At 41.6% G+C, this 71,707-nt stretch overlaps 6 protein-coding genes, 2 long non-coding RNA genes and 2 pseudogenes across 10 annotated transcripts; 1 reads left to right on the plus strand and 9 right to left on the minus strand.

Moving 5' to 3' along the window:
* Positions 1-1,965: 1,965 nt before the first annotated feature.
* Positions 1,966-2,271, minus strand: LOC147958239 (uncharacterized). The gene has a single exon (XM_087532008.1). The coding sequence runs from the start codon at positions 2,269-2,271 to the stop codon at positions 1,966-1,968; it is 306 nt and encodes a 101-aa protein (XP_087388134.1).
* A 5,235-nt stretch (positions 2,272-7,506) lies between these two features.
* Positions 7,507-8,094, plus strand: LOC147958240 (uncharacterized). Its single transcript, XM_087532009.1, has one exon. The coding sequence runs from the start codon at positions 7,507-7,509 to the stop codon at positions 8,092-8,094; it is 588 nt and encodes a 195-aa protein (XP_087388135.1).
* A 7,012-nt stretch (positions 8,095-15,106) lies between these two features.
* On the minus strand, positions 15,107-17,136 carry LOC147958241 (uncharacterized). Its single transcript, XM_087537107.1, has one exon. The coding sequence runs from the start codon at positions 16,934-16,936 to the stop codon at positions 15,107-15,109; it is 1,830 nt and encodes a 609-aa protein (XP_087393233.1). The 5' UTR covers positions 16,937-17,136.
* Positions 17,137-20,632: 3,496 nt separating this feature from the next.
* Positions 20,633-28,160, minus strand: LOC147958242 (uncharacterized; annotated as a pseudogene).
* A 3,930-nt stretch (positions 28,161-32,090) lies between these two features.
* Positions 32,091-33,898, minus strand: LOC147958243 (uncharacterized). 3 transcript variants are annotated; one of them, XR_015611360.1, is made up of 3 exons: positions 33,411-33,898; positions 32,615-33,139; positions 32,091-32,315 (listed from the first exon to the last, which is right to left on the minus strand). It is a non-coding gene; the product is annotated as an uncharacterized LOC147958243 (long non-coding RNA). The 3 variants fall into 3 exon arrangements; XR_015611359.1 differs by having other exon boundaries at positions 32,615-33,136; positions 33,411-33,897; XR_015611361.1 differs by having other exon boundaries at positions 32,615-32,757; positions 33,411-33,890.
* A 1,182-nt stretch (positions 33,899-35,080) lies between these two features.
* On the minus strand, positions 35,081-36,549 carry LOC125523255 (dirigent protein 5-like). Its single transcript, XM_048688306.2, has 3 exons — positions 36,081-36,549; positions 35,669-35,867; positions 35,081-35,366 (listed from the first exon to the last, which is right to left on the minus strand). Exons 1-3 carry the CDS (start codon positions 36,452-36,454, stop codon positions 35,361-35,363), a joined length of 579 nt encoding a protein of 192 aa, XP_048544263.1. The 5' UTR covers positions 36,455-36,549; the 3' UTR covers positions 35,081-35,360.
* Positions 36,550-40,138: 3,589 nt separating this feature from the next.
* Positions 40,139-42,168, minus strand: LOC147958244 (uncharacterized). The gene has a single exon (XM_087532010.1). The coding sequence runs from the start codon at positions 41,966-41,968 to the stop codon at positions 40,139-40,141; it is 1,830 nt and encodes a 609-aa protein (XP_087388136.1). The 5' UTR covers positions 41,969-42,168.
* A 3,496-nt stretch (positions 42,169-45,664) lies between these two features.
* Positions 45,665-53,213, minus strand: LOC147958245 (uncharacterized; annotated as a pseudogene).
* A 3,930-nt stretch (positions 53,214-57,143) lies between these two features.
* On the minus strand, positions 57,144-58,950 carry LOC147958246 (uncharacterized). The gene is made up of 3 exons (XR_015611438.1): positions 58,115-58,950; positions 57,668-57,810; positions 57,144-57,368 (listed from the first exon to the last, which is right to left on the minus strand). It is a non-coding gene; the product is annotated as an uncharacterized LOC147958246 (long non-coding RNA).
* Positions 58,951-60,133: 1,183 nt separating this feature from the next.
* LOC147958247 (dirigent protein 5-like) lies at positions 60,134-61,602 on the minus strand. The gene is made up of 3 exons (XM_087535095.1): positions 61,134-61,602; positions 60,722-60,920; positions 60,134-60,419 (listed from the first exon to the last, which is right to left on the minus strand). The coding sequence occupies exons 1-3, from the start codon at positions 61,505-61,507 to the stop codon at positions 60,414-60,416; spliced, it is 579 nt and encodes a 192-aa protein (XP_087391221.1). The 5' UTR covers positions 61,508-61,602; the 3' UTR covers positions 60,134-60,413.
* Positions 61,603-71,707: the final 10,105 nt, after the last annotated feature.

The following is a 71,707-nucleotide window of genomic DNA, read 5'->3' on the forward strand; positions in this document are numbered from 1 at the left end:
TTATCAGCTAGCAGTTGTAAGAAAGTTCTATGCCTTAACAAACGTTGAGATCATGGTGCCATTGATATATTCTACGTGAGGTTGCCTTTTTCAGTGATAAAAAAATTTAATCTTCTTTAACAACCAATCAGAACACCTAATGGATGAAACAACATATATTACTGTCTGTATGCAACAACATGACCACAACTATGTCAACTTGAAAAACAGTGTGTCCCCATTTAACTTAATACTTTTTTTGGAACATTTATTTTATATTTGTGTGAAATCAACTTTGATCAAGGTTTAAGACGTGCATTGCACGTAAGCTTACTAGTTGGGTATAAAAAAATCATACCTATAATGCATGGAAGCCGTGAGATGGTGAGGACACCTGAATGATGAAACTGTCGCGGTCGCAGATCAATCGGACGTCCCGTTTTCAATCCAGGAGCGGCATAAGGATTGCCGCCGAACCGCATATTGATCCTGCTGTTTTGTGATCGAAGAACGAGAAAAGAACCAGCAGCGATCGCGTGCGCGTGGGATCGAGACTCGAGAGCAGCGGCCTCGCGGGGCAATTCCTAAGAGCAACTCTAGCCGATCCTACAAAAATTTGACTCGCAAAACGCGTTTGCAGTTTCACGAAGATCGTGTTTGCGGGTCGAAAACTAGCGCGGCCGAATAGAACCCGTATCTGAACCTGCATAATTTGAAAAAACACTTTCGAAGAAGAAATTACACAAACATAGTTCATCACATACTACACAATTCATCACATGGTCAACAAACTACAAGCATAGTTATACTACATACTACGTTAAACTAGTATTAGAGGGGTCGGATCTAACGGCGACGAGGTCGCGGCAAATGGACGACGCCATGGAGGAGCCGGACGCTCAATCCTCCTCCCGCAGAGCTGCACAGGTCGACGTACTTCGCCGCCTGCTCCGCGCGGATGCGGCGCCACTCCTCGGCCTTCTCATTGGCGGCGATCGCCTGCCGCCACTCGAGGTCTTCGATCTGCTCGGCGTGGCGATGGCGGCCGCGACGGCATCGACGTCCGCGACGTAGTCCTCGGGGCAGACGACTCCGCGACGTAGGCCTCGGGGCCGCCGTTTCGCTCCGCTGGAAGCTCGCCGGCGGCGACAGGCCGTGGTTGGGCCATTTCCGGGCCCCGCGCTTCCGCGCGACATCGGACCGGACGCGTCGCTCGCGCTCCAGGTCCCTTCCGCGCCGGATCTGCTGCCAGAGCCGCGTCCGGAGCTCCACATGCGGCCCCACATGGCGGTTGGAGGCGGGGCGGGTGGTCGCCGGCGGCGAGGAATGTGGAGGGGGGAAGGGGAATCGGGTGGCTCGTGGCGGCGGGATATAGGATTTGAACCCGCAAAAAGGGTCGCGGAACTGCAGTTATACTATTTGGGGCGTGCGGTTTGCTGGCTGCGGCAAAAATTTTTGCGGGACAGGCGAGTATGCGGGCTCTGTTCTGGCCGGGAAATTGGGCCGAGCCCGCATACTCGCTAGAATTTTTGCGGGACGACGGGCGTTTTACGGGGTCTGCTAGATCAGTTTCTCTAAGAGCATTTCCAACTTGCGCGCGCAAAAAAAAGCGTTTACATCGTTATTTACGGGAGTTTTTGCGTGATGTGGGGCGCTGGCTCCAGCGGCCGCTGCAAAGTAGAGCGCGCGTGAGCCGTTCCAGCAGACGCACTATTTTTTTACTACAACTCGATACATATATAGACATAGATAAATAAAAACAAATAGATAGATAGAGTAAACGGTAAAATAATACATAGATAGATTAAATGATAGAAAAAAAATGATATATAGATAGTGTGTAGATAGTTCATAGCCTCCTCCTACGATACATAAAATGATAGATAAAAAACTACTCGTCGTCCTTCTTTGACTCGGACTCCACCTCGGTGATGTCCTCCTCCGACGTCACAATGAAGGCGTCAAGTACCGATCATCTTTGGAGTCTCAGGACGACGCTGCTCCTAGCTCGATGTTGAATTGAGCGGCCGCCTTCCGCGTATGTCGGTCCTCGCGATAGGCGGCTCGCTCCGCCCTCCTCTCCTCCCTCATTTCCGCGAAGAACTGCTGCTCGTTGATGACGTCCTGTAGGAAGCGTTGGCGTGACAGCGCCATGGCTTTCTCATCCATCTCGGCGAGTCTGAGACGGCGCTCCTGCCTCCGGTTCTCGCGACGATCCTCGTCGGTGAGAAGTCGTGGTGGAGGCGCCCGCTCCTGTGCCATCTCCTGCGTCGGCACCTCCGGGATGTTCATGTCCACGCGTCACGCCGCCGCGTCGTACACGCGGGCGGCCTCGTGGGCGGTCTCAAAGGTGTCGAGGCCAAGGCGCACGTCGCAGGACCGAATCTCGGCAAAGGAGCCGGACGAGCATGGGCTTACGCCACGGTAGCACGAAGCTCTCCGGCGGTGCGGCCGCATGGTGGAGCGTCGGCGGCGAGGCGAGAAAGCGGCAGAGGAAGTGATGAAAGAGCGACAGAGGGCCCGTGGCGAGGTGGAGAGCGATGGAACGGCGAAGCGGCGTGCCAAATCTAGCACGCAGCCGGCCGCTTTCTCCCCCGCGCACAATCATTTCCCGCGCGCCTGAGTTTCCCGCCTCCACTGGAGCGCGCGAAACTGTACCGCGCACGTTAAAATCGCATTTTACCGCGCGAGCGTTTTTTACAGCCGCTGTTGAAGATGCTCTAAACGGCGCTTCGCTTTGTTTTAGGTATTCATGCAAACTGGTGCACACTTTCTTCTTTCTTTTTTCGTTCCCCCTTTTTCTTCGAATGATTTCGTTCGTTTTTCCTTTTTTTCTTGGAACTTTGTTCCAGTTTTTTTTATCTTTTTATCTTTTTGCTAAATGCTAACTTTCTCTTCATATTTGTGTTTTTTTATTAAAATCGAAGATTTTTTTAAATTTTGATGATACTTTTTCAAATTCAATGAACTTTGTTCAAAAGAGATGTTTTTTTAAAATTCAATGACCTCTTTTCAAAATGCATGAACTCTTTTCAAAATGGATGAACTTTATTACAATTTTGATTAATTTTTGTCAAATCTGATGAACTTTTTTGGAAATTCGATGATCAATTTTTTAAAGTCAATATTTTTTTCTAAAATTATATGAACTTTTTTCAAAATGGATGAACTTTTTTCAAATGCAATGAACTTGTTTTCAAATTTGATGAACGACTTCCAAAGGTGATGAACCTTTTTTCAATTTTGATGACTTTATTTCGAATGGATGAACTTTATTTCAAATTTGATGAATGATTTTCAAAGTCAATGAACTTTTTTTTTCATAAAAATCATGAACTCTTTGCAGATTTACATTTTTTTTAACTATTATGAAGTTTTGCAAAAGTCAAAATACAATGGTCAGATGGTCAACCAGCCAACTAGGTTTTTTTTTGACAAAACGAAGCAGCAGAAGCGAGCGAGGGAACTCCTAAAAAAAGAGCAGCGAGCGAACGACTGTCCTCGTGCATCGATCGGTAGTTTTTGCTAGGCCGGCCCAATAGTGTGCCCTTCGAGCGCCAGTATGCCAAAGCGGCGCTGAAAGCGGGAGCTCCTAAGCCGCGCCTTTAGCGCCCACGCGCTGCCTACCTGGGCCTGGCCCAACAAGGCCAACGCGCCTGTGCAGTGAAATTAACTAAAAAACAGCAATAGGCGCCCCTCCCAGGATTCGAACTAGAGACCCTGTCTTCCTGTACAAGTGTGCCTAACCACTAGAACAACTTAACTTTGGTGTTTTATTGAAGCGCCAAAAGTATAAGAACGCACGGCCGAGCTATTAATAACGCAATTTTATGAATTATTTACATTAAATTCGTGAATTTGAATAGTTTCATCATTTTTGAAGAAAGGTCCACAAAATTGAAAAAAGTTCATGGAATTTGGAAAAAAGTTCACCAATTTGAAAATAGTTCATCGACTTTGAAAAAAAGGTTCATCAATTTGAAAAAAGTTCATCCATTTTGAAAAAAGTTCATCGAGTTTGAAAAAAGTTCATCAAATTTGGAAAAGAGTTCACCGAATTTGAAAAAAGTTCATGGAATTTGGAAAACAGTTCACCGATTTGAAAATAGTTCATGGACTTTGAAAGAAAGGTTCATCGATTTGAAAAAATTTCATCCATTTTGAAAAAAGTTCATCGAGTTTGAAAAAAGTTCATCAAATTTGGAAAAGAGTTCACCGAATTTGAAAAAAGTTCATGGAATTTGGAAAACAGTTCACCGATTTGAAAATAGTTCATGGACTTTGAAAGAAAGGTTCATCGATTTGAAAAAATTTCATCCATTTTGAAAAAATTTCATCGAGTTTGAAAAAAGTTCATCAAATTTGGAAAAGAGTTCACCGATTTGAAAATAGTTCATCGAGTTTGAAAAAAGTTCATCAAATTTTGAAAAGAGTTCACCAATTTGAAAATAGTTCATCGAGTTTGAAAAAAGTTTATCAAATTTGGAAAAAGAGTTCACCGATTTGAAAATAGTTCATCGACTTTGAAAGAAAAGGTTCATCGATTTGACCAAAGGTTCATCAATGTTGAAAAAAAGTTCACTGATTTGAATTAAAGTTCACGAATTTGAAAAAAAGGGGTTCACACACTTAGCAGAAGAAGAAAGGAAAATAAAGAAGGAAAAAACCGAACAAAATCGTTCGTAAGAAAAAACATATAGAAACAAAAGGATGAAAACCTCTGACGCAACACAAACAGGTAAGGTGGTTGAGTGGTTCTGGCAGCGTGCTTATATGAGGGAGGTTACTAGTTTGAATCTTGCCCAGCACTAGCAAATTTTTGCGTTTTTAGAAGAAAAAAAGGAGAATGGGCCGGCCCAGTTCGGCGGGAGGGTGTGCGCCCGATTGCATAAATAACTAAAACGGGCGCTATAAGCGCCGTTGAAAGCGCTGGTTAGGAGCTCCCGCCTCGCGGCTGGCTCGCGCCATGGAGCCAACGGCCCAGCGGAACAACATTATTTTTTTGAAATATATATATATATATATATATATATATATATATATATATATATATATATATATATACTAGGTCTATAAAAATTTAAGGTCATGGAGGTGCGGAGGATCTCGGCCCCCCGCTGGCAGGAGCGATCTCATTCTCGTTTCTATTAGGTTCAACGTCTTGGGGATGTGTGGCAGCGGCGATGTCCTTTAGAAGGAATAATGTCTTTCACCTTCTATCCCCGTTTCGATGGTGCATCTAGCTTTGTCGGAGGGATGTGGAGGTGAGTCTCCGTCGGATCTCACGAGATTCAGTTGTTGCTAGTGTTCAGTGGATCTGTTTGGATCCGGTCTTCACTCGTCTTTGTTTGGATGTTTATAGGTTTGTTCCTTCCGATCTATAACTTTCTTCATCGATGATGATTCCTGCTCTGGTGCACTGGTCCAATGGGGCCTTAGCTCGATGACTTCCCGACTATCTACTACAAGAATGTTTGTCCGGCTCTGACGAGGGACGAGGCGATGAGGGTGGCTCGCCTTCGGCTCCCTCTAGTCCTTGTACTCGTCGCTAGGTGCTCGACGGACCTAGTTGTAATTTTTATTATCTCTCTGGCGTTCTTTGTACTGCCATAATTGAAAATGAGTAGGTTGGAAGTTTTTCGTAAAAAAACAAAAGATATCGGAGGTAATATAGTATTAATTAGTATCACACATTTGATGAGTTGCACAATGTAATATTCCATTTTTTGTAAGAAAACTTTCGATTTATTCATCAACTGTCAAGATAGTACAAAGAACACTAGAAGTAAAATTTACATCCATGTCCACAGACCACCTAGCGACGACTACAAGCACTGAAGCGAGCCGAAGACGAGCCGCCGTCATCGCCCCTCCCTCGTTGGAGCCGGGCAAACATTGTTGTAGTAGATAATTGGGAAGTCGTCGTGCTAAGGCCACCAGCGCACCAGAACAGCAACCGCCGCCGATGAAAAGAAGCATAAACCGAAAGGATCCAACCTGTAGACACACAGACGTAGACGAACGCCGACCGAATCCAGTCGGATCCACCGAAGACAAACGCCGACCGGATCCCACGAGATCCGCCGAAAACAAACCTCCACACGCCTTCCGACGATGCTTGAAACATCATCAGAACGGGGGCTAGGCGGGGAGGACCTTATTCCATCTTCAAGAAGCCGCCGTCGCCTCATCTTCTTGAATATGGCATAAACCCTAACAAAATTCAAAAAAGCATCTAAAAACGGAGCACTCCCGCCAGCAGGGCCTGGGATCCACCATGCCTCCATGATCCAAGGACCATAGAAGATGAGGTGGACCGACGGCGCCGGCGAGAGGCAAGAAAACCCTAGATGGGAGTTCGCACGTGGGCCTATGCGTGGGAGACGATGGGGAATCTTTTTTTTAGCATCAGTACAGACACAAGTGCTCATATACACGCGCATACACTCACCCCTATGAATGCACACACGCACACCCTACCCCTATGAGCACCTTCGAGAGACTGAGCCGGCATATCATCTTGAGATTTACGAAGTCACCGTAGGCGCCTCGTCGTCGACGGGAACGGCTTCTCCCACTGAAAGCGCATCGCCGAAAATCCTGAAATAAATCCAGAAATAATGCGAGCATCAGGATTTGAACCCTGGTGGGTTGGGAATACCACTGTCCATCTAACCAATTCAACCACAGGTTGGTTCGCAGACGATGGGGAATCGGGAGAAGGGTCTGGCCACGGCCACAATGTAATATTCCAATTGGACACAACCCCGCATGCATGTACCTACTATATATAGTATATACAATATGTTTATTAAGAAACACCTAACCTGCAGGATGCAACTCTGGCTATTAGCGATGCTGGTGGATATAATAATCTACTTACTTTTATGTACTACGTCCTCCCGGATCCATATTTTCATGAAAATTGAATAAGTAATGTAGTTCAGGATGCAGTCGGATGGATCAGCCCCTTTTTGTGTGCCTGAGCCATTCCGGCTTGACGTTCACCTAACGGCCATCTACCATCCCAGCCGGCAGATAAGTAATCGGAGCACCAGCCCAGGGAGCAGGACCCTGCTTCCCTGTAACAGTATACTGCCGGATTTAGTTTACAGGCGTATAGTACCGGCCACAGAAGATTTCCGCGCGGAAAAGAAACGATGTGTAGAAGCGTGTATCTTAAACCTGCCGCATACGAACGTAACAGGGAATATACCAGTGTAAATAATACAGACCCAATAAGACGACGAACCAAGCACTTAGAACCAACTCACCTGACATTTTCTTAGAGCATCTCCAACAGCCGCGTCAAAAGACGCACGCGCAAGGTAAATTACCTTTTTAGCGCGCGAGAGACGTTTTCGCGTGCTTCAGCTGTGGCGGGAAACTAGCGCGCGGGAAAAGGCGGCAGCTCGCGCGCTACATTTGGCGCGCCGCGTCCGGCACGCCTATAAATTGCAGCGCCCTCTGCCGCTCTCTCTATCTCTCCATCACCCTCTGCCGCCGACACGCCACCACCGCGCCACCATGCCGCCTCGCCGCCGGGGAGGTTCGGGCTACCGCGGTGTCCGCGTGCGTCCGTCCGGCACCTACTCCGCCGAGAGTCGGTCGGGCGGCGGCATGCGCCTCCATCTCGGAACTTTCGACACCGCCCAGGAGGGCGCCCGCGCGTACGACGCTGCGGCGTGGCGCCTCCTGCGGTCCCGTCAGGACATGAACTTCGCCGACGTGGCGACGCGGGAGCGGGCACAGGAGTTGGCGCCTTTCCCGCGGCTTCTCACCGACGAGGATTGTCGCAAGCACCGGAGGCGGGAGTATCGTCTCAGGCTGGCCGAGATGGACGAGCAAGCTATGGCATTGTGGAGCTATCGCTTCCCACACGACATCATCAACGAGGAACAGTTCTTCGCCGAGAGGAGGGCGGAGAGAGCGAAGAGGAGGGAGGAGCGAGCCGCCTATCGTGAGGACAAGCGAACGCGGAAGGCGGTCGCTAAATACAATGAAGCGCTAGGAGATGCGTCCTCCTGGGCCTCCGGCAACGAGCGGTTCCTTGACGCCTACGCTTCGACGTCGGAGGAGGATATCACCGAGATAGAGTCCGAGTCGGACAAGTAGTAGTTTTTCGTTTTATTTTGTATCATAGATGCTATGACGAATTATTATCTATCGTAGGAGAAGACTATGAACTATTATCTACCGACGCTATGACAAACTATTATCTATCACAGGAGAAGACTATGAACTATCTACGGAACCAAATATGTATCGAATCGTAGTAGGAAAAAATAGATGAAATATAGCGCGCTTGCTGGAGCGGCGTGGGCGCGCTTTAATTTGCGACGGCCGCTGGAGCCAGCGCACCGCCACGCGCAAAAGCTGACTAACCCGGCGTTGTATTCTAACTTTTAGCGCGTGGCGCGTTGCGCGGCTGTTGGATATATTTTGGTGGAAAACTCAATCCAATCGGGGCCTAAGTGCAATTTTTTTTAAAAAAAAATCATATTTGTCTCAAGCGACATCAATGGTGCCGAAACCAAATTTTACCACTCCACATAGTTCAGCATTGTTTGACATACATAGCTTATACTCAGGGAGGAACAAGCGTCATGTCCATGCAGAAATCACACATCAGAAAATCCTTCAAATTTGAAATTCAGAGTTATCATACATGACTGTCGGAACTCTTAAGATGCAGCAGCACCCAGCAGCATGGTGCACGTAGTGTGACGGTGTCCAAAGCGATGCCACAATTCTTGCAGCTTGTTTGCGAGTCTGTTTAGCATGTCACCTCCCTCAGGGCAGGTAGTCTTCTTATGACCTAGCAGCAGAATCTTGTCCTTTTACTCAGTCCTTCATAGGATGACTTCTCCCTACTTGAGCATGGGAACCAGGTTTGTTGCACAGTCAGCAAGTGCATCCCAGTTACCAGAAAGGGTCACACTGTTCTCGTTGTCAATCATCTCTCCCTCAATGTTGACGTTTGTGCCCGCCAATGCAATGTGGTTGTGATTCGCCTCAAGAGATTGTCTCTCCTCATAGCCAAGCACATCTCTTGTTTCGAGCTTTCAGCTAGCGGTGATGCCTCCACAATTATATCCTTTATCTGACCCAATACGAGCGCATACGGCACGACGGATTAATCCCCAAACCTAACCAGCTCCATGCATGCATGGCATCTAGGTAAAGGGTCGAGCTCCGACAGATGAAAGATCGGTTCACGGCTTGGTCTCTTTAGAAGTGAGCAAGGTGCTGGGCCAGGATGTCCCTAGGATTTTTTTCATCCATCTCTTGAGGATGTGCCGCTTCTGTATCTGCGTCACGCCAACATAATCTATAACTTGAAACATGCAAAATGAAACATTATTTTCACGGACAGATGAGCAACGACCAACATTGTGATCCCAAAATACCTTGAAAGCATGGCAGCACAACATTCCCATGTGGGCGAAATACCCGCATTCACACTCAAACCACTCGCCATCGTCCAACATGGTCACCTCATAGACAACCTTGCTCCACCTCCCACGGTTGTCGGCATTGTTGTGTCTTGCAATGTACTTCTTTCTTTCAATTTCCTCAACCTAGTAAGCCCCATCCTCGAAAACATTGCAGGGCATTCGCACTGGCAAGACCGGCTGGCTTCCCCTGCAAAAGAAATTTATCAGCTGCAGTTAAGATAGCCGCATAGCCAATGAACAAGCAAATTACAAGAAAAGAAGTATTGTCTTATGTGTATTCACCGAGCATCCACACACAATTTTCTGCATACCCTTTGTCAGCTCGACATTCAGACCGCTCTTGTCATATCTTATACCAAATCCGAGCTCCCATGAATAAAGATTGTAGAAATCATATGTTCCTCGAGAGTCAAAACTCATTCCAGTTTGTGGCTTGACCACATTGTCCGATGGCTTATCAGCGTACCTCCTGATTGTTTCTTCCAATGGAATAAACTCCGCCAACGCACGGTGTCTATCAGCGGGTGCAAGGCCAACTCTCAACCTGCAAAGAGAATGTCGGCGAAGCCTCGACTCAACGCTAGCAGCCGACGAGTACTTTCCATCGGTATGCGCACGTACGAAGCTAACCAAAAGTTAGGATCAATTGCTGGAGACTCACGTACGAGAAGCTAGCTAATTTGCTTTAAGCTAGCACAACTGGACGAGACAGCCGCGTACAACACGAGACGCCGATTGATAGCCAAAAGGCTCGTGACGTGCCTTTGTACTTTATTGTTTTGTCAAAATTGCTTTACACACGACACTTGATGCACGATCGGCAAACGACACTTGCTCCCCAACAGCGCTAGCATCAGCTAAGGAAAAAACAATTGCTTCCTTCGTTCACAGGCAGCTGCCAAGTAAGATCGTGCAAGAGTCAGCCACAAATATGTCGTCTGTACAGCATCGCCGTTGTTTTGTTTGTTCTGGTGTTACAGCATAGGGGTACACGGGTATTTATATTAGCTGCTAGCCTATTACAATACCGAGTCGGTGACTACTCCAAGTCCGTACCGAATAGGACTTTCACTACATGGTTGATTCTAACAATCACCCTCCCAACCACGATGTCCTCACTTCACAGCTTGGACGCCGATCCTTCCCTGCATCTCTGTGAACTTTTGTCGTCCCAAAGACTTGGTCAGGATATCTGCAAGCTGGTCGTCGGTGCAAATATAGTTAGTTGTCCCTTTGATATACCTAAGTATTTGTTTCACAGCTGCCCAATGTTCTGTCGTGAGTGCTTCCATGAAGCGACTCACTATGCCAACGAAATAGGCCAAGTCTGGTCGTGTATTCACAAGATACCTTAGGCTTCTGACCACACTTCTATACTCCGTTGCATCAACCGCGGGTGCTTGGCTCCTCTTGCTAAGTTTAAGTCGAGGCTTCATTGGAACATGACTTGGATTGCAGTCCTCCATGCTACAGCTTTCAAGAATTTTCTTTGCATATGCCTCCCGGCATAGTGTGATTCCCTCCAAGTTTTGTTGTACCTCGATCCCGAGATAGTAAGTCAAGAGCCCTAGATCACTCATCTTGAAAAGCTCCTTCATTTGTAGCTTGAATCTAGCAATCTCCTCCTCATCTGCTCCAGTTATCAAGAGATCATCAACATAGATGCCCACTAGGAGACGATCCTTACCTTTACCTCGCTTGTACATAGCATGCTCCAGTAGACTTTTCTCAAAACCAGGAGAAACTAGTGTACGATCAAGCTTGATGTTCCACGTCTGAGGAGTTTGGCATAGCCCGTACAATGCCTTGTGTAGTTTCAACACCTTGTGCTCCTCTCCCATTTTGATGTAACCCGGTGGTTGCTTCACATATACTTCTTCTTTTAACTCACCGTTCAAAAAAGCGGATTTTACATCCATGTGATGTAGCCTCCAAGATTCTTGAGCCGGGAGAGCTATAACTAGCCTCACCGATTCCATCCTTGTGACAGGAGCGAACACTTCCTCGAAGTCTACACCTTTCTCTTGCACATATCCTTTGGCTATGAGCCTTGCCTTATGCTTCACCAAGTTTCATTCGGCATCTTTCTTGACTTTGTACACCCACTTGAGCCATATGATTTTATGGTCATTGGGTGGATCCACGAGCTCCCATGTTTTGTTGTCTTGGATCGATCCCAACTCCTCGTCCATAGCACGACGCCAACACTCCTCCATGTTTGTGTCTTCAAATTTAGTCGGTTCCTCGACGCTAAGTAAACACTATCGTCCTCTTCTTCTAATTTTCGCTGGATTTTTCTTCGGATATAAATCCATCACTGGCCGAAGACGGACTGATGTCAGCGAACGTTCTCTTGTCTCCTGTTCAGTCGAAGACGAGGAATTTTCATCCGGAGTTGCCAAACTCCCAATTTCTGGAGAATCTTGTTCCTCCGAACTGGTTGCATCTTCATCAGATTTTTTTTGAGTAACTGCATCTCCATCAGATGAACAATCCAAAACATGTATATCATCTTCACGTACATGGCCTTCACGTACGTGGCCTTTAGCATGTGGGCTGCTGGAAACGCCTCCAGTGGATGGGTGAAGTCTGTTTTAAACCCTGAACTCATACGCGGCGTCGTTTTTAAACCCCAACCTCCAAATCCCGGAAATCGGCACCCTCAACTCTCTAATCCCAGTCGTTTGCGTCCTTAATGCATCTGAGAGGAGGATTAGATGACGTGGCACTGCAGGCCGCCGGGTTTTCGACTTAATTACCCCTCCCCTCTCCCAGCTCTCTCTTTCTCAGTGGGGAACGACGTTCTAGGGTTCGTGAGCGATAGAGAGAGGGTGTCGCCGCCGCCGTCCCGACGAACAACCACGATGTCTTGCTCCTCCGGTGATTCATCGGCTTCTCGAGGCGGTGGGCTCCGAAGGAGAGGCGCAGCAATAGCAAGGTCTCCGGTGCTCTATCAGGAGCAGACAATGGCTTACGAGCCGCCGGTGATTTGTACTCGGTGCGGCAGGAAGGCACCGCGGTGGATATCCTGGAGTCCGGCGAACCCTGGTAGGAGATATTATTCCTGCGTAGATTCTCAGGTATGCTTGATTCCTCACCTGTCCTCTTTTTCTCTGTTTTTTCTTGTGTCAAACTCTGAATTTTCTGTGTCATGAACTGAACAGCATGCCTTCATCGACTGGCATGACACCCCACGACTCCATTTCTTTGTCAATTGCTAGGAGACCTACAGGATAAAGTGTGGAGGCTAGAGGATGAGCTTGCTGACCAGTCAAGGGAAGGAGAGGTTGCAATTTTGAAAGAGGAATTGGAGAAGAAAAATGCTTTGGTAGCAGAAACTAGAGCTAGATGTGCTAGCAGAGATGAGATGCAGATGTACATGTGTCTGTTTTATGGTTTATTTATATTTGTTGCTGGTTTAGTTGCAGGTTTCCTCATGTCTAAGTAGAGTTAGAGGTTTGTGGTGATGTAGTTCAATGGTGTACTGGATATGGTGATGGCTGAAATGAATACGAAAGAGATATTTTGGGCTTTTGGCAACATATGGTGTGAATTAAAATTGTGAGTGTTACTGTGAATGGGCTTTTGGCAGCATATATATAGTTTTTTGGCACCATGTGTGTATATATAATATATATAATGGCATCCCAAGGTTTTCGAGTCAACGAGTCGTTATGGGTCGATGAGTACCAAATGGTCGATGACTAGTCGATGAGTTCCAAATGGTCGATGACTAGTCGATGAGTACCAAATGGTCGATGACTAGTCGATCAGTACCAAATGGTCGATGACTAGTCGATGAGTACCAAATGGTCGATGGCTAGTCAATGAGTACCAAATGGTCGATGCCAGATCATATATAATGGTTAAATGCAAATGGAATTGAGAGAACATTTACTCAGACACATCACCATAAATTTTGACAACATATATCTTGGTTGATAGGTAGTTCAGAATGCCAACATTACATGGTTCAAAAGGAGTGACAACATCACATGGTTCAAAAGCCATTGACAGTACTACATAGTTCAAAAGTGACATCCAAACCACAAGTTCATAAGCTGGAAAACAGTACTAAATATTACATCCAAAGCACAATTACTGAAGATCTAATCCATAAGCTGGAAGACACCTTCAAAAATTGCCACTAGCATAAAAGTAGCTTCCCAAGCCTGTTGGTGGTGGTCCTCTGCCTGATCCTCTCCCAGATCCTCTCCCTGCTCCTCTGGCTGCTCCTTTGCCTGCTCCTCTCCCAGCAGCAGTGCTTCCACCATGATTAGAGCTAGTAGGCACTGTAGTTATTGGAGCTTGAGATGCTGATGTGCCAGGTTGAGAGCTTGGTGTTGTAGTTCTAGGAGGTTGAAAGCTTGTTGTTGGAGCTCTAGTTCTTGGAGCTTTAGACCTAATTGGAGCTGATGATTTTGATCCATCAGTCTGAGCTTGCTGCAAACAGAGGAGATGAATGATCAGAGCTAACTAATTATGTATTTGCATAGTTCAAAAGTAAGAAAAACATAGCAATGATCAGGTTAGTACCTCTATTTCCCTTTTCTTTCTCCCTCTTTTTCCAAGAAATGATTTAGTTTTCTGGGTTCTATCTGCATTCTTCTTACAACCACTTTTATTGTGTCCCTTAAGCCCACAAAATCCACAAGTGATTTGTATGCCATGCTTGCTCATTTTCTTTCCCTTTGGAGCTTCACCCTCTTCTCTTCTTCTGTCATTGTTCGTCTTCCTTGCTCCTGGCATGACAATGTATCCAGGTGCAACTGGCCTAGGGTTTTGAGACACAGGCCAGTTTTCTTCTCCTAGAACAGGCTGGAGACAATGCTCATAAATTTTATTGAATGTCTCAATCTAGTAGCACTTGTCTATGTAGTCATCTACCTTACCACTCTTGTAAATAGCTGCAATAGCATGACAGCAAGGGAGGCCTGCCAGCTGAAAGTATCCACAAGTGCATACCCTCTTTTCAAGATTTACTGTGTACTTCTTCTTTCTTCCCTTCATGTGTTGCACCTCAAATCCCTCCTTGCCATTCCAGAGTACCTCAATGTATTGTGTCAATCTAATACTCACGTTTAGCTTCTTGAAAATATTTGGGCAAAGTTTGCCCTTCCATGTTGCTGATTTGGCTCTCTGCTCTTGCACCCTAACAAGCATCTTCTTCCTTATCATCTCTTGCTGTGAAAAAATTGGGTAGAACCTTGATTCTATGATGGCATTGTTAAATGACTCACAAATATTATTTTCCATAGATTCACAATTAGCTCCTGTAGGAAAAAATGCACTAGCCCAATGAACTAGTTTTGTCCTCATGATATCCTTTGCACCATCAGGAGTTAGCTAAGCTAGCCTTGCCTTGTTGTAGTTAAAATCTTCTTTGTTTGCAGCTTTAGCAATTGCCCAAAATCTCTTTTGGTACTCATGGTCCTTGTATTTCTTCCTCCAGTTGGCATAGATATGCCTGGCACACATTCTGTGCTCTGCCTTGGGCAAATAGTCACTCATGCTGTTAATCAAGCCATGTTAAAGTGATACATGACTTATTTAGTTTGCTAGACACTACATATTTAATTACTTCAGTAATTAAAGCAAGTAAGACTTAGTTTAAATTAAAGCAAGTAACATTTCCATTAAAGTAAAGCAAGTAATATTTCAAATAGGAACTACATATTTGCTAAATAAGATATCCATTTCAGTAAAGCAAGTAAGTAAAGAATTATCTTCTGCTGATCAGAAATGAAAACCCAACCTGCTCCTTGGTCATTAATATCCATGTCTTTGATTAACAGAGCAATAAACCACTTCCAGCTATCATTAGTTTCTTTCTCCACCACAGCCCAAGCCACTGGGTACATCTGATTATTTGCACCCCTTGCAATTGCAGCCAACAATTCACCTTGATAAGTTCCCTTGAAAAAGCAGCCATCCAGTCCTATGACTTTCCTGCATCCTGCTTTAAAACCTTTCTTCATAGCATCAAAACAAACATAAAACTGTTGAAAAATGTTCTTCTGCAACTCTGTGGGATCTAATATAATGGCCACAGTACTGCCAGGGTTGCTCCTCAACAGTTCTAGTTGGTAGTCAAACACTTTTTTGTACTCACTTTTCATGCCACACATGAGTTTGTCAAGTACTATTTTCTTTGTTGCCTTGCATTTGGAAATTGACACATCAGCAAACATATCTTTGAGCACAGTGGCTTTATTGCTGTCAATTTTCCACATTGGATTTGCTAGGATAATGTGTTCATATCTATTTGCAATCGTCTTAGCACTAACAAGCTTGTTCTCCCTGTTCTGTGCACACTGGTGCTCTTCTTCATAGGCAATTACCTGAAACCTAGAACATCTACTTGTCTTGGCACCATATAGCATCCAGGGGCAACCAGGCCAGTCACATTTTGCTCTCACCCTCTGCTCCTCAGATTTTACAAATGAAATGCTCCTCTTAGTAGCTAGCCCATACCTCTTGAGTGCTTTAACTAATTGGTTCTTGCTTTTAAACACCATTCCCGAACTAAAATGTGGAATTTCTGTATCTGGATTGAACCTAACATACTGGCTCTTCCTCCTAACCATCTGACCATCTTCATCTTCATCATAACCGTAACCCTCATCAGAGGACTCAAACTCTATGTCCTGTACAACTTCTTCCACATTAGCAACTAGCTCTATGGGAACTGGACCTGTTGACTCCTTGGAGAACCAAATTTCAGAAGCTTTCATCTTCTTCTTGAATTTCCTTGCATGTTTTCTCAGCTCTACTACCTCAGATTCCTCTCCACTGTCATCAGTATGTGCCACATAATCAGGATCACCTGAATCTTCAGAATCTGAACCATGCTCTGCAGCTTCTGCAATTGGATCTATAGTTTGGCTAGCAACAACTGGCTGAGAGGGATTGATTATTTGAGAAACTTGGGACAGATCATCAACTCTGAAGTTGTTCTTCACATGGCTGTGTATCACTTCAGTAACAACACCACCCTCATTAGGAACTAAGATATTTTCCAATATGTCTACCCCTGCTACTGCATTAACTTGCTGAACATGATCTTCTTCTTCTGCAGTGATAACTGCATCTGGTTCTTCCTCACTAGAATTGTTTACCATGTCATTCAACTCATCTTCTTCAAAATTAGAGCCACTATCTTCTCCCTCTGGTTCATCTTGCTCACCATTGTACTCCACAAAAACATCAGCAACCCCTCCATCTGTTATGTACTCTGACATCTGCAGGCAACCTTCATCAGTGTATAGAAACACTAGTCCATTAACCAACTCTCTCCCTGGCATAAGAAAATACAGCTTCATGCTCTCTTTAACTGTCAAATGGTCTCCTAAAAATCCTCTGAGCTCTGGCAGTGACAACTTATCCCTCTCTATCTCTGACAATGCAGTATCTCCACCAACATAATCAAGAGATGGCCCAATACAAATGAACTCCCCTCCATAGTGAAACCTGACATTGAGAACCTCCGCTGGATCCATGAACTGACTAAAAAACCCTACAAAAACACATATATGCAATCGGGTTCACCTACATTCAGTAATCTACAGTGCAACATTTAATTTCAGACAATATTCGACACCTTCAGTAATCATAGTTACAAAACTGACTAAAATACTACAAAAAACGATTAAACCTACAATCCATCTAAGGCATCGATCCATTAATATGTATTTGGCCCCAAATCCTTTCATTCAACAAGCCACAAAATCACCAAAAAAAACCACACCTTCCGCCACTATAGAACCCTAAACCTTACTACACGCGGGAGGAAACGAAGACCACCGATCAATCACAGATGATGAGGATGACTCACCTGTTCCTTTGCCGCCGGCGTGGACGTCGGAGCTCGCTGCGATCATCCGCATGCCATCGCCATTGCCGCCGCGGAGAGGAAGCTGGTGCGTCGGGAAAGAGAAGGGGAAGGGGCGAGGGGGCGAAGTGAGCAAGGAGTGGTGCGACCTGGTCTGGCTCGACCATTTAGCGCTTCCAGCGACCGAGCGGGACCCACAACGATAGCTGACTCAACAATCCCAACCTTCCTCCCTTTGGATTAGATTTTCGGGATTAGAGAGTTGAGGGTGCCGATTTTCGGGATTTGGAGGTTGGGGTTTAAAAACGACGACACGTATGAGTTCAGGGTTTAAAACAGACTTTACCCCCAGTGGATAGGCTTTTTGCTCCTGGGCTGGTCGGTGCTGGGCCTCGAGGGCCACAAGCTGGGGTGGCATGTTTCTAGTCCTGATGGAACAACGCCACCAGGACGAGCACTGCGCGCACTGCTACCAGGCGTACCGTACGTGCCCTCGGGCGCGTCGGCTACCGGTTCCTCTCGCGCGTGTGAAGCAGCGGAAGTTGCTGGCGCCACGCCGTTTGTCGCGATCGACGTCTCCGGTTGATCACCAATGTCTGCATGCTCGTAATCATTGTAAACAACGTTAAAAATATCATCGGAAGACGGGTATACCGGCTCGGTGGAGTTCCAATTCTAGGACCTTGCTTCTTCAAAGACCACATCACGTGTTACAATCACTTTATTGGTTGAGGGGTTGCACGCACGGTACGCCTTCATGCCTTTTTCATAGCCAACATGGATCGAGATCCGAAACAAGTGGTGCTCAATGTTGATAGCGAGTTGACAACTTTTCTACGCGAGGATCTAGTGCGGCATGATAGGGGCAAGCACATTGATACAGTGAATCGGTACATAAAGGACTGCGTGGAAGAAGGTAAGACGGAGGTTAACTACATTTGCACCGATAATCAGCTAGCAGATATCCTAACCAGATCTTTGGAAAAAGAGAAATTCTTAAAGATGCGAAGAAGGATCAGCGTCGGAGCTGTGACGTGACGACTTCATCATTAGAAGAGTGATTGTTGGAGTTAATCACGACCGTGATTTCTGGCCAGCTCGGATAATATATTCTAATCAATATTAATTAAGATTTTGATTAGGTTAATATGTGATTAGGTGAAAGTGGTAGACATGACGTACTTTTTATCTTGAATAGTATTTACTATTCACTAGGTAGGGCACTATTCACAAAAGTGCTTTACTATTTAAAACACTATTTGGAATAGTACTTTCACTATTCACAGTAATATTTAATTCAATATGATTACCTTCACGTTCTAACTAGATTATTTATTTGATACAGGATCTATTCTGGACTGGCGAGGCCAACAATTCGTCCGACGGTGTGCGCAGAGGTGTAAAATCCTACTCAGTACTCACCATATTTATCATTATGTTGTATCAGATGTAGCTAGTTACGTTCACTTAGCAGTTTTAATTGCAAATTTATGGGGTAAATTCCTATCGTCTTCCCAGGCAGTTCCACCCGAAGGGAACACTTCTCTACGGCCACAAGGTTCTCATTCAAACGCCACTTTGGGCTACACAGAGAACTACACACGCAGAGGTTTCTCCTATAGGATCCCTAGCATAAGAACTCGTCCCATAAATTCATAAATAAAAGCACTAAGTGAAACCAAGAAACTACATTATTTCAACAACATAATTTACATATGGTTTTCCCTTTCGGGAGGCCCCGAAGGGATTACAGACAACTAGGAAATTACCTTCAAACTCTTGGCGAACTAAGCGCCTTCTTGGCTATTCTACTAGCAGTTGTGGTGGCTAAACTACAAAGGAAGTGGTGCTCTAGTGGAGAGTCTCGATGCTCTGAGTGCTTCGTGCTCTCCCGTCTCTTGTGTGTGTTCTTGAGCCTAGCGTTTTCTTATATAGCCGCGAGGAACGCCTTCAGGAGCCTTCCTTCACTTATTTTACACACGATAGCATGCACGCGTGTCCCTCTAGGGTACATGCGTGTCTTTCTAATAATATAGAAAAGTACACCATAGTATGCACGCGTGTCCTACTAGGGTACATGCGTGTCCTTCTAATAATATAGAAAAGTGCGAGAGAGTGCCGACAAACTTCAATCTTCAGGAAACTTTGCTTTCTTCACGTGGCATTGTCTCTCGGTGAATAATTGGCTGGCCTCTGTGTACCAGTCTTTGCTCCTCGGCTATACAGATCATCATGCGATTAGCCTTCAGAGCTTCTTCTGCCTTCAAGAATTCATGTGCCAGTGTATGCGTACATACATGCCAAGGCTGCTCAAATATTCAACATTGCTTTATTTATTTTTAATTTAACTTGCTTAAATATTCAACATTGCTTTTTTTTCAGGGGGGGTCTTCCCTGCCCATATAATTGATAATACCTTATCAATATTTAAAATATATATTCTTGGGATTTCTATCAATATTCGGGTCGGGTATAGTCCTCCGCGCCCGAATAATTGATAGCAATATCAATATAGGCTATTTGGGCTTTATTCAGGTCGCCGCCCGTGCCCTGCTATGTCCATATGATCATCATCATCGTTTAACAGATTGAAATCATATTTTTGATCGCATTCTTTCTTTATTTCTTCAAATTTTTCGTCCATTTCATGCCTTAATTCTTTTAATATTTCTTCTTTCAATTCTTTCTTTATTATTTTTGAAAATTCTTCAAATCTTTTATCCATTTCTTGATCTATGTATTCACTATCTAAAGGGTCAAGCCCCTTTAGAAGGCATTCTTGATATGTCTTATATTTTGGAGGCTCTTCCTTCTTTATATTTTTAGAGCTTGATGCCTCCCCCTTTGTGGGAGTTGGTGAAGCAGGTATGCCTCTTTTCATTTGGATATAGTCTTTCGCCTTTGGGTCAATATAATAATCTGGTCCAAATACCTTTCTTGCCCAGAATAAGGCATCATCTATATTATAATATCTTTTGAATGTTAAATCTTGTCCTTTCCTTTTTGCATCTATTTTTTCAATCATTATATTTTCCCATTCCAAATATATGCCAGGTTTATTTCCATCAAATATAATATATAGTGTTTCTCCTTTTGGTATTTCAATCTTTTCAGGTTTTGGCAAATTTTTGTTTAATTCATTAAAATATTCTGCCAAACTATTGAGAATTGATAAAAAAATATCCTTTTTCCTCTCTCTTGAGAGTATATTGGAACCAGAAATTATCCAATATGCATCTTTGAGCTTCATCAAGCTTGATATGGGGTTTTGGCTTGAAATTGAATGTATTTGGCTGAAACATTTTCAGCCTATTTTCTTCTCCAAAGAAGAGATATTCATCCTTGTTGGCGAATAATCCTTTCCTCATTTCTGCAAATTTGATGCATGAGAAAATATGTCAGGTAAGGTATTATCCTTCACCTTAATATGCTCAAAAATAACTTTGTAACCATTCCCAGCTATGGTGTCCTCAAATAAGACCCATCTTCTGGTTGAGCTTTTCTTACTATTAATTTTATTGTAATATCGACATATAGCTTCACAGTCTGTACGCACTGTAAATTCTTTAAATCCTAGATATAGCCTAAATGCATTTATTGCATTTACAACTGCAAGGATTTCCCTATCAATATTATTTACCGTCTTTAATTTGTAACTTCCTGAAGCATATCTGCATATTTTTTCATCTGCTTTTGGGGAGTATTTATTGGGTTTTTGTTTTAGTATCGCACCCCATCCTACCTTAGATGCATCTGTTTCAATTATAAAATAATTGTCTTCTAGAGGCAATTCTAGGGGTTTTAAATTCTTGACCTTTTCCTTGATGGCCTTTACTAATTTTATATCTTCGGAATTGAAGTATTTTTGACCATTTTTCCTTAATTTAGCATATAAAGGTCCTGCTAACTTTGCTAAGTTGTCTATATAGTTTCGCGCATAGTTTACAATTCCTAAGAACTGCTGTAAAACCTTTTTATCACTCATATTATCAGGAAACTCTAATATTTTCTTTGCAATATGTTCTTGTAGATATATCTTTCCTTCTCCTATTTCATGACCAAGGAAATTTAATTTTTCTTTGCAAATTTCCATCTTCTTTTTGGATAGTATGAGTCCATTTTGTTCTACCTTTCGAAAGAACACTTCAAGATGGGCTATATACTCTTTGTATGATTTTGAGAAAACTAACAAATCATCTACATATACCAATATAAATGCTTGATTCTCATTAAATATATTTTGCATTTTTCTTTGAAATAGTGCAGGTGCATTCTTTAGACCTAATGGCATTACTAGCCATTCATAATGGCCTTGTGGACAAGTAAATGCTGTCCAGGGAATAGATTCTTCAGCCATTTTTACTTGCCAAAATCCTGCCTTTAAGTCGAATTTAGAGAAATATTTACTTCCTTGTATTCTATTAATCCATTCCTGCTTATTAGGTATATTATATGCATCATCAACTGTATTATCATTAAGCCTTTTAAAATTAAATACCATTCTAGATTTTCCTCTAACTTCTTCAGCATGATTTCTAACTATAAAAGCAGCAGATCTATGAGGACTTCTACTTTCTCTTATAGCTTTTAACTTTAATAACTCTTCAATATGCATTTTGAATTCTTCAATATCCTTTGGAGTAGCTTCTATTGGTCCTGAATTAATTATATAATCTGGATTTATGATATTTATTTTGCAAACTATAGAGTTCTTATCCCAATGTTTCATTGGTATTTCTCCAATAATTTGTATGCTTTCTAGTCTTTGCACAATCTTATCTATATCCTTTTTAGATTTTATATCTTTATACCAATTTGGAGAGAATGATTGTAACCCAATGCATTCTGTACATGTATTTTCTATATGGTATTCTTCTATGGTCTCACTAAGTTCTTCGTCTTTACATAATTCAAGGGGATCCGGACTTGTGCTATATTCATCATCTAAATTAGATATTTCTACATTTTGCAAGGACTTTCTTTGTTTTCTTACTTCAGATATGTATGGAACATTATCTTGATAAGGGATAAATGTTACCCCTTCTTCATGTATGATTGTGGTTTGTAAAGATTGTTGTAAAAATCTTAACCCTATTATCATGTCATCATTTATTACTGACAAATCTCTTATTGTAATTTCATCTATTATATATTTTGTGCCATTTATGTAAGCTTCAATATTATATGCTAGCTGATTATGGATCTTCTTTATTCCTGACATATCAGTAGATACTTCAGCTTTATTATCATCTATAGTTTCAACTATTTCGGGACATCTCATAAAATATTTATCATGGATGATGTTCTTAGTGCAACCAGTATCTAATAGTGCTAGTAGTTTATATAAAATATTTGGCTTAAGAACAATCCTAACTGGGATCCTTATTCCTAACACTTCTTTGAATGGTAATCGAACAATATATTTATTCCCAAAGCTAGTAATTGCATCTTTCAGTTGTATTAATTTGTCTCCTTTTTTATCCCTTACTGTTACCATTTGCTCTTTCATTTCCGTGATTTCAGCAACATTATTGTCTTGCTTATTACTATTTTGTAACTCATCTTTAAGTGTTTCTAGTTCCGCTTCTAGCTTATTTATTCTATTTTCTAAATTTCTAACCCTACTGGATAATATTCGTTCTTCTGGTTCTAATTCTATTTCTTGTCTCCACTTCTGATTATTGGCTCTTAGACATGAGGCACATGCTTGTTTTAAACACAAGCTACATGTGAACCTATTATCTTGGCTTGGGTAATATATACAGAAAGCACATTTTATGTTATAATCACCTTTTCCTCTAATCCAATCATGTTCACAATCTACTTGGTTCATCATTTCAATTTTTAAACCGGTTAATTCATCTATCAGGTCTATTTCATCTTCACTTGATTCATATTCTGGGGCCTCATTTTCTACTTCATCTGTCTCTATAATTGAATATATTGACTCATCATCTTTTATTTCATCACACATACTAATATATTCTCATTAACGCTATCTATAATTAATACTCTTTCTTGTTCTTCATATTTGCTAGAGTATCTTTTCTGGTCTTTATTAGGACAAGTTCTACTTAAGTGATCAGGAGAGTTACATATGAAACACCTGCATGTTTTATCATAGGTTTTCTTAGGATTATATCTTCTTACATTTCTTTTATGCAAGAATGGGGCTCTATTGTCTGACCTTCTTAAGAAATATCTTTTCTTTGTTCTAAAATTTCTATTATCTCTCCTTTGTGGTTTATAATATTTGTTTTTTCTATGCCTTTCTTCTCCATATGTTAGTGGTATTTGGACAATGTTATTGCAAAAATTGTAATCGGATTTCTTCATAGATCTTTGGGCTTGAATGCTAGTACACACCTTTCTTAATTGTTTGAAAACAAATGTTATGGCTTGGGATATATTTACCACATTTCCTCCTGTTTCTTTTTTATACTCCTCAAATATTATGGAACCTAGAGGATCAGGCAACTTATTAAAATATCTTTCTACTACACCTACATTAAAACCTTGTTTAGCAGTAGTAGCATTATACAAATAATGCTGTGAAAATTCTTTTATACCTTTCCAGCTTGTTAATGTTAATTTTTCTATTTCTCTTAACCTTTCATTTTGTAACGAGGTATGTCCTAATTCTGGATCTTCTGCTATGATCATATTTGAAATAACATTCGCAAAATTATTAGGGTTACTTCCTGCCCTTTTTAATTCTTCATATTGACTAGGGTATGACTCTACCCATTGTTCCCATAGAACTTTTACAGATTCTCCTAAAATGTTTCAAGATATGTTAGCATATCTTCTACCTTAGTGCCTATATTATACTGATTTTGTATATATTTTTCACTATTAAACCTTTCCATATGCTGATTATATTTGGCCAATCTATTGGATCATGAGCTGCTAGGTTTAATATAGCGCCATCATTCTTATAATTCTGAAATTGCACTGGTTTTTCAAAATCTCTTCTTTTAGTACCCATATATCTATATTGCCCTGGGATATATGTAGGTTGATAGTCATCTTTTTCTGGAGGCCATTGTCGAGCTGATCTGATAGGTCTTTCTCTTTCTCCTTCTCTTTTTACAGACGATTCTCCATATCCTCTTCTCCTTTTACCACTATTTTCTACTTCCATGGCTTCCATTGCATTGTCTAAATTATGAAGTCCCACATCATCTAGTGAGTTGTAGAAATCACTATTTTGTTCTGAATCATCATATCTTTCATCTTCTAACCACATTTCTTTTATTAATTCTTCCTCCTCCTCATAACTTTGTAATAATAACTTATTATTGATATCCCATTGCTCTTCTTCACTAATAACTTCTTCATTTTGAACAATATTCTTATCCTTATTATTATTATTATTATTATTATCATTATTAATGATAGAATTTTTATTAATAATAGCATTTGCTTTTCTTTCTGCGGATACTATAATTTTATCTTCCATGGTTAAACTACTAGTGGCAAACTTTTTATCATTTTTTAGTTTCTTCAACCTTGCAATTTCTCTAATGATAAATAGTTCTCTTTCTCTAATTTTAGGCCAATCCTTTGTCATAGAATGACTATATTCCCATTCAATATGCTTTAGTTTCTTTTCCCAATGAATTATTTCATCATCTAAATCAGCCTTTTCCATGCATTCAGATATACCTTTATTTTTCTCATCATTAATTTCTGATTCTGACATAAAAGATTCAGAGTCTTCTATTGATGCAGCCTTATAGTTCATAAATCGAATGCTGCTACTTCCTTCACAATTTTGATAGCTTATGTAGTTTTCAGGTTGCTTTAATTCTTTTTTCTCTATTAATTCACCTATCTTCCATTCTTCTCCAGCTCTTTCTTCAGAACCAATTTTAAGAGGATTCATAAACTTTATACCTTTTGATTGCATACTATCAATTACGTCATTCACATTTACTCTATATCTGGAGCTACTTCTATTAGTGAGCCTTCCTATAAATTCTATGCTTACTAGCAAATTTGTTCCTTTAAAATCTTCATAACCTTTAGTTTGGAAACCAAAACTCATTTTTTCAATAAATTCTTTTACGGGCATCATTAGGTCTGGAGCTATATAGGTTATTAGTCTATTTTCATTCATGTCTCCTTCCAAAAATCCTAATGCTGCTTTGTCCACAGATTCCCATCTTCTGTCTAATAAGGTTATCAAAACCTTCGCACCTAATTTCTTCCTTGTCATACCTTTTACTCCTATGATATACATGCCTTGATGAATATATTTGTAACCACAATATTTTAATTCATTTTCAATATTTTTGCTTACAATTCTTAAATCTACTGGATGTGTTAACACACTTAATTCTACTTCTCGAGATATTCTATATAGACCACTCTTACTTTCAAACATACCCATGTGATATACTTGTTGTGGTTTTATTTTTCTTAGGGTATCTTTCTGATATCTTTCTAGATCCCTTTGTATATCTATAACTTCTTCAATACTATCAATATCATTAGCTTTGCATGATAATCTATGCTTCATGGCCAGAGGTCTTGAATCTTGCCTTACTAATTGGAGAGTTTTGTCTCTTCTAAGGAAGCCTTTAGATACATCCATTTTTCTGAATTAATATTTCTAGTAGAGGAAACTATTCCAGATGATGATAGCACAATTTCTTTGTTGCTTTGAACACTTTTTAGCTTATCTAATACTTGAATTAATAGTTGGATGGTTGTGTTATTTTGTCTTATTATTACTTTGGAATCTTCTTTTGGGGAGTCGTGATCGGAGAATCCGACAGGAGGTGACAGGTATTTTGCTACTTCGTTTAATGCTTGAGTATATTCAGTCATATAATTATGAGATAATCAAAGTTTTAACCTCTTGCACCAACTTTTTTATTTCAAGTATATCTTGTCTTGATTCAGTGCGTGGGAGTGACTCTTTGCCTTTACTTAAGTAACGGCCTATTGATAGCACTTCTTCTTTAATATAATCGTTATTCTTGCAAATTGTATTCTGTCTTGCTTTTGCTTCCTCTAGCTTATGTAAAGCTAGATCAATTTTATTATTCAACCCTGAATACTTATCAGCAAGCTTTTGGTATTCTTTGAATAAACTTTCAAATTTTTGGTCTAAATTATCTTGTCTTTTCCCCCAAGATATGTAAAAGTTATATATCAAATCGACGACTGTATTTAACTGACTATGAGATGTATGCCAGATATGCTCTTCAGAGGGATTTACTCTACACCTTAAATTTAGATTTTCTTTAGTATTTATTACTTTACCTGCGCTAACTTCTAAGTTTAAATATTTTAACCTTTCAATGATTAAACGCTGGACCTGATACCAACAATATAGGGAAATAAATTTTTTACTAATATATTCTAATCAATATTAATTAAGATTTTGATTAGGTTAATATGTGATTAGGTGAAAGTGGTAGACAGGACGTACTTTTTTTATCTTGAATAGTATTTACTATTCACTAGGTAGGGCACTATTCACAAAAGTGCTTTACTATTTAAAACACTATTTGGAATAGTACTTTCACTATTCACAGTAATATTTAATTCAATATGATTACCTTCACGTTCTAACTAGATTATTTATTTGATACAGGATCTATTCTAGGCTGGCGAGGCCAACAACTCGTCCAACGGTGTGCGCAGAGGTGTAAAATCCTATTCAGTACTCACCATATTTATCATTATATTGTATCAGATGTAGCTAGTTACGTTCACTTAGCAGTTTTAATTGCAAATTTATGGGGTAAATTCCTATCGTCTTCCCAGGCAGTTCCACCCGAAGGAAACACTTCTCTACGGCCATAAGGTTCTCATTCAAACGCCACTCTGGGCTACACAGAGAACTACACACGCAGAGATTTCTCCTATAGGATCCCTAGCATAAGAACTCGTTCCATAAATTCATAAATAAAAGCACTAAGTGAAACCAAGAAACTACATCATTTCAACAACATAATTTACATATGGTTTTCCCTTTCGGGAGGCCCCGAAGGGATTACACACAACTAGGAAATTACTTTCAAACTCTTGGCGAACTAAGCGCCTTCTTGGCTATTCTACTAGCAGTTGTGGTGGCTAAACTACAAAAGAAGTTGTGCTCTAGTGGAGAGTCTCGATGCTCCGAGTGCTTCGTGCTCTCTCTCTCTCTCTATATATATATACACACATATATATATGTCCTACCACTGTAAGTTATGTATCGAACCGTGAGATCAAAAGCAAAGAAATAAACACATAACCGTCACCGCCCTGTTTGGAGTTATTTATCCAAAACCATCATACTTGGGGCTAGGATAACAATTTGATACCACATTTGAGTCGGGGCACAAAAAACCATCAAAATTGCGCCTAATCTGTAACACAGAGCATCGATGCTCGAATTTAGTCGTGAAAACAGCGAATCAGACCAGTTGGGCCCACCTGTCCGGCCGATGTGGCATGCCTACATGGATAATTTGCTGAGGTGGCCAAAGGCCCCACCTGTCGGCCTCTCTTATTCACCCCCTCTCTATCCCCAAGCCACTTTCTTCTCCACCCACCCCGACACAGCCGGCTGTATCCAGCGGTAGCCGCACCCGCCAGAGCCCCGCCGGCCGGCGAGCGCCGTCGTTCCGACGAGCTTCTTCCCTGTGCCCTCTTCCTTTTTCTCCTATCATTTTCCCCGTGCCCTCTACCTATTCCTCCTATCATCTTCCCCCAATGCCCAGCCGCCATGGCGTGCCGCCGCATGTCAACTCCGGCGCCTCCTTGGCCGCGGGAGCCTCCTAGCAAGACGCCTATGCTTGACCTCTCCAAAGAAACACCAGCAGCGCCGCCGGACCCTCCAGCCTGCAGCGGCGACTAGCAGGGAGGTCGCGGCCGGAGGCCATGGCATCCATGGCGGGGCTCGCCGGAGTGGCTATAGCACGGAACTTTTTGCAGGAGGTGATGGTGGCTCATGTCGCCCATGTCCACGAGGCTGGCAACGAGCTCCGCAGGCTAGAGGTGTGCGCCCACCTGCCGGCGAGGCTCCTCGTGGTGCTACCGTCGTCGATGGAGCGCGTGCGCGAGGAGACCGTCCGTCGACATGGTGTGTTGGAAGGACGGAGGAGCACGCCGTGAGGAACCTGGAGCATGACCAGAAGCTCGCGGCGGCTGCGGTCTTCGGCACCGTCCACGCAAGGAGCTGGGGCGGCGGCCGAGTCGACGACTGGATCGAGCACAGGAGGGCTCGGGCGAGGCAAGCAAGGAGGGGAAGGAGGGTCAGTAGTGGTACGGCACTCCGGTGGCGAGCTCCCCGACGGGAGCAGCTCTGGCGGTCGAGTGCACTTTGAGCAAGAGTGGGTGGCATGCAGGTCAGCGCCCTTCATCTGTTTGTTGAAATGCCCACGAGAAAAAGATTTTTTTGGAAAAGAGACAAACAGATGAGTCACTTACAGGTGGGACCCTTGTCCAACTCAGCAAATTGTCCACACAAGCATGCCACGTCAGCCTGACAGGTGGGCCCAACTTGTCAGTTTCACTGTTTTCATGTGCTTATAGTGCTCCCTGTTAGTCATTAGACACAAAATTGGTAGTTTTTTGTACCCGGTCTGAAAAATGGTACTAAATTGTTACTCTATCCTCAAGTGTGGTGGTTTCGGGTAAATAACTCCTCTGTTTGCCATAAGGGCATCTCCAGCCGTTGGCCCCCACAGGGCGCATAAAAATCGCCTCCTGGGGGCGAGCCGGCGATACAATCGGCGCTGGGGGCGGTTTTGCGCCCAATCGTCGCCCCCAGGCATCGAAATTGGCCCACTTTGCAGCCCAATTTCGGCGAATAAAGGGCCCATATGGGCGAGAATAGGCCCATATTCGGCGTGGTTTCGCCGTGTCTCGACGTTCAATTATCAACACAATTATTTCTTATCACATATTTCATCACAGAAAAATCAAATACTTCAACAAAATAGTACAACAACAAATAGTTCAATACAAATTATATAGTTCAACAAATAAAAACTCGTATTTCATCACACGGCGTCCCCCTTGAGCCTCCATAGGTGCTCAATCAAATCTTTCTGCAGTTGATGATGCACCTGTGGGTCTCGGATCTCCTGACGCATACTGAGATAGGCAGTCCAAGTTGTCGGTAGATGGTGATCAACTTCGGCTAGAGGACCCTGCCTGTAGTATGGTTCAGTGTCAAACACTGGGTCTTCTTGCTCGCTCTCGATGATCATGTTGTGCAAGATGACACAGCAAGTCATAATCTCCCACATTTGATCTTTGGACCAGGTCTGAGCGGGGTACCGAACAACAGCGAATCGAGATTGGAGCACACCAAATGCCCGCTCGACATCCTTCCTGCAAGCCTCCTGAACTTTCGCAAACCAGGCGTTCTTGCCTCCTGCCGCAGGGTTTGAGATCGTCTTCACAAATGTTGACCATCTCGGATAGATGCCATCTACTAGGTAGTACCCCTTGTTGTATTGGTGCCCATTGATCTCGAAGTTCACCGGAGGAGAATGGCCCTCAACGAGCTTGGTAAAAACAGGAGAGCACTGCAGCACGTTGATGTCATTGTGAGTTCCTGGCATACCAAAGAAGGTGTGCCAAATCCAGAGGTCCTGTGTGGCTACCGCCTCAAGCACCACACTGCAACCGTTTTTGGCGCCTTTGTACATCCCCTGCCAACCAAATGGGCAATTCTTCCATTTCCAATGCATGCAGTCGATGCTTCCAAGCATCCCAGGAAATCCTCTTGCTGCATTCTGGGCTAGGATACGAGCAGTGTCTTCCGCATTGGGTGTTCTCAAGTATTGTGGCCCAAACACTGCCACCACTGCCCGACAGAACTTGTAGAAACACTCTATGCTGGTGGACTCGGCCATGCGCCCATAGTCGTTGAGTGAATCACTGGGAGCTCCATATGCAAGCATCCTCATTGCTGTCGTGCACTTCTTGATGGAGGTGAATCCAAGAGCACCAATGCAATCCATCTTGCACTTGAAGTAGTTGTCGAACTCCCGGATGGAATTCACAATCCTGAGGAAGAGCTTTCGGCTCATCCGATAACGGCGCCGAAATGTTTTCTCGCCGTGAAGTGAAGCATCGGCGAAGTAGTCGGAGTAGAGCATGCAGTAGCCTTCAAGACGAAGCCAGTTCTTTGCTTTCAACCGCCCCGGCGCCGAGCCACCTCGCCGCGGCTTTTCATGGCTCGCCAGCAGCTGGGCGAAGGCGGCGAGCACCATGAGATGCTCTTCTTCCTGGACGTCGGCCGCGACTTCCTCCTCCAGCAGCGCGGCGAGCTCTTCCTCGTCATCCGAGTCCATCGCCGAGATCGGCAAAACGCCGAACACCTTGCGCTCGATGGGCGTGTACCCGCCGCTAAACCGCGCCTCCGCGGCCGGAAACGCCCAACTGCTGTGGGAGGGGCTGCCGCGGCGAAGCGCTGCTATTTTCCGGCGGGGAATGGCTATCTAGCGGAGTAGGGCGGTGGCCGTCGCCGGGATATAGCTAGTGGTGGCCGAGGGCGCGGGGGGTGCGAGGCGAGTCGGGGGAAGAAAACCTTGACTTTTCCCTTGTCGGTGTGGGCCAGGCATGCTTTTCCCTAGCGCCGGAGCCCCCAACTGCTCCCCAGCATGCCGGGTTCGGCCTGTGACCGCCGGGCAGAAAAAAGGTCCGAACCGACGATTTTCGGCGTCCTGGGAGCGTGACTAGGCCGTTTTTTCGACGCCGGCGCTAAAAAAGTGACCTGAGGGGGCCTGTTGGAAACGCGGCTGGAGATGCTCTAACTCGCCGGAGTCTCGCGTGTGTGTTTCGAGCGGTCAACCAGCGATCCGGCGATTAGTACGTAGCGTGTAACTAGCTAGTACAAAGCTAGCTTCACGGGAGATCGGAAGCATCCAGGTGCTTGCCTGCTTAGTGATGTACGTGCGTGGGTTGGCCAAAGGATCGGCTAGCCGGAATTCGACGGAGTACTCGTCGGCGTTCGTACGCTCGGGACCAAAGACAACAAAGAAATCCAAGTTTTTATAGACTCTGCTCACTTGGTAGCAACATCTATTTGTTTAGCATGGTTTCATTCCATTTTTCTGATCAGTGACAAAATCCACCTAAGAACAGACAATACTATCTGTGAAAAATGGATCAGCATTGCATTTTACAACTACATCATCAGACAGTGACCAGCAGCAGAAATTTATTCATTTGCCACAGCCTGAAACTTTGAGAGGTCAGCCAATTAACACTACTAAGCACAGCTTCAGATATGTGCAACAACATAGACAAATAAATTTCTCAGCCAATTTTCATCTCGTTTTTCTAGCAGGGTATCACATTTCTTGATTTGTGTCATGATTTTATGTACAAACATACCATATTATCACTGACACATGGATCAGCATTTACAGCCTCACCACGAATTAGCGATCAAACACCACAAATTAATTTGTTGCCATGGCATCAGGTTCTAAGAGGCCCGCCAATCGATACTAGTAAGCACAATTTCAAATATCTCCATCGACATAGGCATGTAAATTGCAGAGTCAATCTCACCTCTTAGTCCATCCTGTGCCTCAGGATTCACTTTCCCGGACGATTCCACGGACTGAGTCAGGGACTCCTTTCTCTTGCCTCCTGCCCTCCTGTCATCGCAGGGCACTCGCAGCGGCAAGACCGGCTATTCTATTGCTCTGGTTTTCCCTGCTATTTTTTCCCACTCTATCAACTATTTAAATATGAATTCCAGTGCAATAATGATGAAAGAAAATGTCAAAGATAATTTCAAAAGGTTTTAAGTGTTGACCGAGCATTCACAGACGATCTCTTGCAAACACTTTGTCCGCTCAACGTTCAAACGGCTCTTGCCATATCTTATACCAAATCCAACCTCCCAAGAATACAAGTTATAGAAATCGTACGTTTCTCCAAGGGAATCAAAACTCATTCCAATCTCTGGCTTTATTACATTGTCCGACGGTTTATCAGCGTATCTCCTTATTATTTCCTCTAAAGGAGTGACTCTACCAGCACAGGGTGCTCTATCCGGAGGGGCATGCCCAATTCGTAACCTGAAATTAAAATGCAATGTTTTTTCAAATGCCTTGAACTTATGTACAATGCCAACAGGGGATGGGCAAAACTTCTTTTTTGTTCTTAGCTCATCGAATGACATGATAGGCTATACAGGTTAATTCCGCACAATGGGCAACAATTTTTAGGTGCCTTCAGTACGAATGCTACTCAAAAATATCTCATAATGGGCAATATTTTTTTCGTAGTAATTTGCAATTAATAACAGTAGTGATTACCACATGGTCCAAGTGGTAAGCAACCTAAAAAAAATTAACAGTAGTGATTGCACGTATACCTTCTTCTCCATCCCGGTGCCTCCGGGTTCACTGTACCGGTGGACTCAGCCGACTGGGTCGGCGACTGCTTCCTCTTTCCAGTGCATTTATTTCGCGCAGAAGAATCACCAAGGTAGAGTTCTGTTGTGTTACTGGGCACGGGCTGGCCGACAAATCAAAATGTAGAATTCTGCTGGTCATTCACTTGCATTAACTTTTGGATTAACAATGTAGAGTTCTTTGTGTTACCGGGTTCGGGATGGCCAACAAATCAAAATGACCAGCTGCCCGCTAAGGTATTGTTTCACTTACAAGTCGTACTCTCAAATTCAAGTTTATTTCTCATACAAAATTGTTCTTTTCTATTTTCAAGACTTGGTTAGCCAATCAAGTCATGCACAAGAGAAACACTTTTGAATAGCTCTATATAAACTTTGCTTCTGAGGATTGCTCTACAAAACAATTACCTTCAGATGTAATACTTCCCCTTGAGATGTAGTATTCACCTTACTATTCCTTTTGATGTTAGATGTGTAACTGTTCTACTGTCAAGAAAGATATTGATTAGTTGCTGGTAAGTTTTTCACAGTTTAGTTTTCCAGTTAAATGTGGTCTTGGGCACTGAATTTGAAAGGATTTTTCGCCAATTTGTGATTTCACCTACACTTTGTGTAATTAAAAAGGAAAGAAGATGTATAGATGAAGCTGGATGGCTCGTATACTTTCAATTTCAGTACGTGCATATGTCAATACGTGGACAAGTGAGAGCTGGTTAGCTAGTACTGTACATAGATAGAAGCAAGCAACTAGAATCACTTTTGTCCGTTGAGATGCATCGAGCTCACGCCTTCTTCAAGTGTGACCCAAAGACCTCCCGCGACATCTCGCCACCGGCCACGGCCGCGCCCGCCCACTGGGTGCACGCGCTGTGGTTCCACCTTCTACGAGGGAGCGGGTCAGCCACAGCCTTGGACGCGTCGGATGCGGGCGGTGCTAGCCGCGACGGCCCCCGTTTTCCCACCGGCCAAGGATACAGCCCCGTGCGGCGTAGCGCGGCTGAAGCGAGCGGAGCTATGCACGGACCCCATCTTGCCTTCAGTCAAGACCACTGCCCCACGCGGCGCAACAGGCCGGAGGTGGGCGGCGCTAGCCGCGACAGCTTCCGTCTGGCCGCCAGCTACGGCGCCGAGCGGCGGACCTCACCTCGTTGGAATCATCTTTCACGGAGCTGTACAAGGAGAGGCTATGGAGTGTGGAACAGCAGCAGTCCGCTGGATAAGGCAAGGCAAAAAGATATTCTGTAAATTAGGAAAAAGGATGTGGTCGTTTGAGTGATGGGGTCCGTCAGGACACGTGTTGGCCGCTGGTTGGCCCTGCAACAGATGACGCGATTACGTTTCTCATCCTTGGGTGGCTAAATTTCATGCTTTGACCCTTTTTCAAACCTATTCAAGATATGACCCTAGTTTAGAAATTTTTTTAAGATCTGACCCTTTTGCTACCGCGAGGGGCCATGACGGTAGGGTATAATAGCCTACCGCCAAGGACCCTGGCGGTAGGGTTGCATGCCCTACCGCCAAAACCCGCCTAAGTATTGAACACAGTGCGTGCTTGTGCCTACTGCCAAGCACCTTGACGGTAAGATTGTGCAGGCTACCGCCAGCCCGTTTGGCGGTAGAGATGTTTCCTACCGCCAAAGTCCCTGGCGGTAGGCTGTTAGACCCTACCACCATGGACTCTGGCGGTAGCAAAAGGGTCAGATCTCGAAAAAATTTCAACTTAGGGTTAGATCTTGAATAGGTTTCGAAAAAGGGTCAAAACATGAAATTTTGCCTCCTTGGGTCAGGTTCTCCTGACGGACGGCTCGGCTCGTCAGCGCAAAAAGACGAGCCGGGCGCTGGCGTACATCACTGTTTATCCTCGTATACCATCAGTCGACGTCAATTTCTTCCACCCGTATTTTCTTTTCTGCCATGGACTAAGATAACATGTTCAGATGCCGCCCATCACAGTAGCACCGCTCTCCTTAAACACTCTTATATTTTTTACAGAGGGAGTACAACCGTTGTAGCCCTGCCTTGTTCGAGTCAAGGTCGAGCCCAGGTCCTTGTGGTTAAGAGCCCCAATTCTATAACATCAAATTTTCCCCTTGCAATACATTAATGCACTAATCTTTTGTGTATTTGCAAAAAGAGTACAAGAGATGTATATGCATCTGCCGATGCTACCAAATAACATGGCTATCGTTTTTATATGATTGCGTTATGTCATGGCCGCCTAGGTGATATCTTTGTTGGCAATTATTCTAAACGTTGTGGAAAACATTGGGGCTCTTATGGTCCTTGAGGTAAACTGCTTTCGGGATAGACACTGTTAAGTGTATGAATAACGGTTGTTTTGTGTTTCATTAATTTATTTTGCTTTAAGTTTTCATATATGCTTGTCTCATGATTAATCCAAATAATATAATTATGTGGGTATAACACTTTCTCAAACAAACAAGCTCCATTATTACACATCATATCCAAGACATTACATAGACACCAACAAACAGATGGGTTGACACAGATTATGGACTGGATATCCACCGTGCGAGAAACCCACATGATATTTTGAATGAAAGATAGAAAGAGGGTATGCTAACGCATACTCTAATGACACAGGCAGACCACAACAACGATCCATCACACTACAAGCAAAATGCAAACACATTTTCTCATCAAATTACTGACATTGGCGCTAGTCTTTCAACGAACGAGATACACCTCAAGCCTGCAGCGAAAAGTGAAACCATAGCTAGTGTCATGTCAAGCATTCGTATATAAAGCTTCATTACTTGATATGCAACACCCTATAAACTAATTGCACAAAACATTCAACAAGCATTTGATTCAGTTAAATATGGCCAATGTCGTTAAAACAGAACCTCCGTTAATGCATTTGCACTTGAATGTCCACAAATATCTTAATGTAATGCAGTTTCAGTAGGATAATATGTACGGTACAATCCATTTCCCTTCAACGAATAGAGCACAAGAATTTGAATATAAACTTAATTATAATATTGTACTTACAGCTTGTGTAATATCCCTTGTGAAGCGTACACGAATATTGAGTTCTTTAATACCATCTTCAAAAGTAGAGGCCGGATGATTTGTGAAACTTATTATACCCTGTGCCATAATGAATTGACCAGTTCCACCGACAATAGACCACTGCCCACTTTCCAAACCTGCGGTTATACCCATCACTTGAAGGGTGGACCCCGCAAACCTGTTTCATGTTCAAAATAGAAAGTTCCGTTATAGGGTCAGAAGTGCATGTAGAGTTTGACAAATGCACACTTATTATTATGTGTCTATACACTAGTAAGGTGTGTGAAATCCTTGGCTACAAATATAGTACAGGTAAGGACATAAATTTAATGTTGCAGGCAAAGAACTCATGAAATATACTTAGATATTGAAAAGTAGCAAAACATATTACCTTCCTTGCTGAAACTCTATGTTATGAGTCGTGTACCATCTGTTAGGCTTGGTTAAACCAGCCTGGACATGCACACCTTGTACACGTGCAACAACCGTGTCTTTGGAATTTGTTGTCTCGGTAAGAGTCCAGTCATGGACTATCGTCGTCCCAAACCCAAAAGGAAAACTTGCTTGGAGTAAGGTTTCCTCATTGCGATTTGGGTTGTTTGGCCCGTCGACGAATTGGTGCAAGAACAAGTGCAAGTTAACCTCGGTCATACAAGGGAACTGACATGTCTTAAGAGGTGCAATCTCGTCGATGGGGCTAGAAATAGCAAGGATTTGTGGTAGCACTATAAGTAAACAAACCAAGACACCGAATGGACTAGCCATGGAGACGATTGTGTGCAAGAAGGGCGAAAGAGAACTGAATGGACTAGTTGAATGGTGGGGCAAGTTGTATCTTGTTGTGTTTTGTGAGAGAATAAGAGGGTAGAGGTATCGTATATATAGAATGCTTGGAGTGCTAGTGCCCACCTCTGGTGGGTTTCTCTTGGGCGTTTAATTAGTTTTGTTTTAGACTTTTTAACACCCTATGCAACTTAGACCTGCAATCCAACTAAGGATCTAACATGACTAGTTTTCCATGTAAGGATTAGGTATGGGTTTTTTATCCGCATAAGGATGCCTCACAAGCCAACTATCTAAATTCACTATAATTTCTAAATATTGGCAAGTTTATGGTTCTTATGGTTATATAAATGCTTATCTCATCGAAGAATGAACTAACAAGCGATAGTAAATTATACCATATATGTTGAACATAATAATTTGGAATATACATGTGTCACGTTAAGTATTTAGATATGTGCATCTAATAAATAGACAAGTTCATGTAGTGTACACTTAAACACAAGGTATATACACCACCTTTGTACAACATACCGATAAAATTGTAAAAGCTATAAATAAATGGGATTTCTATTTTCATGCCCCTCATTGCTTATATCTAGGTGATTTATCCTTTTGATGCACTTAGCAAGTTTCAATTGTAACAAAGAGGGAAACATATATTATAAAAGAAAATTTTATCCGAAAAATAAAAGCTAGTTGGCCAACGGACAATTACAGAAAGTGCAAGATTGCTCGGCATCAACTAATGCAAGCAATGGATATGGATTCATTTTGACTAGCATCTTAATAAGGTATATTCGTCATTTTTAAGTTAATTTAAATGTGTCAAGTCAGATAGTTGGGGTACGCAGATGTATGCCTTAGATACGTCGGTACTTGCCTTGGTTTGCGTACAACCAAAAGACACAATTATATTTCCATGGAGTAGTTGCAGATATATATATTGTAATTATAATATGCAATTAAATCCCTCAGGGGCGGCTAGCTACATGTATATTAATTTAAACTAGATCTAAATTCGATAATTCATCCTGGAGCCCTGGCTCAGCTGCTCCCGGTCAGCAAAAAATTCAAAACAAAATACTAGAAAAATTCAAAAATTCCAATTTTTCTGTGTGGTAGATAATTTGATGCTTGAGGTCCGCTCCAAATTTCAACTCATTTGGATATCTGAGTAGGTCTCGACAAAAAAGACAAATCGGATCAAAACAGTTCGTGAACAGTGAACTTTTTCACAGACCCTGATTTTGTCTTTTTTGCACAGACTTGCTCAAATGTCCAAACGAGTTGAATTTTGCAGCGAACCTCACGCATCTAATTATCTACCACACAAAAAAACTTGGAATTTTTTGAATTTTTTTTGAATTTGTTTTGATTCTTTCCATGAGCACGGGTGCAGCTGAACCCGGGTGCAGGTTCGCCGCACTCAATACTTAATATATGATTCATGTCAGTGGCATATAAAAGAAATCATGACAGGATGTAGTATATGGATGCGTCGGATGCCATTCAACTGTTGTAGCATGCATGTGATAATTCATGTGCGTTCTAGCTAAGATTTGAAACACTCCACATGTCACCGCCACATGCTTGCATGTGCGACCTCAGCTATTAGCTTTGGTGAAAGGTCATGACTATCTACTTGACCCATGCATGTAAGCTTAATATTGACGAAAAGACCTAAGATAGTCAAATTGAAGCCATATTGTTTTGTCTGTTAGTATATGCCGACGGATCTTCTCTTCACGTCGGCATCCATAGGCGAAATAAGTAGCTCTTATTGTATGGATGGACCTGTATGCCATCATATATTATGGGTGTGGACAGTATGTCAAGTGCATCCATGTTATAATCTCTATGGATGCTATATAGATGCGGTGCTTGTATCCTAGTTTCTTATCCATTGGACACATAGATCTCAATGCTCAGCTCGTGGTATTTTTTTTTTTTAAAAAGGAGGATGACCCCCGGCCTCTGCATCTGGGAGATCAGCCCGTGGTATAGATAACATGATGTGGATGTGCCATCCAGAGAATATTTCCAAATTATCTGATCTACAGATGTACATTTTATAAATGTTGGTTAATGAAGTCCTTGATGTGGTAATATTATGAATCTTTAGTCGACTTGCTAGTTGTGCACTGCATAATAATATTACTATGGTAAGATCACGTCACATTAATTAAATTAGAGCATGTAGCTATACCAGTTATGAAAAGGTTAAGATCCGTTTAATTAGCTTGCATTTATGATATTGGTTTTACTTGCAAAGTCTGGCCCAATAGAGAGTAAATTTTGATACGGATCCCCAAACATTAAACCAAGCTGTTGAAAATCCGTTCAATTTTTTTGTGTGGCGGGAAAATCCATTTAATTAACTTTCTACAACAGAGCCACATGCTCTATATTTAATGGATTTAGCAATACAAGAAAACCACCGCTAGAAAATAAAATTGCATCCCGGTCCTTGGATATACAAGTTAAAGTGGTTCTTAACATGTCAGCAACTAGAATGGCGTTTTGGAGGCCGAGCTCCATGGAGCCCTTTATTTTTGAAAAATTCTAATTCAAACTCTTATGTTTCAAAAAACTCAAAAAAATATGCATGCATGTAAGGATGTAACCCACATGTGTGTAAAATATTCATGATGAAATACCTTGAGTTACGACCTGTACAACAAAGACAAATTTATGGCCTGGGAGGATGAATAATATCATGTGTTAAAAAGCCCTAGATTTTTATTTTTTGCACAGCCCTTATTTCAACGTATTTTTCCCTGAAAATTTACACACATGTGTGTTATGCCTTCATGTATTTCTGTGTTTTTTAGAATTTTTTGAAACATAAAAATATGGATTTTGATGAAATTTGAATGTTTAAATTTGGAGGCCTCATTGGGGCTCGATCACCAAAAGGGATTTCCGGTCAGCAACTTGCATTAGTATTGGAATTTGTGTAATTGCATAGTCTGATGTGTATCTTACTTGCTAATATTCTGATCTAGAATTCCCTAAATAAAGTTCAAATTAGAGTACATATCTATCAAAGCTGATGAAGACTGATTAGCTTATGGTAATATAGATGTTTATCACCTCGAACAATGGACTAACCAGAACAGAAGAACATGGAATATATGCGTGTCACCATTAAGCATTGAGATATGTCCATCGAAGAAACAGGATAACCAAATTCACTTTGTGTACACTAGAAACATTGTGCAGCTTTTGTGCAACATCTCTCAATAAAGAATGTAAAACCTATGGATGAAACATCTTTAGGGACACCCTCTCGACGCATTTAGAAATCTTCCATTGTAACAAAGTGGGCAACATATATCATATAAGACAATTTATCCATGCAAATAATAGCTAGTTGGCCAATGGGCGATTACAAAAAGTGCAAGATGACTCGACATCTACAAATACAGACAAATGATATGGATTCGTTCATGACTAGCATCTTAGGTCTATTAGTCAATATTAAGCTAACTTACATCTGTCAAGTCAGATAGTTGGTGTACATACTTGGCTTGGTTCGCGTCCAACAAGTTATCAATTAGTGTCAAGAAAAGAAACAAGAAGTATAAATTATATTCCCGAGGGGTGGCCGCAGGTACAGTAACATTTCCATTAAAGTAAAGCAAGTAATATTTCAAATAGGAACTACATATTTGCTAAATAAGATATCCATTTCAGTAAAGCAAGTAAGTAAAGAATTATCTTCTGCTGATCAGAAATGAAAACCCAACCTGCTCCTTGGTCATTAATATCCATGTCTTTGATTAACAGAGCAATAAACCACTTCCAGCTATCATTAGTTTCTTTCTCCACCACAGCCCAAGCCACTGGGTACATCTGATTATTTGCACCCCTTGCAATTGCAGCCAACAATTCACCTTGATAAGTTCCCTTGAAAAAGCAGCCATCCAGTCCTATGACTTTCCTGCATCCTGCTTTAAAACCTTTCTTCATAGCATCAAAACAAACATAAAACTGTTGAAAAATGTTCTTCTGCAACTCTGTGGGATCTAATATAATGGCCACAGTACTGCCAGGGTTGCTCCTCAACAGTTCTAGTTGGTAGTCAAACACTTTTTTGTACTCACTTTTCATGCCACACATGAGTTTGTCAAGTACTATTTTCTTTGTTGCCTTGCATTTGGAAATTGACACATCAGCAAACATATCTTTGAGCACAGTGGCTTTATTGCTGTCAATTTTCCACATTGGATTTGCTAGGATAATGTGTTCATATCTATTTGCAATCGTCTTAGCACTAACAAGCTTGTTCTCCCTGTTCTGTGCACACTGGTGCTCTTCTTCATAGGCAATTACCTGAAACCTAGAACATCTACTTGTCTTGGCACCATATAGCATCCAGGGGCAACCAGGCCAGTCACATTTTGCTCTCACCCTCTGCTCCTCAGATTTTACAAATGAAATGCTCCTCTTAGTAGCTAGCCCATACCTCTTGAGTGCTTTAACTAATTGGTTCTTGCTTTTAAACACCATTCCCGAACTAAAATGTGGAATTTCTGTATCTGGATTGAACCTAACATACTGGCTCTTCCTCCTAACCATCTGACCATCTTCATCTTCATCATAACCGTAACCCTCATCAGAGGACTCAAACTCTATGTCCTGTACAACTTCTTCCACATTAGCAACTAGCTCTATGGGAACTGGACCTGTTGACTCCTTGGAGAACCAAATTTCAGAAGCTTTCATCTTCTTCTTGAATTTCCTTGCATGTTTTCTCAGCTCTACTACCTCAGATTCCTCTCCACTGTCATCAGTATGTGCCACATAATCAGGATCACCTGAATCTTCAGAATCTGAACCATGCTCTGCAGCTTCTGCAATTGGATCTATAGTTTGGCTAGCAACAACTGGCTGAGAGGGATTGATTATTTGAGAAACTTGGGACAGATCATCAACTCTGAAGTTGTTCTTCACATGGCTGTGTATCACTTCAGTAACAACACCACCCTCATTAGGAACTAAGATATTTTCCAATATGTCTACCCCTGCTACTGCATTAACTTGCTGAACATGATCTTCTTCTTCTGCAGTGATAACTGCATCTGGTTCTTCCTCACTAGAATTGTTTACCATGTCATTCAACTCATCTTCTTCAAAATTAGAGCCACTATCTTCTCCCTCTGGTTCATCTTGCTCACCATTGTACTCCACAAAAACATCAGCAACCCCTCCATCTGTTATGTACTCTGACATCTGCAGGCAACCTTCATCAGTGTATAGAAACACTAGTCCATTAACCAACTCTCTCCCTGGCATAAGAAAATACAGCTTCATGCTCTCTTTAACTGTCAAATGGTCTCCTAAAAATCCTCTGAGCTCTGGCAGTGACAACTTATCCCTCTCTATCTCTGACAATGCAGTATCTCCACCAACATAATCAAGAGATGGCCCAATACAAATGAACTCCCCTCCATAGTGAAACCTGACATTGAGAACCTCCGCTGGATCCATGAACTGACTAAAAAACCCTACAAAAACACATATATGCAATCGGGTTCACCTACATTCAGTAATCTACAGTGCAACATTTAATTTCAGACAATATTCGACACCTTCAGTAATCATAGTTACAAAACTGACTAAAATACTACAAAAAACGATTAAACCTACAATCCATCTAAGGCATCGATCCATTAATATGTATTTGGCCCCAAATCCTTTCATTCAACAAGCCACAAAATCACCAAAAAAAACCACACCTTCCGCCACTATAGAACCCTAAACCTTACTACACGCGGGAGGAAACGAAGACCACCGATCAATCACAGATGATGAGGATGACTCACCTGTTCCTTTGCCGCCGGCGTGGACGTCGGAGCTCGCTGCGATCATCCGCATGCCATCGCCATTGCCGCCGCGGAGAGGAAGCTGGTGCGTCGGGAAAGAGAAGGGGAAGGGGCGAGGGGGCGAAGTGAGCAAGGAGTGGTGCGACCTGGTCTGGCTCGACCATTTAGCGCTTCCAGCGACCGAGCGGGACCCACAACGATAGCTGACTCAACAATCCCAACCTTCCTCCCTTTGGATTAGATTTTCGGGATTAGAGAGTTGAGGGTGCCGATTTTCGGGATTTGGAGGTTGGGGTTTAAAAACGACGACACGTATGAGTTCAGGGTTTAAAACAGACTTTACCCCCAGTGGATAGGCTTTTTGCTCCTGGGCTGGTCGGTGCTGGGCCTCGAGGGCCACAAGCTGGGGTGGCATGTTTCTAGTCCTGATGGAACAACGCCACCAGGACGAGCACTGCGCGCACTGCTACCAGGCGTACCGTACGTGCCCTCGGGCGCGTCGGCTACCGGTTCCTCTCGCGCGTGTGAAGCAGCGGAAGTTGCTGGCGCCACGCCGTTTGTCGCGATCGACGTCTCCGGTTGATCACCAATGTCTGCATGCTCGTAATCATTGTAAACAACGTTAAAAATATCATCGGAAGACGGGTATACCGGCTCGGTGGAGTTCCAATTCTAGGACCTTGCTTCTTCAAAGACCACATCACGTGTTACAATCACTTTATTGGTTGAGGGGTTGCACGCACGGTACGCCTTCGTGCCTTTTTCATAGCCAACATGGATCGAGATCCGAAACAAGTGGTGCTCAATGTTGATAGCGAGTTGACAACTTTTCTACGCGAGGATCTAGTGCGGCATGATAGGGGCAAGCACATTGATACAGTGAATCGGTACATAAAGGACTGCGTGGAAGAAGGTAAGACGGAGGTTAACTACATTTGCACCGATAATCAGCTAGCAGATATCCTAACCAGATCTTTGGAAAAAGAGAAATTCTTAAAGATGCGAAGAAGGATCAGCGTCGGAGCTGTGACGTGACGACTTCATCATTAGAAGAGTGATTGTTGGAGTTAATCACGACCGTGATTTCTGGCCAGCTCGGATAATATATTCTAATCAATATTAATTAAGATTTTGATTAGGTTAATATGTGATTAGGTGAAAGTGGTAGACATGACGTACTTTTTATCTTGAATAGTATTTACTATTCACTAGGTAGGGCACTATTCACAAAAGTGCTTTACTATTTAAAACACTATTTGGAATAGTACTTTCACTATTCACAGTAATATTTAATTCAATATGATTACCTTCACGTTCTAACTAGATTATTTATTTGATACAGGATCTATTCTGGACTGGCGAGGCCAACAATTCGTCCGACGGTGTGCGCAGAGGTGTAAAATCCTACTCAGTACTCACCATATTTATCATTATGTTGTATCAGATGTAGCTAGTTACGTTCACTTAGCAGTTTTAATTGCAAATTTATGGGGTAAATTCCTATCGTCTTCCCAGGCAGTTCCACCCGAAGGGAACACTTCTCTACGGCCACAAGGTTCTCATTCAAACGCCACTTTGGGCTACACAGAGAACTACACACGCAGAGGTTTCTCCTATAGGATCCCTAGCATAAGAACTCGTCCCATAAATTCATAAATAAAAGCACTAAGTGAAACCAAGAAACTACATTATTTCAACAACATAATTTACATATGGTTTTCCCTTTCGGGAGGCCCCGAAGGGATTACAGACAACTAGGAAATTACCTTCAAACTCTTGACGAACTAAGCGCCTTCTTGGCTATTCTACTAGCAGTTGTGGTGGCTAAACTACAAAGGAAGTGGTGCTCTAGTGGAGAGTCTCGATGCTCTGAGTGCTTCGTGCTCTCCCGTCTCTTGTGTGTGTTCTTGAGCCTAGCGTTTTCTTATATAGCCGCGAGGAACGCCTTCAGGAGCCTTCCTTCACTTATTTTACACACGATAGCATGCACGCGTGTCCCTCTAGGGTACATGCGTGTCTTTCTAATAATATAGAAAAGTACACCATAGTATGCACGCGTGTCCTACTAGGGTACATGCGTGTCCTTCTAATAATATAGAAAAGTGCGAGAGAGTGCCGACAAACTTCAATCTTCAGGAAACTTTGCTTTCTTCACGTGGCATTGTCTCTCGGTGAATAATTGGCTGGCCTCTGTGTACCAGTCTTTGCTCCTCGGCTATACAGATCATCATGCGATTAGCCTTCAGAGCTTCTTCTGCCTTCAAGAATTCATGTGCCAGTGTATGCGTACATACATGCCAAGGCTGCTCAAATATTCAACATTGCTTTATTTATTTTTAATTTAACTTGCTTAAATATTCAACATTGCTTTTTTTTCAGGGGGGGTCTTCCCTGCCCATATAATTGATAATACCTTATCAATATTTAAAATATATATTCTTGGGATTTCTATCAATATTCGGGTCGGGTATAGTCCTCCGCGCCCGAATAATTGATAGCAATATCAATATAGGCTATTTGGGCTTTATTCAGGTCGCCGCCCGTGCCCTGCTATGTCCATATGATCATCATCATCGTTTAACAGATTGAAATCATATTTTTGATCGCATTCTTTCTTTATTTCTTCAAATTTTTCGTCCATTTCATGCCTTAATTCTTTTAATATTTCTTCTTTCAATTCTTTCTTTATTATTTTTGAAAATTCTTCAAATCTTTTATCCATTTCTTGATCTATGTATTCACTATCTAAAGGGTCAAGCCCCTTTAGAAGGCATTCTTGATATGTCTTATATTTTGGAGGCTCTTCCTTCTTTATATTTTTAGAGCTTGATGCCTCCCCCTTTGTGGGAGTTGGTGAAGCAGGTATGCCTCTTTTCATTTGGATATAGTCTTTCGCCTTTGGGTCAATATAATAATCTGGTCCAAATACCTTTCTTGCCCAGAATAAGGCATCATCTATATTATAATATCTTTTGAATGTTAAATCTTGTCCTTTCCTTTTTGCATCTATTTTTTCAATCATTATATTTTCCCATTCCAAATATATGCCAGGTTTATTTCCATCAAATATAATATATAGTGTTTCTCCTTTTGGTATTTCAATCTTTTCAGGTTTTGGCAAATTTTTGTTTAATTCATTAAAATATTCTGCCAAACTATTGAGAATTGATAAAAAAATATCCTTTTTCCTCTCTCTTGAGAGTATATTGGAACCAGAAATTATCCAATATGCATCTTTGAGCTTCATCAAGCTTGATATGGGGTTTTGGCTTGAAATTGAATGTATTTGGCTGAAACATTTTCAGCCTATTTTCTTCTCCAAAGAAGAGATATTCATCCTTGTTGGCGAATAATCCTTTCCTCATTTCTGCAAATTTGATGCATGAGAAAATATGTCAGGTAAGGTATTATCCTTCACCTTAATATGCTCAAAAATAACTTTGTAACCATTCCCAGCTATGGTGTCCTCAAATAAGACCCATCTTCTGGTTGAGCTTTTCTTACTATTAATTTTATTGTAATATCGACATATAGCTTCACAGTCTGTACGCACTGTAAATTCTTTAAATCCTAGATATAGCCTAAATGCATTTATTGCATTTACAACTGCAAGGATTTCCCTATCAATATTATTTACCGTCTTTAATTTGTAACTTCCTGAAGCATATCTGCATATTTTTTCATCTGCTTTTGGGGAGTATTTATTGGGTTTTTGTTTTAGTATCGCACCCCATCCTACCTTAGATGCATCTGTTTCAATTATAAAATAATTGTCTTCTAGAGGCAATTCTAGGGGTTTTAAATTCTTGACCTTTTCCTTGATGGCCTTTACTAATTTTATATCTTCGGAATTGAAGTATTTTTGACCATTTTTCCTTAATTTAGCATATAAAGGTCCTGCTAACTTTGCTAAGTTGTCTATATAGTTTCGCGCATAGTTTACAATTCCTAAGAACTGCTGTAAAACCTTTTTATCACTCATATTATCAGGAAACTCTAATATTTTCTTTGCAATATGTTCTTGTAGATATATCTTTCCTTCTCCTATTTCATGACCAAGGAAATTTAATTTTTCTTTGCAAATTTCCATCTTCTTTTTGGATAGTATGAGTCCATTTTGTTCTACCTTTCGAAAGAACACTTCAAGATGGGCTATATACTCTTTGTATGATTTTGAGAAAACTAACAAATCATCTACATATACCAATATAAATGCTTGATTCTCATTAAATATATTTTGCATTTTTCTTTGAAATAGTGCAGGTGCATTCTTTAGACCTAATGGCATTACTAGCCATTCATAATGGCCTTGTGGACAAGTAAATGCTGTCCAGGGAATAGATTCTTCAGCCATTTTTACTTGCCAAAATCCTGCCTTTAAGTCGAATTTAGAGAAATATTTACTTCCTTGTATTCTATTAATCCATTCCTGCTTATTAGGTATATTATATGCATCATCAACTGTATTATCATTAAGCCTTTTAAAATTAAATACCATTCTAGATTTTCCTCTAACTTCTTCAGCATGATTTCTAACTATAAAAGCAGCAGATCTATGAGGACTTCTACTTTCTCTTATAGCTTTTAACTTTAATAACTCTTCAATATGCATTTTGAATTCTTCAATATCCTTTGGAGTAGCTTCTATTGGTCCTGAATTAATTATATAATCTGGATTTATGATATTTATTTTGCAAACTATAGAGTTCTTATCCCAATGTTTCATTGGTATTTCTCCAATAATTTGTATGCTTTCTAGTCTTTGCACAATCTTATCTATATCCTTTTTAGATTTTATATCTTTATACCAATTTGGAGAGAATGATTGTAACCCAATGCATTCTGTACATGTATTTTCTATATGGTATTCTTCTATGGTCTCACTAAGTTCTTCGTCTTTACATAATTCAAGGGGATCCGGACTTGTGCTATATTCATCATCTAAATTAGATATTTCTACATTTTGCAAGGACTTTCTTTGTTTTCTTACTTCAGATATGTATGGAACATTATCTTGATAAGGGATAAATGTTACCCCTTCTTCATGTATGATTGTGGTTTGTAAAGATTGTTGTAAAAATCTTAACCCTATTATCATGTCATCATTTATTACTGACAAATCTCTTATTGTAATTTCATCTATTATATATTTTGTGCCATTTATGTAAGCTTCAATATTATATGCTAGCTGATTATGGATCTTCTTTATTCCTGACATATCAGTAGATACTTCAGCTTTATTATCATCTATAGTTTCAACTATTTCGGGACATCTCATAAAATATTTATCATGGATGATGTTCTTAGTGCAACCAGTATCTAATAGTGCTAGTAGTTTATATAAAATATTTGGCTTAAGAACAATCCTAACTGGGATCCTTATTCCTAACACTTCTTTGAATGGTAATCGAACAATATATTTATTCCCAAAGCTAGTAATTGCATCTTTCAGTTGTATTAATTTGTCTCCTTTTTTATCCCTTACTGTTACCATTTGCTCTTTCATTTCCGTGATTTCAGCAACATTATTGTCTTGCTTATTACTATTTTGTAACTCATCTTTAAGTGTTTCTAGTTCCGCTTCTAGCTTATTTATTCTATTTTCTAAATTTCTAACCCTACTGGATAATATTCGTTCTTCTGGTTCTAATTCTATTTCTTGTCTCCACTTCTGATTATTGGCTCTTAGACATGAGGCACATGCTTGTTTTAAACACAAGCTACATGTGAACCTATTATCTTGGCTTGGGTAATATATACAGAAAGCACATTTTATGTTATAATCACCTTTTCCTCTAATCCAATCATGTTCACAATCTACTTGGTTCATCATTTCAATTTTTAAACCGGTTAATTCATCTATCAGGTCTATTTCATCTTCACTTGATTCATATTCTGGAGCCTCATTTTCTACTTCATCTGTCTCTATAATTGAATATATTGACTCATCATCTTTTATTTCATCACACATACTAATATATTCTCATTAACGCTATCTATAATTAATACTCTTTCTTGTTCTTCATATTTGCTAGAGTATCTTTTCTGGTCTTTATTAGGACAAGTTCTACTTAAGTGATCAGGAGAGTTACATATGAAACACCTGCATGTTTTATCATAGGTTTTCTTAGGATTATATCTTCTTACATTTCTTTTATGCAAGAATGGGGCTCTATTGTCTGACCTTCTTAAGAAATATCTTTTCTTTGTTCTAAAATTTCTATTATCTCTCCTTTGTGGTTTATAATATTTGTTTTTTCTATGCCTTTCTTCTCCATATGTTAGTGGTATTTGGACAATGTTATTGCAAAAATTGTAATCGGATTTCTTCATAGATCTTTGGGCTTGAATGCTAGTACACACCTTTCTTAATTGTTTGAAAACAAATGTTATGGCTTGGGATATATTTACCACATTTCCTCCTGTTTCTTTTTTATACTCCTCAAATATTATGGAACCTAGAGGATCAGGCAACTTATTAAAATATCTTTCTACTACACCTACATTAAAACCTTGTTTAGCAGTAGTAGCATTATACAAATAATGCTGTGAAAATTCTTTTATACCTTTCCAGCTTGTTAATGTTAATTTTTCTATTTCTCTTAACCTTTCATTTTGTAACGAGGTATGTCCTAATTCTGGATCTTCTGCTATGATCATATTTGAAATAACATTCGCAAAATTATTAGGGTTACTTCCTGCCCTTTTTAATTCTTCATATTGACTAGGGTATGACTCTACCCATTGTTCCCATAGAACTTTTACAGATTCTCCTAAAATGTTTCAAGATATGTTAGCATATCTTCTACCTTAGTGCCTATATTATACTGATTTTGTATATATTTTTCACTATTAAACCTTTCCATATGCTGATTATATTTGGCCAATCTATTGGATCATGAGCTGCTAGGTTTAATATAGCGCCATCATTCTTATAATTCTGAAATTGCACTGGTTTTTCAAAATCTCTTCTTTTAGTACCCATATATCTATATTGCCCTGGGATATATGTAGGTTGATAGTCATCTTTTTCTGGAGGCCATTGTCCAGCTGATCTGATAGGTCTTTCTCTTTCTCCTTCTCTTTTTACAGACGATTCTCCATATCCTCTTCTCCTTTTACCACTATTTTCTACTTCCATGGCTTCCATTGCATTGTCTAAATTATGAAGTCCCACATCATCTAGTGAGTTGTAGAAATCACTATTTTGTTCTGAATCATCATATCTTTCATCTTCTAACCACATTTCTTTTATTAATTCTTCCTCCTCCTCATAACTTTGTAATAATAACTTATTATTGATATCCCATTGCTCTTCTTCACTAATAACTTCTTCATTTTGAACAATATTCTTATCCTTATTATTATTATTATTATTATTATTATCATTATTAATGATAGAATTTTTATTAATAATAGCATTTGCTTTTCTTTCTGCGGATACTATAATTTTATCTTCCATGGTTAAACTACTAGTGGCAAACTTTTTATCATTTTTTAGTTTCTTCAACCTTGCAATTTCTCTAATGATAAATAGTTCTCTTTCTCTAATTTTAGGCCAATCCTTTGTCATAGAATGACTATATTCCCATTCAATATGCTTTAGTTTCTTTTCCCAATGAATTATTTCATCATCTAAATCAGCCTTTTCCATGCATTCAGATATACCTTTATTTTTCTCATCATTAATTTCTGATTCTGACATAAAAGATTCAGAGTCTTCTATTGATGCAGCCTTATAGTTCATAAATCGAATGCTGCTACTTCCTTCACAATTTTGATAGCTTATGTAGTTTTCAGGTTGCTTTAATTCTTTTTTCTCTATTAATTCACCTATCTTCCATTCTTCTCCAGCTCTTTCTTCAGAACCAATTTTAAGAGGATTCATAAACTTTATACCTTTTGATTGCATACTATCAATTACGTCATTCACATTTACTCTATATCTGGAGCTACTTCTATTAGTGAGCCTTCCTATAAATTCTATGCTTACTAGCAAATTTGTTCCTTTAAAATCTTCATAACCTTTAGTTTGGAAACCAAAACTCATTTTTTCAATAAATTCTTTTACGGGCATCATTAGGTCTGGAGCTATATAGGTTATTAGTCTATTTTCATTCATGTCTCCTTCCAAAAATCCTAATGCTGCTTTGTCCACAGATTCCCATCTTCTGTCTAATAAGGTTATCAAAACCTTCGCACCTAATTTCTTCCTTGTCATACCTTTTACTCCTATGATATACATGCCTTGATGAATATATTTGTAACCACAATATTTTAATTCATTTTCAATATTTTTGCTTACAATTCTTAAATCTACTGGATGTGTTAACACACTTAATTCTACTTCTCGAGATATTCTATATAGACCACTCTTACTTTCAAACATACCCATGTGATATACTTGTTGTGGTTTTATTTTTCTTAGGGTATCTTTCTGATATCTTTCTAGATCCCTTTGTATATCTATAACTTCTTCAATACTATCAATATCATTAGCTTTGCATGATAATCTATGCTTCATGGCCAGAGGTCTTGAATCTTGCCTTACTAATTGGAGAGTTTTGTCTCTTCTAAGGAAGCCTTTAGATACATCCATTTTTCTGAATTAATATTTCTAGTAGAGGAAACTATTCCAGATGATGATAGCACAATTTCTTTGTTGCTTTGAACACTTTTTAGCTTATCTAATACTTGAATTAATAGTTGGATGGTTGTGTTATTTTGTCTTATTATTACTTTGGAATCTTCTTTTGGGGAGTCGTGATCGGAGAATCCGACAGGAGGTGACAGGTATTTTGCTACTTCGTTTAATGCTTGAGTATATTCAGTCATATAATTATGAGATAATCAAAGTTTTAACCTCTTGCACCAACTTTTTTATTTCAAGTATATCTTGTCTTGATTCAGTGCGTGGGAGTGACTCTTTGCCTTTACTTAAGTAACGGCCTATTGATAGCACTTCTTCTTTAATATAATCGTTATTCTTGCAAATTGTATTCTGTCTTGCTTTTGCTTCCTCTAGCTTATGTAAAGCTAGATCAATTTTATTATTCAACCCTGAATACTTATCAGCAAGCTTTTGGTATTCTTTGAATAAACTTTCAAATTTTTGGTCTAAATTATCTTGTCTTTTCCCCCAAGATATGTAAAAGTTATATATCAAATCGACGACTGTATTTAACTGACTATGAGATGTATGCCAGATATGCTCTTCAGAGGGATTTACTCTACACCTTAAATTTAGATTTTCTTTAGTATTTATTACTTTACCTGCGCTAACTTCTAAGTTTAAATATTTTAACCTTTCAATGATTAAACGCTGGACCTGATACCAACAATATAGGGAAATAAATTTTTTACTAATATATTCTAATCAATATTAATTAAGATTTTGATTAGGTTAATATGTGATTAGGTGAAAGTGGTAGACAGGACGTACTTTTTTTATCTTGAATAGTATTTACTATTCACTAGGTAGGGCACTATTCACAAAAGTGCTTTACTATTTAAAACACTATTTGGAATAGTACTTTCACTATTCACAGTAATATTTAATTCAATATGATTACCTTCACGTTCTAACTAGATTATTTATTTGATACAGGATCTATTCTAGGCTGGCGAGGCCAACAACTCGTCCAACGGTGTGCGCAGAGGTGTAAAATCCTATTCAGTACTCACCATATTTATCATTATATTGTATCAGATGTAGCTAGTTACGTTCACTTAGCAGTTTTAATTGCAAATTTATGGGGTAAATTCCTATCGTCTTCCCAGGCAGTTCCACCCGAAGGAAACACTTCTCTACGGCCATAAGGTTCTCATTCAAACGCCACTCTGGGCTACACAGAGAACTACACACGCAGAGATTTCTCCTATAGGATCCCTAGCATAAGAACTCGTTCCATAAATTCATAAATAAAAGCACTAAGTGAAAGCAAGAAACTACATCATTTCAACAACATAATTTACATATGGTTTTCCCTTTCGGGAGGCCCCGAAGGGATTACACACAACTAGGAAATTACTTTCAAACTCTTGGCGAACTAAGCGCCTTCTTGGCTATTCTAGTAGCAGTTGTGGTGGCTAAACTACAAAAGAAGTTGTGCTCTAGTGGAGAGTCTCGATGCTCCGAGTGCTTCGTGCTCTCTCTCTCTCTCTATATATATATATACATATATATATATATATATATATATATATATGTCCTACCACTGTAAGTTATGTATCGAACCGTGAGATCAAAAGCAAAGAAATAAACACATAACCGTCACCGCCCTGTTTGGAGTTATTTATCCAAAACCATCATACTTGGGGCTAGGATAACAATTTGATACCACATTTGAGTCGGGGCACAAAAAACCATCAAAATTGCGCCTAATCTGTAACACAGAGCATCGATGCTCGAATTTAGTCGTGAAAACAGCGAATCAGACCAGTTGGGCCCACCTGTCCGGCCGATGTGGCATGCCTACATGGATAATTTGCTGAGGTGGCCAAAGGCCCCACCTGTCGGCCTCTCTTATTCACCCCCTCTCTATCCCCAAGCCACTTTCTTCTCCACCCACCCCGACACAGCCGGCTGTATCCAGCGGTAGCCGCACCCGCCAGAGCCCCGCCGGCCGGCGAGCGCCGTCGTTCCGACGAGCTTCTTCCCTGTGCCCTCTTCCTTTTTCTCCTATCATTTTCCCCGTGCCCTCTACCTATTCCTCCTATCATCTTCCCCCAATGCCCAGCCGCCATGGCGTGCCGCCGCATGTCAACTCCGGCGCCTCCTTGGCCGCGGGAGCCTCCTAGCAAGACGCCTATGCTTGACCTCTCCAAAGAGACACCAGCAGCGCCGCCGGACCCTCCAGCCTGCAGCGGCGACTAGCAGGGAGGTCGCGGCCGGAGGCCATGGCATCCATGGCGGGGCTCGCCGGAGTGGCTATAGCACGGAACTTTTTGCAGGAGGTGATGGTGGCTCATGTCGCCCATGTCCACGAGGCTGGCAACGAGCTCCGCAGGCTAGAGGTGTGCGCCCACCTGCCGGCGAGGCTCCTCGTGGTGCTACCGTCGTCGATGGAGCGCGTGCGCGAGGAGACCGTCCGTCGACATGGTGTGTTGGAAGGACGGAGGAGCACGCCGTGAGGAACCTGGAGCATGACCAGAAGCTCGCGGCGGCTGCGGTCTTCGGCACCGTCCACGCAAGGAGCTGGGGCGGCGGCCGAGTCGACGACTGGATCGAGCACAGGAGGGCTCGGGCGAGGCAAGCAAGGAGGGGAAGGAGGGTCAGTAGTGGTACGGCACTCCGGTGGCGAGCTCCCCGACGGGAGCAGCTCTGGCGGTCGAGTGCACTTTGAGCAAGAGTGGGTGGCATGCAGGTCAGCGCCCTTTATCTGTTTGTTGAAATGCCCACGAGAAAAAGATTTTTTTGGAAAAGAGACAAACAGATGAGTCACTTACAGGTGGGACCCTTGTCCAACTCAGCAAATTGTCCACACAAGCATGCCACGTCAGCCTGACAGGTGGGCCCAACTTGTCAGTTTCACTGTTTTCATGTGCTTATAGTGCTCCCTGTTAGTCATTAGACACAAAATTGGTAGTTTTTTGTACCCGGTCTGAAAAATGGTACTAAATTGTTACTCTATCCTCAAGTGTGGTGGTTTCGGGTAAATAACTCCTCTGTTTGCCATAAGGGCATCTCCAGCCGTTGGCCCCCACAGGGCGCATAAAAATCGCCTCCTGGGGGCGAGCCGGCGATACAATCGGCGCTGGGGGCGGTTTTGCGCCCAATCGTCGCCCCCAGGCATCGAAATTGGCCCACTTTGCAGCCCAATTTCGGCGAATAAAGGGCCCATATGGGCGAGAATAGGCCCATATTCGGCGTGGTTTCGCCGTGTCTCGACGTTCAATTATCAACACAATTATTTCTTATCACATATTTCATCACAGAAAAATCAAATACTTCAACAAAATAGTACAACAACAAATAGTTCAATACAAATTATATAGTTCAACAAATAAAAACTCGTATTTCATCACACGGCGTCCCCCTTGAGCCTCCATAGGTGCTCAATCAAATCTTTCTGCAGTTGATGATGCACCTGTGGGTCTCGGATCTCCTGACGCATACTGAGATAGGCAGTCCAAGTTGTCGGTAGATGGTGATCAACTTCGGCTAGAGGACCCTGCCTGTAGTATGGTTCAGTGTCAAACACTGGGTCTTCTTGCTCGCTCTCGATGATCATGTTGTGCAAGATGACACAGCAAGTCATAATCTCCCACATTTGATCTTTGGACCAGGTCTGAGCGGGGTACCGAACAACAGCGAATCGAGATTGGAGCACACCAAATGCCCGCTCGACATCCTTCCTGCAAGCCTCCTGAACTTTCGCAAACCAGGCGTTCTTGCCTCCTGCCGCAGGGTTTGAGATCGTCTTCACAAATGTTGACCATCTCGGATAGATGCCATCTACTAGGTAGTACCCCTTGTTGTATTGGTGCCCATTGATCTCGAAGTTCACCGGAGGAGAATGGCCCTCAACGAGCTTGGTAAAAACAGGAGAGCACTGCAGCACGTTGATGTCATTGTGAGTTCCTGGCATACCAAAGAAGGTGTGCCAAATCCAGAGGTCCTGTGTGGCTACCGCCTCAAGCACCACACTGCAACCGTTTTTGGCGCCTTTGTACATCCCCTGCCAACCAAATGGGCAATTCTTCCATTTCCAATGCATGCAGTCGATGCTTCCAAGCATCCCAGGAAATCCTCTTGCTGCATTCTGGGCTAGGATACGAGCAGTGTCTTCCGCATTGGGTGTTCTCAAGTATTGTGGCCCAAACACTGCCACCACTGCCCGACAGAACTTGTAGAAACACTCTATGCTGGTGGACTCGGCCATGCGCCCATAGTCGTTGAGTGAATCACTGGGAGCTCCATATGCAAGCATCCTCATTGCTGTCGTGCACTTCTTGATGGAGGTGAATCCAAGAGCACCAATGCAATCCATCTTGCACTTGAAGTAGTTGTCGAACTCCTGGATGGAATTCACAATCCTGAGGAAGAGCTTTCGGCTCATCCGATAACGGCGCCGAAATGTTTTCTCGCCGTGAAGTGAAGCATCGGCGAAGTAGTCGGAGTAGAGCATGCAGTAGCCTTCAAGACGAAGCCAGTTCTTTGCTTTCAACCGCCCCGGCGCCGAGCCACCTCGCCGCGGCTTTTCATGGCTCGCCAGCAGCTGGGCGAGGGCGGCGAGCACCATGAGATGCTCTTCTTCCTGGACGTCGGCCGCGACTTCCTCCTCCAGCAGCGCGGCGAGCTCTTCCTCGTCATCCGAGTCCATCGCCGAGATCGGCAAAACGCCGAACACCTTGCGCTCGATGGGCGTGTACCCGCCGCTAAACCGCGCCTCCGCGGCCGGAAACGCCCAACTGCTGTGGGAGGGGCTGCCGCGGCGAAGCGCTGCTATTTTCCGGCGGGGAATGGCTATCTAGCGGAGTAGGGCGGTGGCCGTCGCCGGGATATAGCTAGTGGTGGCCGAGGGCGCGGGGGGTGCGAGGCGAGTCGGGGGAAGAAAACCTTGACTTTTCCCTTGTCGGTGTGGGCCAGGCATGCTTTTCCCTAGCGCCGGAGCCCCCAACTGCTCCCCAGCATGCCGGGTTCGGCCTGTGACCGCCGGGCAGAAAAAAGGTCCGAACCGACGATTTTCGGCGTCCTGGGAGCGTGACTAGGCCGTTTTTTCGACGCCGGCGCTAAAAAAGTGACCTGAGGGGGCCTGTTGGAAACGCGGCTGGAGATGCTCTAACTCGCCGGAGTCTCGCGTGTGTGTTTCGAGCGGTCAACCAGCGATCCGGCGATTAGTACGTAGCGTGTAACTAGCTAGTACAAAGCTAGCTTCACGGGAGATCGGAAGCATCCAGGTGCTTGCCTGCTTAGTGATGTACGTGCGTGGGTTGGCCAAAGGATCGGCTAGCCGGAATTCGACGGAGTACTCGTCGGCGTTCGTACGCTCGGGACCAAAGACAACAAAGAAATCCAAGTTTTTATAGACTCTGCTCACTTGGTAGCAACATCTATTTGTTTAGCATGGTTTCATTCCATTTTTCTGATCAGTGACAAAATCCACCTAAGAACAGACAATACTATCTGTGAAAAATGGATCAGCATTGCATTTTACAACTACATCATCAGACAGTGACCAGCAGCAGAAATTTATTCATTTGCCACAGCCTGAAACTTTGAGAGGTCAGCCAATTAACACTACTAAGCACAGCTTCAGATATGTGCAACAACATAGACAAATAAATTTCTCAGCCAATTTTCATCTCGTTTTTCTAGCAGGGTATCACATTTCTTGATTTGTGTCATGATTTTATGTACAAACATACCATATTATCACTGACACATGGATCAGCATTTACAGCCTCACCACGAATTAGCGATCAAACACCACAAATTAATTTGTTGCCATGGCATCAGGTTCTAAGAGGCCCGCCAATCGATACTAGTAAGCACAATTTCAAATATCTCCATCGACATAGGCATGTAAATTGCAGAGTCAATCTCACCTCTTAGTCCATCCTGTGCCTCAGGATTCACTTTCCCGGACGATTCCACGGACTGAGTCAGGGACTCCTTTCTCTTGCCTCCTGCCCTCCTGTCATCGCAGGGCACTCGCAGCGGCAAGACCGGCTATTCTATTGCTCTGGTTTTCCCTGCTATTTTTTCCCACTCTATCAACTATTTAAATATGAATTCCAGTGCAATAATGATGAAAGAAAATGTCAAAGATAATTTCAAAAGGTTTTGAGTGTTGACCGAGCATTCACAGACGATCTCTTGCAAACACTTTGTCCGCTCAACGTTCAAACGGCTCTTGCCATATCTTATACCAAATCCAACCTCCCAAGAATACAAGTTATAGAAATCGTACGTTTCTCCAAGGGAATCAAAACTCATTCCAATCTCTGGCTTTATTACATTGTCCGACGGTTTATCAGCGTATCTCCTTATTATTTCCTCTAAAGGAGTGACTCTACCAGCACAGGGTGCTCTATCCGGAGGGGCATGCCCAATTCGTAACCTGAAATTAAAATGCAATGTTTTTTCAAATGCCTTGAACTTATGTACAATGCCAACAGGGGATGGGCAAAACTTCTTTTTTGTTCTTAGCTCATCGAATGACATGATAGGCTATACAGGTTAATTCCGCACAATGGGCAACAATTTTTAGGTGCCTTCAGTACGAATGCTACTCAAAAATATCTCATAATGGGCAATATTTTTTTCGTAGTAATTTGCAATTAATAACAGTAGTGATTACCACATGGTCCAAGTGGTAAGCAACCTAAAAAAAATTAACAGTAGTGATTGCACGTATACCTTCTTCTCCATCCCGGTGCCTCCGGGTTCACTGTACCGGTGGACTCAGCCGACTGGGTCGGCGACTGCTTCCTCTTTCCAGTGCATTTATTTCACGCAGAAGAATCACCAAGGTAGAGTTCTGTTGTGTTACTGGGCACGGGCTGGCCGACAAATCAAAATGTAGAATTCTGCTGGTCATTCACTTGCATTAACTTTTGGATTAACAATGTAGAGTTCTTTGTGTTACCGGGTTCGGGATGGCCAACAAATCAAAATGACCAGCTGCCCGCTAAGGTATTGTTTCACTTACAAGTCGTACTCTCAAATTCAAGTTTATTTCTCATACAAAATTGTTCTTTTCTATTTTCAAGACTTGGTTAGCCAATCAAGTCATGCACAAGAGAAACACTTTTGAATAGCTCTATATAAACTTTGCTTCTGAGGATTGCTCTACAAAACAATTACCTTCAGATGTAATACTTCCCCTTGAGATGTAGTATTCACCTTACTATTCCTTTTGATGTTAGATGTGTAACTGTTCTACTGTCAAGAAAGATATTGATTAGTTGCTGGTAAGTTTTTCACAGTTTAGTTTTCCAGTTAAATGTGGTCTTGGGCACTGAATTTGAAAGGATTTTTCGCCAATTTGTGATTTCACCTACACTTTGTGTAATTAAAAAGGAAAGAAGATGTATAGATGAAGCTGGATGGCTCGTATACTTTCAATTTCAGTACGTGCATATGTCAATACGTGGACAAGTGAGAGCTGGTTAGCTAGTACTGTACATAGATAGAAGCAAGCAACTAGAATCACTTTTGTCCGTTGAGATGCATCGAGCTCACGCCTTCTTCAAGTGTGACCCAAAGACCTCCCGCGACATCTCGCCACCGGCCACGGCCGCGCCCGCCCACTGGGTGCACGCGCTGTGGTTCCACCTTCTACGAGGGAGCGGGTCAGCCACAGCCTTGGACGCGTCGGATGCGGGCGGTGCTAGCCGCGACGGCCCCCGTTTTCCCACCGGCCAAGGATACAGCCCCGTGCGGCGTAGCGCGGCTGAAGCGAGCGGAGCTATGCACGGACCCCATCTTGCCTTCAGTCAAGACCACTGCCCCACGCGGCGCAACAGGCCGGAGGTGGGCGGCGCTAGCCGCGACAGCTTCCGTCTGGCCGCCAGCTACGGCGCCGAGCGGCGGACCTCACCTCGTTGGAATCATCTTTCACGGAGCTGTACAAGGAGAGGCTATGGAGTGTGGAACAGCAGCAGTCCGCTGGATAAGGCAAGGCAAAAAGATATTCTGTAAATTAGGAAAAAGGATGTGGTCGTTTGAGTGATGGGGTCCGTCAGGACACGTGTTGGCCGCTGGTTGGCCCTGCAACAGATGACGCGATTACGTTTCTCATCCTTGGGTGGCTAAATTTCATGCTTTGACCCTTTTTCAAACCTATTCAAGATATGACCCTAGTTTAGAAATTTTTTTAAGATCTGACCCTTTTGCTACCGCGAGGGGCCATGACGGTAGGGTATAATAGCCTACCGCCAAGGACCCTGGCGGTAGGGTTGCATGCCCTACCGCCAAAACCCGCCTAAGTATTGAACACAGTGCGTGCTTGTGCCTACTGCCAAGCACCTTGACGGTAAGATTGTGCAGGCTACCGCCAGCCCGTTTGGCGGTAGAGATGTTTCCTACCGCCAAAGTCCCTGGCGGTAGGCTGTTAGACCCTACCACCATGGACTCTGGCGGTAGCAAAAGGGTCAGATCTCGAAAAAATTTCAACTTAGGGTTAGATCTTGAATAGGTTTCGAAAAAGGGTCAAAACATGAAATTTTGCCTCCTTGGGTCAGGTTCTCCTGACGGACGGCTCGGCTCGTCAGCGCAAAAAGACGAGCCGGGCGCTGGCGTACATCACTGTTTATCCTCGTATACCATCAGTCGACGTCAATTTCTTCCACCCGTATTTTCTTTTCTGCCATGGACTAAGATAACATGTTCAGATGCCGCCCATCACAGTAGCACCGCTCTCCTTAAACACTCTTATATTTTTTACAGAGGGAGTACAACCGTTGTAGCCCTGCCTTGTTCGAGTCAAGGTCGAGCCCAGGTCCTTGTGGTTAAGAGCCCCAATTCTATAACATCAAATTTTCCCCTTGCAATACATTAATGCACTAATCTTTTGTGTATTTGCAAAAAGAGTACAAGAGATGTATATGCATCTGCCGATGCTACCAAATAACATGGCTATCGTTTTTATATGATTGCGTTATGTCATGGCCGCCTAGGTGATATCTTTGTTGGCAATTATTCTAAACGTTGTGGAAAACATTGGGGCTCTTATGGTCCTTGAGGTAAACTGCTTTCGGGATAGACACTGTTAAGTGTATGAATAACGGTTGTTTTGTGTTTCATTAATTTATTTTGCTTTAAGTTTTCATATATGCTTGTCTCATGATTAATCCAAATAATATAATTATGTGGGTATAACACTTTCTCAAACAAACAAGCTCCATTATTACACATCATATCCAAGACATTACATAGACACCAACAAACAGATGGGTTGACACAGATTATGGACTGGATATCCACCGTGCGAGAAACCCACATGATATTTTGAATGAAAGATAGAAAGAGGGTATGCTAACGCATACTCTAATGACACAGGCAGACCACAACAACGATCCATCACACTACAAGCAAAATGCAAACACATTTTCTCATCAAATTACTGACATTGGCGCTAGTCTTTCAACGAACGAGATACACCTCAAGCCTGCAGCGAAAAGTGAAACCATAGCTAGTGTCATGTCAAGCATTCGTATATAAAGCTTCATTACTTGATATGCAACACCCTATAAACTAATTGCACAAAACATTCAACAAGCATTTGATTCAGTTAAATATGGCCAATGTCGTTAAAACAGAACCTCCGTTAATGCATTTGCACTTGAATGTCCACAAATATCTTAATGTAATGCAGTTTCAGTAGGATAATATGTACGGTACAATCCATTTCCCTTCAACGAATAGAGCACAAGAATTTGAATATAAACTTAATTATAATATTGTACTTACAGCTTGTGTAATATCCCTTGTGAAGCGTACACGAATATTGAGTTCTTTAATACCATCTTCAAAAGTAGAGGCCGGATGATTTGTGAAACTTATTATACCCTGTGCCATAATGAATTGACCAGTTCCACCGACAATAGACCACTGCCCACTTTCCAAACCTGCGGTTATACCCATCACTTGAAGGGTGGACCCCGCAAACCTGTTTCATGTTCAAAATAGAAAGTTCCGTTATAGGGTCAGAAGTGCATGTAGAGTTTGACAAATGCACACTTATTATTATGTGTCTATACACTAGTAAGGTGTGTGAAATCCTTGGCTACAAATATAGTACAGGTAAGGACATAAATTTAATGTTGCAGGCAAAGAACTCATGAAATATACTTAGATATTGAAAAGTAGCAAAACATATTACCTTCCTTGCTGAAACTCTATGTTATGAGTCGTGTACCATCTGTTAGGCTTGGTTAAACCAGCCTGGACATGCACACCTTGTACACGTGCAACAACCGTGTCTTTGGAATTTGTTGTCTCGGTAAGAGTCCAGTCATGGACTATCGTCGTCCCAAACCCAAAAGGAAAACTTGCTTGGAGTAAGGTTTCCTCATTGCGATTTGGGTTGTTTGGCCCGTCGACGAATTGGTGCAAGAACAAGTGCAAGTTAACCTCGGTCATACAAGGGAACTGACATGTCTTAAGAGGTGCAATCTCGTCGATGGGGCTAGAAATAGCAAGGATTTGTGGTAGCACTATAAGTAAACAAACCAAGACACCGAATGGACTAGCCATGGAGACGATTGTGTGCAAGAAGGGCGAAAGAGAACTGAATGGACTAGTTGAATGGTGGGGCAAGTTGTATCTTGTTGTGTTTTGTGAGAGAATAAGAGGGTAGAGGTATCGTATATATAGAATGCTTGGAGTGCTAGTGCCCACCTCTGGTGGGTTTCTCTTGGGCGTTTAATTAGTTTTGTTTTAGACTTTTTAACACCCTATGCAACTTAGACCTGCAATCCAACTAAGGATCTAACATGACTAGTTTTCCATGTAAGGATTAGGTATGGGTTTTTTATCCGCATAAGGATGCCTCACAAGCCAACTATCTAAATTCACTATAATTTCTAAATATTGGCAAGTTTATGGTTCTTATGGTTATATAAATGCTTATCTCATCGAAGAATGAACTAACAAGCGATAGTAAATTATACCATATATGTTGAACATAATAATTTGGAATATACATGTGTCACGTTAAGTATTTAGATATGTGCATCTAATAAATAGACAAGTTCATGTAGTGTACACTCAAACACAAGGTATATACACCACCTTTGTACAACATACCGATAAAATTGTAAAAGCTATAAATAAATGGGATTTCTATTTTCATGCCCCTCATTGCTTATATCTAGGTGATTTATCCTTTTGATGCACTTAGCAAGTTTCAATTGTAACAAAGAGGGAAACATATATTATAAAAGAAAATTTTATCCGAAAAATAAAAGCTAGTTGGCCAACGGACAATTACAGAAAGTGCAAGATTGCTCGGCATCAACTAATGCAAGCAATGGATATGGATTCATTTTGACTAGCATCTTAATAAGGTATATTCGTCATTTTTAAGTTAATTTAAATGTGTCAAGTCAGATAGTTGGGGTACGCAGATGTATGCCTTAGATACGTCGGTACTTGCCTTGGTTTGCGTACAACCAAAAGACACAATTATATTTCCATGGAGTAGTTGCAGATATATATATTGTAATTATAATATGCAATTAAATCCCTCAGGGGCGGCTAGCTACATGTATATTAATTTAAACTAGATCTAAATTCGATAATTCATCCTGGAGCCCTGGCTCAGCTGCTCCCGGTCAGCAAAAAATTCAAAACAAAATACTAGAAAAATTCAAAAATTCCAATTTTTCTGTGTGGTAGATAATTTGATGCTTGAGGTCCGCTCCAAATTTCAACTCATTTGGATATCTGAGTAGGTCTCGACAAAAAAGACAAATCGGATCAAAACAGTTCGTGAACAGTGAACTTTTTCACAGACCCTGATTTTGTCTTTTTTGCACAGACTTGCTCAAATGTCCAAACGAGTTGAATTTTGCAGCGAACCTCACGCATCTAATTATCTACCACACAAAAAAACTTGGAATTTTTTGAATTTTTTTTGAATTTGTTTTGATTCTTTCCATGAGCACGGGTGCAGCTGAACCCGGGTGCAGGTTCGCCGCACTCAATACTTAATATATGATTCATGTCAGTGGCATATAAAAGAAATCATGACAGGATGTAGTATATGGATGCGTCGGATGCCATTCAACTGTTGTAGCATGCATGTGATAATTCATGTGCGTTCTAGCTAAGATTTGAAACACTCCACATGTCACCGCCACATGCTTGCATGTGCGACCTCAGCTATTAGCTTTGGTGAAAGGTCATGACTATCTACTTGACCCATGCATGTAAGCTTAATATTGACGAAAAGACCTAAGATAGTCAAATTGAAGCCATATTGTTTTGTCTGTTAGTATATGCCGACGGATCTTCTCTTCACGTCGGCATCCATAGGCGAAATAAGTAGCTCTTATTGTATGGATGGACCTGTATGCCATCATATATTATGGGTGTGGACAGTATGTCAAGTGCATCCATGTTATAATCTCTATGGATGCTATATAGATGCGGTGCTTGTATCCTAGTTTCTTATCCATTGGACACATAGATCTCAATGCTCAGCTCGTGGTATTTTTTTTTTTTAAAAAGGAGGATGACCCCCGGCCTCTGCATCTGGGAGATCAGCCCGTGGTATAGATAACATGATGTGGATGTGCCATCCAGAGAATATTTCCAAATTATCTGATCTACAGATGTACATTTTATAAATGTTGGTTAATGAAGTCCTTGATGTGGTAATATTATGAATCTTTAGTCGACTTGCTAGTTGTGCACTGCATAATAATATTACTATGGTAAGATCACGTCACATTAATTAAATTAGAGCATGTAGCTATACCAGTTATGAAAAGGTTAAGATCCGTTTAATTAGCTTGCATTTATGATATTGGTTTTACTTGCAAAGTCTGGCCCAATAGAGAGTAAATTTTGATACGGATCCCCAAACATTAAACCAAGCTGTTGAAAATCCGTTCAATTTTTTTGTGTGGCGGGAAAATCCATTTAATTAACTTTCTACAACAGAGCCACATGCTCTATATTTAATGGATTTAGCAATACAAGAAAACCACCGCTAGAAAATAAAATTGCATCCCGGTCCTTGGATATACAAGTTAAAGTGGTTCTTAACATGTCAGCAACTAGAATGGCGTTTTGGAGGCCGAGCTCCATGGAGCCCTTTATTTTTGAAAAATTCTAATTCAAACTCTTATGTTTCAAAAAACTCAAAAAAATATGCATGCATGTAAGGATGTAACCCACATGTGTGTAAAATATTCATGATGAAATACCTTGAGTTACGACCTGTACAACAAAGACAAATTTATGGCCTGGGAGGATGAATAATATCATGTGTTAAAAAGCCCTAGATTTTTATTTTTTGCACAGCCCTTATTTCAACGTATTTTTCCCTGAAAATTTACACACATGTGTGTTATGCCTTCATGTATTTCTGTGTTTTTTAGAATTTTTTGAAACATAAAAATATGGATTTTGATGAAATTTGAATGTTTAAATTTGGAGGCCTCATTGGGGCTCGATCACCAAAAGGGATTTCCGGTCAGCAACTTGCATTAGTATTGGAATTTGTGTAATTGCATAGTCTGATGTGTATCTTACTTGCTAATATTCTGATCTAGAATTCCCTAAATAAAGTTCAAATTAGAGTACATATCTATCAAAGCTGATGAAGACTGATTAGCTTATGGTAATATAGATGTTTATCACCTCGAACAATGGACTAACCAGAACAGAAGAACATGGAATATATGCGTGTCACCATTAAGCATTGAGATATGTCCATCGAAGAAACAGGATAACCAAATTCACTTTGTGTACACTAGAAACATTGTGCAGCTTTTGTGCAACATCTCTCAATAAAGAATGTAAAACCTATGGATGAAACATCTTTAGGGACACCCTCTCGACGCATTTAGAAATCTTCCATTGTAACAAAGTGGGCAACATATATCATATAAGACAATTTATCCATGCAAATAATAGCTAGTTGGCCAATGGGCGATTACAAAAAGTGCAAGATGACTCGACATCTACAAATACAGACAAATGATATGGATTCGTTCATGACTAGCATCTTAGGTCTATTAGTCAATATTAAGCTAACTTACATCTGTCAAGTCAGATAGTTGGTGTACATACTTGGCTTGGTTCGCGTCCAACAAGTTATCAATTAGTGTCAAGAAAAGAAACAAGAAGTATAAATTATATTCCCGAGGGGTGGCCGCAGGTACAGTAATTTAAATTTGATTGTTTGAATTGTCCTCTGTACTTCATATATTATTCATGGTGGTGGCCTATAAAAAATTATGACATGATATGATAGTTAATGTGTGTTCTAGCTAAGATCTGAACAGTCCGCATGTTAACACCACATGCATGTACGTGAGGATTTAGCCATTAGCTGTGACGAAAGGTCATGACAATCTACTACAAGTCCATATATGTTATTGTACAAAAGCGACAACAACGCTGCCATAGATTATTGGAGAACAGTTGCAATATGTACAGGGAGACAAAGACCGAAAGCTAGCCTAAAACATAGGGAAATGAAAAGAAAAAATATGGGTCAACAAACAAACACAGTCCGTCGTCGACCCTCCAAAGAAAATAAAAACTATGGTTGGATTGGAGTCGTGGTGGCTAGGGATGCAAGTAAAGCTCGAGGCTTGTAAGCCACTCAAGATCGACTCGTATTTTGTTTCGACTTGTAAAGAAATGAGTTGAGAATGAGCACTTTATGTAGCTCAATCGAGAAACGAGCTGATCATGAGCCAACACTCGCTCGCTCGATTATATTAAATAATTTTGATAGATATTAAAATAAAATTGTATAATCTTTTTCATATACGTTGTGTACTAGCAAACATGAAAGCTTAATGAAGCGTGGATTTTGTTTTGCCTCAACAAGGTACGTGCTACGTGGTGAGCCATGTGCCAAATATCCTGTTATTCTTGGCCAAAGTTTTAGAACGGACTCACCTTCATTTTTCTATTTTTCTGGTTCATTCACGATCTCTTTCCATTAAGTACTAGTCTTCCCTTGAGAGAAAATAAATCAAAATTTTATAGTAGTTTCTTATATTGTGTTGCAGCCCATCTTGTTTCACTAGTAGAAAACATGGCTTTGGTTCGGGCATGACAAGCCCATTAGTCCTGATTCAGTCACGAATCGAAATCCATGGGGGCATTCGTCCCGGTTCGTGAGCCCAGGGGACCGGCCGAGGCCTCGTGGGCATTGGTCCCGGTTCTAGCCACGAACCGGGACCAATGGGCCTCGCTCCTGGCCCACAACCGTTGGTCCCGGTTTTTGGCTTGAACCGGGACAGAAGGCTGGGCTTTAGTCCCGGTTCCAGCCACAAACCGGGACAAATGAGTTGCCTATATATACCCCATCGCCGCAGCAGAGCACTCGACAGTGCTCTGTTTTTTCTGGCCGACAAGGAGAGGGCATTTGGGTGCTCTAGCTCACCTCCTATGCACATGAGGTGTTCGATGAAATGTCCGAGCCACACTAGTTAAGCTTTCTCCTCTCGAAGCTCGACCTCCAAGCTCCATTTTCCCCGAGATTTGCATAGGTTTAGTGGTCCGTCACGTTCCGTCCCCGTCTTCACCGCCGTCGATCGCCCGCGCCGATCTCGTCGCCGGCACCACCGTGGTGAGCCTCTTGTTCTTATCTTCTTTCTGAAAGAAAATAATTCTTACTTTAGATAGATACTTGTCTAATTTTCTAACTTTTATCATTGCTTGTTATTATATAGTGCCATGGTTTTGGTATCCGCCCCATTGGCCCTCGTCCTGTCTATGATTCAGATGTGGTATATATATTATCTTTTTATAACTATTTGGTTCATTTATTGTTTATGATAATTATGCCGACCAATGTGACATATATTTTATTTATGTAGGAGGTAGTTGAACCAGAAATTCCAACCGACCCTATTGTCGAGAGGTTAAATTTAGTTGAAGAAGAAAACAATTACTTGAAGAAAAAAATTAAAAAAAATTGAGGAGAAGAAGATGATATTGGAGTTGCATTTTGCGGATGTCGTCGATGATCACAAGATCAAGATGAATGCAATGCGGTTGAAGATTAGAAAGATTAGAAAATATGCCATTCATACCGAGGCTTGGTATCATTATGCCGTTGGATCAATTTTTACCTTGATTGTGATTATGATCACATTTATTATTGCATTGAAAGGTTTTACATAGTTTCAATGTATGGTTTAACTAGATGCTCTGGAGAGCTATATGTTGTTCAATAAGAACTATGTATGTACTTTATTTTAATGTGATGATGAACTTCTATTAATTTGGTCACTTATCTATTCATGAGAGTTATATGTTGCCTTCAATTTCAGGGTCTTATAGCTCAAAATAATCAGTAAATGCATAAAAAATAGAGGTAATATCATTGGGAGTCATAGAACTTGTGTTCGATGTTCAGTTTGGTGCTAAAATTTTAAAAATACGAATTTGTGGTCATCCAACTTGCGTTCTTGTGCAAATACGGTCACTTTGGTCATATTTAGACGTATCACGCGCTTACATGGCACCTCAGTGTGGCTACGGCCCATTGTTAGTGACCGAAACAGCTCGCCGCATTTTTTCTTTGCAGAAGCACCCTTGCTCTGTATTTAATTAATTTAATTGAGCATAATCCCCTCTGTGTGTCCCACTTGTCAGCATGAGGTGGTGTGAAAAATGAAAATAAAAAGTACACGTGCAGGGATTTGAACTCCATACACCTCGGGTACATCCATGCACAAGCAAACCACTACACCAACTACATATTCCTTACTGTAAAGAGGTAAACCTGATTTCATATTAGACGCAGTTCTTCCTAGATTCCGTTTTCCCAGGTTCGGCTAGTAAAAACTGGATACCGGAAAATATCACCTTTTTTCACCAAAAAGCAATTAAGAAAACTGTTTCAAAATGTATAATGTTTAATCCATACCATACAAAACTTTGTCATGAGCGAGAATTTTTTATTCCATTTTTTCGAGAGGGTTGGAAAAATCCGGGTTCAAAATATCTTGGCCATTCGAGTTTTTATCTACCAAAATTTTGAATTCAAATCTTTTTATCGTCTAAATATATTTAATTTAGCAAAAAAAAGTGACGCCTGTTATAGTGGTCAGCTCAACTCCTCTCTTATATAGAAGTTTGCATGTTCAATTCATTGTTACAGTTCGAGGCCATTTTTATAAATGAGCATGAATAAAGAAAAATATATTTCACAATACAAGGAATAGAATCGTGGCCCCTGCCACTAAGCTAACTATGTCATTATGATATTGTATGCACACAAAAGTTATTATATTTGACATAGTTTTTGTCGTTTAAATTCAAAATTTCGGGCGACAACATTTTTTCTGGGGACTGCCAAATTTTCTGGGGACTGATCGGTTGTCGAAAATTCGGTCTGAGAGAAAAAGAACCTGAATAAGAGTAGTGGTCGAGGACAATATATAAAATCGGGCTTCTCTCTTTACAGGCACTGGTTGGTACTTAGTGTAGCGTTTAGCTGCAGTGTATCCACGCTTGAGGTTGAGAGATCGAATCTGTTGGGCCACCCTTTTTTGTCACTCAATTCGCGTTGGGGCTTCTGTTTGTGATTAAACGAATTTTAGTTGATCATGTTGAACGTCAATCGGCACTGATGGAATGATGTATGGCGGACTATTTTATTGACAGGTTCCGTGTTTGAACCCCATGTGTGCCATCTTTTTTCATTATATTTGAGGGCTTTGTGCGCATTAAATAAATTGTGAGGGAGTTCTCTATAAAAAAATCCAGCGTTCTATGGTCACCTAGTGCCTTGTGCATTCCCAACCACTGACAAGTGGGCCTCCACCGGGATGGCACGCCATGTGGACAGGCCATGTGGCTGGATACGAGAGGAAGCACCGTATATGCACGCGGGGACAAGTTATGTGACCATAAATCCGTATTTTTGAAGTTTAGCACCAAACTGAACATTGAGCGCAAGTTTTATGACTCCCGGTGATTTTAACTCTAAAAAATAACAAATGAAGTCAGAAAGGGTTGAAAATTGATGATGTGGCTTTGAATGGTGCATTTTGAACACAGAAAAACTATGGAGTTCAAATAAGTTAAAAAATGAAATCCCTTTGTAACAGACGAGTTTCCGTATGAAACCCTGATACTTCGAAAGAGATTGTCCGTTTTGTACACAAAGTGCATCCAGTTTTTGCCGTAACCCTCTCTAATTTGTTGCACATGCTATGTGGATGAAATGATGATAGCAAAAAGAAAATTAACTAAAAAACATTTATAAAACTCTAATAGCAAAAGGAATGAACTAAAAGCTTTTTTAAACCTCTATTATTTTTTAAACTAAAGTTATATAAAATTCATGCCACTGAAATTATCAAACTATTTTCTGTTCAAAACATGAAAAGCAGAAATAAACAAAATAAACTTTAATAAATAAGTAGAAACAAAATAAAATAAAATAAACTTTAATAAAATAAATAAGTAGAAACAAAATAAACTTTAATAAAGTAAATTAAATAAAATTTAATAAATAAGTAGAAATAAAATAAAATAAATTAAAATTTAATACAATAAAAAAGTAGAAACAAAATAAAATAAACTTTAATAAAATAAAGAAGTAGAAACAAAATAAACTTTATAAAAGTAAAATAAATAAATTTTAATAAAATAAATAAAAATAGCAATAGTAAGTTTTTTGTTGTAAATAGAAACAAAATAAAATAAATAAAGCAAGAAAAAAGAGTGCCACCTACTGGGCCACCACGGCCTGAATACGACTAGAAACTCAACCATGGGCCAGGATTCAGGCCCGCAGGAGGCCCAGTAGGCCCACAAGCACATCGTGACAAATTAGGCCCGAAAGCCTACAATTGAGAGGAGCTCGAAAGGGTTGGCGGAGCAGCGCTTATAAACCACTCTTGAGCTCTCTCAACTAGCGAGGTGGAACTAAACTTTCGGCCACGACGCGGGCAGCGCAGGGCCTTTGGTCCCCGTTGGTGCCACCAACCGGGACTAAAGTGGTACTTTGGTATCGGTTCGTGGCACCAACCGGGACCAATGTCCCCCCTTTAGTCTCGGTTGATGCCACCAACCGGGACCAAAGGCCGCCGCTTCCCGCCCTTTGGGCTGCTGAAAAGAGACCTTTGGTCCTGGTTGGTTGCACCAACCAGGACTAAAGGGGGCATTGGTCCTGGTTGGTGCCACGAACCGGGACCAATACTCCTGGTATATAAGTACCACTTAGCAGTTTTGCAGAGTTCATCATCACAGTTGCCCCCGACGACGCCGAGCACATCGACGCCTCCAGGCTGCCTCGACGCCGCCCGCCGCCCCCGCCGTCGCCGTAGTCGTCGCCCACGCCCGTCGTCGCCGTCGCCCGCGCCCTCGCCGTTGCCCGCGCCGTCGCCCGACGCCGTCGCCGCGCGTCGTCCCTGCCCCGACGCGCGTCGCCCCTGCCCCGACGCCGTTGCCGTGCCACTCCCCGCGCACCTGCTCGCCCCGACGCCGCCCGCCGCGCTCCTCCCTCGGTGAGCACCGCACCTCTGCTGGCCCCGTTGCCGCCGTGCTATTTTTTAATTATACATGTTGTTTTTTACATGTTTTTAGATTTTCATATATGTATGTATGTATTTTTTAGATATATGTATTTTTTTGATGTATGTTCATATATGTATGTATGTATGTATTTTTTACATGTTTTTTGTATGTATGTATGTATTTTTTCAATTGTAATGATGTTTTAAAGTATACATATATGCAAAAGTTAGATTTTTAGAAAAGTTTTATCTATATCTGTTCTCTGATTTAGTACATTAATTTTAGGTTAGTTTCATTTTTAGAAAAGTTTTATATATTTAGGAAAAAGGAAGAGAAGGAAGAAGGAAGAAGAAGAAAAAGTTTTATATATGCAAAAGTTACATATTTAGAAAAGTTTTATATATCTAGTTAGGAAAGGAAGAAGAAGAAAAAGAATGAGAGGAAAAAGGAAAATAAGAAGAGGAAGAAAGAAGAAGAAGAGGAGAGGAAGAAGAGGAGAAATAAATAAGAAGAGGAAATAAGAAGAAAAACTTTTGCCCCCCCCGGCCTCTTTTTTTCTTTTCTTTTCTTCGATCTTCTCCTCTATTCCTTTATTCTTCTCCTCTTTTTATTTCTTCTTCGTCTTTTTATTTTTTATCGGGTATGTCGTTGTCGATATACCCCGTCCCGATAACTTTGTTTAGTTTTAGGATTATTTTAGTTTATGTTAATTTAGGAAGAAGGAAAAGAAAAAGGAGAAGAAGAGGAGAGAAAGAAAAGGAGAAATAAATAAGAAGAGTAAAAAAGGAAAAAAAAGAGGAGAAGAAGAAAGGAATAGAGGAGAAGAAGAAAAAAATAGAATATTCTTTTTTTATTCGATCTTCTCCTCTTTTTATTTCTTACCCCCCCCCCCCCCCGGCCCTCTCGCTGGACCAAAACTCTCGAGGACACCCAAACCCTAGAAAAAAACGATGTCGGTCTCCTACCCCCTCCCGCCATGCCCCTACCCGACAAACTCTCTCGAGGTCACCCAAATTTACCCAATTAAAAGAGTGTTGTCGTCGAGGCCACCCCAAAACCTTGAAGCGTTGCCGAGGCCACCCCAAACCCTAGAGAAGCGTCGAGGCCACTAATATGATTCCTTGTTGTTATTAGCTAGCTAGTTCTACGTTTGCCACTAATATATCCATCTGTCATGTTTGAATAATAATTGCCATGTTGTAAATATTTGTAGAAACTATGGAGCACCCCTGA

Source organism: Triticum urartu, chromosome 7A (assembly GCF_056163025.1).
Source record: "Triticum urartu cultivar PI428250 chromosome 7A, HENAU_Tu73, whole genome shotgun sequence".
Classification (NCBI taxonomy): domain Eukaryota; kingdom Viridiplantae; phylum Streptophyta; class Magnoliopsida; order Poales; family Poaceae; genus Triticum; species Triticum urartu.

Coding starts and splice junctions, on each gene's coding strand:
- LOC147958239 (XM_087532008.1), bottom strand. CDS start 2,271: ATGAACATCCCGGAGGTGCCGACGCAGGAGATGGCACAGGAGCGGGCG.
- LOC147958240 (XM_087532009.1), top strand. CDS start 7,507: ATGCCGCCTCGCCGCCGGGGAGGTTCGGGCTACCGCGGTGTCCGCGTG.
- LOC147958241 (XM_087537107.1), bottom strand. CDS start 16,936: ATGGATCCAGCGGAGGTTCTCAATGTCAGGTTTCACTATGGAGGGGAG.
- LOC125523255 (XM_048688306.2), bottom strand. CDS start 36,454: ATGGCTAGTCCATTCGGTGTCTTGGTTTGTTTACTTATAGTGCTACCA. Junction 35,868..36,080: donor ATAGAGTTTCAGCAAGGAAG/GTAATATGTTTT, acceptor AACATGAAACAG/GTTTGCGGGGTCCACCCTTC.
- LOC147958244 (XM_087532010.1), bottom strand. CDS start 41,968: ATGGATCCAGCGGAGGTTCTCAATGTCAGGTTTCACTATGGAGGGGAG.
- LOC147958247 (XM_087535095.1), bottom strand. CDS start 61,507: ATGGCTAGTCCATTCGGTGTCTTGGTTTGTTTACTTATAGTGCTACCA. Junction 60,921..61,133: donor ATAGAGTTTCAGCAAGGAAG/GTAATATGTTTT, acceptor AACATGAAACAG/GTTTGCGGGGTCCACCCTTC.